This window comes from Martes martes (genome assembly GCF_963455335.1).
Source record: "Martes martes genome assembly, chromosome: 6".
NCBI classification, from domain to species: Eukaryota; Metazoa; Chordata; class Mammalia; order Carnivora; family Mustelidae; genus Martes; species Martes martes.
Genome location: NC_137893.1, coordinates 68013253 through 68085341, shown reverse-complemented (window position 1 = coordinate 68085341; position 72089 = coordinate 68013253). Strand labels below are relative to the sequence as shown.

General features: G+C 40.4%; 2 protein-coding genes and 1 long non-coding RNA gene across 3 annotated transcripts; 1 reads left to right on the top strand and 2 right to left on the bottom strand.

Moving 5' to 3' along the window:
- Positions 1–20778: 20778 nt before the first annotated feature.
- SLC18B1 (solute carrier family 18 member B1) lies at positions 20779–46399 on the bottom strand. The gene is made up of 14 exons (XM_080806039.1): positions 46174–46399; positions 44854–44993; positions 40577–40672; positions 39837–39910; positions 37956–38103; positions 34578–34734; positions 30328–30464; positions 27819–27920; positions 26397–26488; positions 25175–25270; positions 23462–23536; positions 22241–22334; positions 22097–22146; positions 20779–21862 (listed from the first exon to the last, which is right to left on the bottom strand). Exons 1-14 carry the CDS (start codon positions 46214–46216, stop codon positions 21796–21798), a joined length of 1371 nt encoding a protein of 456 aa, XP_080662165.1. The 5' UTR covers positions 46217–46399; the 3' UTR covers positions 20779–21795.
- Positions 46400–60921: 14522 nt separating this feature from the next.
- Positions 60922–61832, bottom strand: LOC308344527. The gene is made up of 2 exons (XR_013966991.1): positions 61577–61832; positions 60922–61123 (listed from the first exon to the last, which is right to left on the bottom strand). It is a non-coding gene; the product is annotated as an uncharacterized lncRNA (long non-coding RNA).
- A 16-nt stretch (positions 61833–61848) lies between these two features.
- Positions 61849–64781, top strand: LOC308344526 (small ribosomal subunit protein eS12). The gene is made up of 6 exons (XM_080806108.1): positions 61849–62152; positions 62283–62333; positions 62498–62614; positions 63647–63749; positions 64178–64279; positions 64692–64781. Exons 2-6 carry the CDS (start codon positions 62320–62322, stop codon positions 64752–64754), a joined length of 399 nt encoding a protein of 132 aa, XP_080662234.1. The 5' UTR covers positions 61849–62152; positions 62283–62319; the 3' UTR covers positions 64755–64781.
- Positions 64782–72089: the final 7308 nt, after the last annotated feature.

Sequence of the window (72089 nt, the reverse complement as noted above, 5' to 3'; positions counted from 1 at the left end):
AAAAAGCCAAGTTCTTGCAATGTCTACAAGCCTCACTATGATCCAGCCTCCTGCTCCTTCTGACATCAACTCCTAGTAATTTCCACCACGTTCATGTGGCTCCAGTTGTATTGGTTTCCTTGCTGTTCCTCAAGCATGTCCCCAAGGGCTGTTCTGGTGCCACTATTCTGAGGAAAACTGTCTCCTCTATGGTCACGCCGCATTTAGAATTTCCCTTTCTACTTCCATCTACTCTATCCTCCAAACCACTATCAAAGTTATTCTTTAAAACTCTTTAATTTGTCATAGTATTATATTCTAAAATCCTTCAAAGTGTCTTTTTGTTAGTTTCAGAACTTCCTTTGTGCATCAACGATCTGGCCCTTGCCTCTTATTTTTATTGTTTCTCCTTCCCCTTCCTCCTTTACTCCTCTACTCCTCTCCTCCCCACCCCCACCCCAATATATTGGACTCTTTTATAGCACGCTATACTTCCACATCTTTGTACGCATTACTAAGTCTACCTAGAAGGCCCTGACTGATTTACCCAGCTGGGCCCTGGGATCCTTGTTGTTTTCCAAAGTAAAATGGACCCATTCCTGGCCCTTGTATTGATCACAGCATTATCATTCTATGACTATTTTTTAAAGGTTATTTTTTTTAAGATTTTATGTATTTATTTGAGAGAAAGAGAATGAGAGAGAGAGAGAGAGAGAAAGAGCGAGCATGAGAAGGGGAGGGTCGGAGGGAGAAGCAGACTCCTCACTGAGCAGAGAGCCTGATGCGGGACTCAATCCCAGGACTCCAGGATCATGACCTGAGCCAAAGGCAGTCACTTAACCAACTGAGCCACCCAGGCACCCACATTCTATGACTTTTAATACAGTGTTAAATGAGATGCTTGAAAATACTTAGCACAATGTGAGGCATTCTCTAAGTGTTCAAATTTGATTACCATGGTAATGAATGATGTTGATGATAACAATGCTCTGTCTCCTCTTCTGGACTGTGATCCTTAAGAAACAGAACTTTTGTGCTATTCACTATCACCATCCAGCTCAAGGCTTACCTGACATATAGTAGGCATCCAAAAAGTTCTTTGACTTAAGTTTAAAGAGACATATGCAAGGATGTTCAAAGAAACATCATTTATAATAGGAATTAATAGTAATAATAACTATAATAAGTAAATAACCCAAAATTAGAAATCCTAAGCATCTGTTGAACAGGCTAAACCACAGAAAAAGGTCCAGGGACAAAGTCCATCAAAAATGATGACTCAGAGTCAGCTAATGCTGCTTCTTGGTTCAGCTTGTTACTAAGAAATCATACAAACACCTGCTTCCATGTTGCCACAAAGTCTGTGTTCTCAAAGATGTGCATCCCAAGTTCATGGTTCCCACAGTCCTTGTGAAATGAAGAATATGGCAGGTCAGAGGAAGTTAGATGATGGGCCTTTTGCTTTTTTACTGTTGGCTGGGGAGAGGCCCTGACAGGATGCCTGGAACCACCACTGCCCTCCTCTCCACATTGTTTGTTACTACCTCATGGAGTTTACCCAAGATCTCATGGCAGCCAGCCTCGCCATGCTCACCATATTCGTCAATAACAGAAAGGACACATGAATATTGTTCTCACCAATGTACCAGACAAGATGCAACCAGGAAAGCAGAATCCACACCAATTGTCTTAAGAGAATTTAACATAGGGATTCGGTTAAAGAAGTATTTGATGAATGAAGGACATGAAAGCAACCCTTGGGTAACAAAGAGAACAACTGCAGAAAGCCGATACCACTCCCAGTGTTGGTGACCAGAGGGAACAGAGGCTGTTAGGGGTTAAGAACTTTCCAGAGGAGCCCCTGGAGCTGAGGCTCCACCCCGAGGTGGGTGTGCTCTCCAGCTGGAGCTGAGAGCCAGATCCAGAGAAGAGGATCCCCAGTGACCTAGGACTCTAATCTGTGGAGGAGGCAATAGCTGATGAAGGCAGTGACGCTGGTTCTGTCTGAATGGGAACAAACTTAAAATTAGGAGCATCCGCTACCGGAAAAAACAACCACCACCGGGTGGATGGGGTAATCCTGATAGGTGAGCAAACCAGAAATTCCGGTCCCCTCTCTTCCAACCTTCGGTATTCGTCTAGTGCCCCCTATTGGCAGAGTCTAATAGGGACCCAGGAAGCAAAGGAGAAACAGGTATGCGTAGTCTAGCACACCATCAGAAGAATGCAGAAGCGTGGGTTTGGAGCTGAGTGACAGCAGCTTAATAACTAGCACATTCATATTACTGCACACTGTATATCAGTGAAAATGCATGAAGTTAGAGTGATGCTTATTTACATAGATTAACCTCACAATTTATATAGAAATAAGAAATGTTATTTCTGTGCAATAAATATGCATATATACAAAGTTCAAAAAGATGCAAAATAGTGCTAAGTAGGAATATGTATATATGTAATAAACTACCAGGAGATCATGAGAATGATCTAGAAAAATCTTACAATAGCGATTTCCTCCCGAGAAGGGACCAGGGAAAGGAGGAGAATGTGATTGGAAGGGAATGCAAGGGGGAGCCTGCTTCATTGCATAAACTGGGCAGTGGGTACACAGGAGATTGTTATGCAATCCTTTATAATTTCTGTGTGTCTGAAACATTTTCATAAATTTTTTTGAGAGAAAGAGAAAGAATGTGTGATCTGGCTAGAGTCAACAGCAGAAACTCTACAGGAAGTGTATGAATCTGGTGAACGGAAGTAGATTTTCAAGGAAAACCTGGACAAATGCAGTTTTCCTCCCTATCTTTGTTTCTGTCTATCCCCCGTTAATCCTCCACTCCTCTGTGTGTGTGTGTGGGGGGGTGGGTGTGTGTGTGTGTGTGTCTTTATCCCTACTCCTTCTCCCCCCAGTTAGGAGCCAAATATGTTCACATAAATCCCAAAGACTATGAGTTCCTTGAAAGCTGAAGAAGCGTTTTTGTTTCTAGGTACCAGGGATTCAAAGAATACTGCATGTTATTCTGCACAATAAGTGTCTGTTAACCAGATGAGGAATGCCACCTCCCTCTTTACCACATTCCATCCAAAATAATTTTAGAGACCCTTACTCAACTTTCAAAGTTGCTGTTGAAAATGAATGTTTTATTCAATTCTCCTTGATTCCTTGTAGGTAAACTTGAAAAACTAACTTAGTCTAACATAATAATCAGGGTCAACAGTTTAATAAAGTGGTCTGCGAAGTAGGAAATGCCAAAGCTTGGGAATGAGACTATTAAAATTTCTCTCTACATTTATTTTCTATATAAAAATTTTAAAAAGAAATTGAAATTTACTAGCATTTTAAGAATTGATTGACAAAGATACATGGTTTTTTAAAAGATTTTATTTAGGGGTGCCTGGGTGGCTCAGCTGGTTAAGCGACTGCCTTCTGCTCAGGTCATGATCCTGGAGTCCCAGGATCAAGACTTGCACCAGGCTCCCTGCTCTGCAGGGAGTCTGCTTCTCCCTCTGACCCTCCCCACTCTCATGCTCTCTCTCTCTCTCTCATTCTTTCTCTCAAATAAATACATAAAATCTTTTTAAAAAATATTTTATGTATTTATTTTGTCAAATCTTTTAAAAAAAGATTTTATTTATTTATTTGACAGAGAAAGAGAGCACAAGCAGGGGGAACAGCGGGCAGAGGGAGAGGGAGAAGCAGGCTACCTGCCGAGCAGAGAGCCCAAAGTGGGGCTCAATCCCAGGACCCTGGATAATGACCTGAGCCGAAGGCAGACAGTTAACCAACTGAGCCACTCAGCCAAATGAAATTTTAATTAAGGCATTTCAGTAAGTTAGACAGAGACAGAAAAATACTGTATGATATCACTCATATGTGGAATCTAGAAAAGCACTGAACTCATAAAGGAAAGGAATAGAATAGTGATTACCAGGGACTCAGGGGAAGGAGGAATTGGGGGTACTGTTTAAAGGTACAAAGTTGCAACTAACAAATAAATATGTCCTGGAGATCTGATGCATAGCATAGTGATTATAGTTAACGATACCGTATTATTAACTTCAAAGTTGCTAAGAGACTAGATCTTAACTGTTCTCACCCCCAAAAAGAAATAATAATTATGTGAAGTGACAGCAATGTTAGCTAACACTGTGGTGGTAAACATATTACAATATATAGTATCAAATCAACATGATGTACACCTTGAACTTATACAAGGTTATATGTCAATTACATCTTAATTTTTAAAAACACATTTTAACCTAAAAAAGTATTTTATTCACTTCATTCAGAAACAAACAATAGCAAGAATCTACACGTAAGTCAATTTACAAGTCAATATAAAAACAATTCATGAAAAAGAACATAATTAAAAGCCACAAATTAAACTTCATGAATTTTTTCCACATCATAACCATTGCTCTGGCAATTCCTTATTCACTCCCCTACATCACTGGTTGTCTCCTCTCCACTGGAGCATTCCATCGACATGCAAATATGCTCTAGCACTTCTCATTTTTAAAAAAATAAATTAAAAACCTCTCTTGAACCCACATGCCCCTCTAAATATTTTCTCAGCTCCCTCTTATAGCAAAATTCCTGGAAGGGGTTGTCCATCTTGCTGTTTCCAGCTCGTCCTCTCTCATTCTCTCTTGAAGCAATCAAATCAGCTTCCCACCTGACAGCTCTTACTCATGCCAATGATGATCTCCACATCTTACTTGATCTTATCCTACATATCTGCAGCATGTGATACAGTTAATTATGCCCTCTTCCTGGAAACACTTCACCTTGCTTATTGGACCCCACTCTCTCTTCCCCTTTTCACTGGTGGCTCTTCTCATGCTCTTTGCTGGTTTTTCCTCATCTCTCCTGAATCTAAACATTGGAATTTCCTAGATCTCAAGACCTTCTTTCTGTTGTGGGCTGTGACAGAGATCTTTACTAACCATATGTAAAAACCTTTCCCTCAACCTTCACTAATTTCCATAGCTACTGTTATCTTTGACTAGTCCATAAATTTACAACATATGCTATTTTTAACCAGAACTACAGAACTCATTCCTACCATAAGTTAAAAAATTAAAGAGTTGCCCCAATTCTCAAAACTTCTATGCAGGAAGCCCATCCAGATATTGACCTCTTTTCTGGCGCAAAAGAAAATTTACAAATGCCATAGAGAGCATCAACTCAGGACAAGAAGGATGGGAAAATTAGCTGTCTACTATCATGTAATCCAATATTTTCCTTTTTGTGTCTCTCTAGAGCTAAGAAAAGCTGTTTCCTAGTAACCTTTATAGGAATGTCAGAATAACCAGGTATGTTTGAAAAAGTATGGTATTCATAATCTTCCATCAAAACAAAAAAATGGCAAAAGCATGCAAGTATGAGAGAGTAAGAGGGTTTGACAGGAGAGTATGTGCCAATATGCACTTACATTTATTAAGTGTTTATTATTAGAAAGCTTCTAGATGATTTTTCCTCAGGAAAACTAGCTTTATGAGCAAAGGAAAACACAAAGTTTCAAAGCATAAGGTCTTATGATTCACAGGAATGGACATAGTGAGGTCTTTCTTTCTAGGAAGTAGATTTTAGAATAGAAAGGCTCCATGAGATTGAAGTATGGTACTTTCAGTGGAGACCTTGGAATATTTCCCAAACACAATCCACTGTCCACTTCAGAAATTAATTTACTATTTTACTTCATGAGATTCTCTTCCCTTTAGCTTCTAATCCTAGCCAAAAATATCTTGTTCACATATTTTCTCCAAGTTTAATAAAGCTATTAAATCATAAATGATTATTAAATGATATCTAAGCACAATTTTTTCTTTTTTTTTTTTTAAAGATTTTATTTATTCATTTGACAGACAGAGATCACAAGTAGGCAGAGAGGCAGGCAGAGAGAGAGGAAGGGAAGCCGGCTCACTTCCGAGCAGAGAGCCCGATGTGGGGCTTGATTCCAGGACACTGAGATCATGACCTGAGCCGAAAGCAGAGGTTTTAACCCACTGAGGCACCCACGTGCCCCTCTTTTGTTTTTTAACATATAATGTATTATTAGCCCCAGGGGTACAGGTCTGTGAGTCATTACACACTTCACAGCACTCACCACAGCACATACCCTCCCCAATGTCCATAACCCAACCACCTTCTCCATACCTCCCTCCCCCTGGCAACCCTCAGTTTGTTTTGTGAGATTAAGAGTTTCTTATGGCTTCTCTCCCTCCTGATCCCATCTTGTTTAATTTTTTCCTTCCCTACCCTCCAAACTTCTCACTTTGCCCCTCAAATTCCTCACATCAGGGAGATCATATGATAATTGTCTTTCTCTGATTGACTTATTTCACTCAGCATAATACCCTCTAGTTCCACCCGCATTATTGCAAATGGAAAGATTTCATTTCTTTTGATGGCTGCATAGTATTCCATTGTATATATATACCACTTCTTCCTTATCCATTCATCTGTTGATGGACATCTAGGCTCTTTCCACAGTTTGGCTATTGTGGACATTGCTACTATAAACATTTGGGTGCATGTGCCCCTTCATATCACTACATTTGTATCTTTAGGGTAAATACCCAGTAGTGTGATTGCTGGGTCATAGGGTAGCTCTATTTTCAACTTTTTGAGGAACCTCCACGTTGTTTTCCAGAGTGGCTGCACCAGCTTGCGTTCCCACCAACAGTGTAGGAGGGTTCCCCTTTCTCTACATTCCCCCAGGATCTGTTCTTTCCTGACTTGTTAATTTTAGCCATTCTGACTGGTGTGAGGTGGTATCTCATTGTGGTTTTGATTTGTATTTCTCTGATGCCGAGGGATGTGGAGCACTTTTCATGTGTCTGTTGGCCATCTGGATGTCTTCTTTGCAGAAGTGTCTGTACATGTCCTCTGCCCATTTCTTGATTGGATTATTTGTTCTTTGGGTGTTGAGTTTGATAAGTTCCTTATAGATTTTGGATACTAGCCCTTTATCTGATATGTCATTTGCAAATATCTTCTCCCATTCTGTCAGTTGTCTTTTGGTTTTGTTGACTGTTTCCTTTGCTGTGCAAAAGCTTTTGATCTTGATGAAGTCCCAATAGTTCATTTTTGCCCTTGCTTCCCTTGCCTTTGGCAAAGTTTCGCAGAAGAAGTGTCTGCTGCTGAGGTGGAAGAGATTGCTGCCTGTGTTCTCCTCAAGGATTTTGATGGATTCCTTTCTCACATTGAGATATTTCATCTATTTGGAGTGTATTTTTGTGTTTGGTGTAAGGAAATAGCCCAGTTTCATTTTTCTGCATGTGGCTGTCCAATTTTCCCAACACCATTTGTTGAAGAGACTGTCTTTTTTCCATTGGACATTCTTTCCTGCTTTGTCAAAGATTAGTTGACCATAGAGTTGAGGGTCTATTTCTGGGCTCTCTATTCTGTTCCATTGATCTATGTGTCTGTTTTTGTGCTAGTACCATACTGTCTTGATGATGACAGCTTTGTAATAGAGCTTAAAGTCTGGAATTGTGATGCCACCAACTTTGGCATTCTTTTTCAACATTCCTCTGGCTATTTGAGGTCTTTTCTGGTTCCATAAAAATTTTAGGATTATTTGTTTGATTTCTTTGAAAAAAAAAAAAAGGATGGTTATTTTGATAGGGATTGCATTAAATGTGTTGATTGCTTTAGGTAGCATAGACATTTTCACAATATTTGCTCTTCCAATCCATGAGCATGGAACATTTTTCCATTTCTTTGTGTCTTCCTCAATTTCTTTCATGAGTACTTTATAGTTTTCTGAGTACAGATTCTTTGTCTCTTTGGTTAAGTTTATTCCTAGGTATCTTATGGTTTGGGGTATAATTATAAATGGGATCAACTCCTTAATTTCTCTTTCTTCTGTCTTATTGTTGGTGTACAGAAATGCAACTGATTTCTGTGCATTGATTTTATATCCTGACACTTTGCTGAATTCCTATACAAGTTTTAGCAGATGTGGAGAGGAGTCTTTTGGGTTTTCCACATAAAGTATCATATCATCTGCAAAGAGAGATCGTTTGACTTTTTCTTTGCCTATTTGGATGCCTTTAATTTCTTTTTGTTGTCTGATTGCTGAGGCTAGGACTTCTAGTACTATGTTGAATAGCCATGGTGATGATGGACATCCCTGCCGTCTTCCTAATCTTAGTGGAAAAGCTCTCAGTTTTCCTCCATTGAGAATGGTATTCGCTGTGGGCTTTTTCATAGATGGCTTTGATGATATTGAGGTATGTACCCCCTACCCATACACTTTCAAGAAAGGATGCTGTACTTTGTCAAATGCTTTTTCAGCATCTGTTGAGAATATCATATGGTTCTTACTCTTTCTTTTATTAATGTATTGTATCACATTGATTTGTGGATGTTGAACCAACTTTGCAGCCCTGGAATAAATCCCACTCGGTTGTGGTGAATAATCCTTTTAACGTACTGTTGGATCCTATTGGCTAGTATTTTGGTGAGAATTTTTGAATCTGTGTTCATCAAGGATATTGGTCTGTAATTCTCTTTTTCGATGGGGTCTTTGTCTGGTTTTGGGATCAAGGTAATGCTTTCCTCACGAAATGAGTTTGGATGTTTTCCTTCCATTCTATTTTTTGGAACAGTTTCAGGAGAATAGGAATTAATTCTACTTTAAATGTTTGGTAGGATTCCCCTGGGAGGCTGCTGGCCCTGGGATCTTGTTTGTTGGGAGATTTTTGATGCCTGCTTCAATCTCCTTACTGGTTATGGGTCTGTTCAGGTTTTCTATTTCTTCCTGGTTCAGTTTTGGTAGTTTATATGTCTCTAGGAATGCATCCATTTCTTCCAGATTGTCAAATTTGCTCGTGTATAGTTCTCATAATATGTTCTTGTAATTGTTTGTATTTCTTTGATGTTGGTTGTGATCTCTCTCCTTTTATTTATGATTTTATTTATTTGGGTCCTTTCTCTTTTCTTTTTGATAAGTCTGGCCAGGGGTTTATCAATTTTATTAATTCTTTCAAAGAACCATAAGCACAAATTTTTTAAACAAATCCCAAAATAAATATAACAATACCATATGCTACATATGTCGTAATTCAGGATTCATCATTTTGCTGTAGTGAACATGCACGTTGTAGAGAATTACAGCATTTTTACCCAAACAATGAGTATAGTTAAAATATCTGTGGGGGTCTTGACATGGAATGCAATTCACCTGGGGTCCCGGGATATCCTCCAGATAAGGAAAAGTGGTTTCCCTGGTAAATTTCCATCCATTAAGTACATCTTCTGTAGTCACAATAATTTGAGCATTCTGTTCAAAACAAGTGAAATCAAAATTATTTCTTCATATGTAATATAAACAATTCAACACTCCAATCTTCTACTAGCTCTTCTTTCCATCCCATAAATTCTGATTAGCAGAAATAAAAAGAATACCTACCCAGCTGCCTGATTAATCATTCCCTCTAGAAATCTATATTCTTATTCATAAGGAGCAGGTCGTTGTACTGAAAAATAAGAGTTTCTGTGTTGTTTTAGATTTTGTTTATTTATTTATTTATTTATGGGGGAAGGGGCAGAGGGAGAGAGAGAATCTCAAGCAGACTCTCCACTGAGCACAGAGCCCAACACAGGACTCACTCTCATGACCTAAGCTGAAATCAAGAGTCGGACGTTTAACTGGCTGAGCCACCAGGCACCCCATGAATGTTTCTGTTTTATTTGGCAATATAACAGCAGTTCACATAGTACAGCTATAAAAGTATCCAGAGCACTCACATGCAGAGTGATGAGGGCAAAAATTGGCACAGAGATTTGAAGAGAGAAAGTGATCGTGGCCAAGATCTGGTGAGTTCTAAAAGAGAAGGTACCATTAACTTAGTATTTATAGAGAGGGAAACATTTATATAACATAAAATTTATATAACATAAAACATTTATATAACATAACAAGTCCACCAGCTAGTGGGCTCTTATTTTATAATCTTATGAATATTATGCCTGACCACTTTTGTGGACAAAATATTGCAGTTCAATGAATATAATCAGAAAGGATTACAAGGATTGTACAAAATGTACTATTGATAAGATTTGATACCAAGTTCCAAAATAAACAAAACTCAAAAAATAAAATTCTACCCTTTTATTGATATGAAAAAAAAAACCACAACTAAATGAACTCTTGTGAGGAACATCATAATACAATAAACATTTCATTTATGAAATTACAAAAACTAGGTAACAATTTTCTTTGTTCTATTACATGATTTACATCATGTTTATTTTTATTTTTTTAAAGATTTTATTTATTCATTTGAGAGAGATACAGAGAGAGGAGAGCACAAGCAGGGGGAGAGGCAGAGGGAGAGGTAGAAGCAGACTATCTGCTGAGCAGGGAGCCCTATGTGGGGCTCAATCCCAGGACCCTGGGATCATGACCTGAGCCTAAGGTAGATGCTTAACAATCTGAGCCACCCAAGTGCCCCAACATCATGTTATTTTTAGAAGAGAAGAATGATTTTAAAATATTTGCTACTAGGAAAATGCACTACAGTATAATATCAGGAACAAAATTCACCCAAATTGACACTAACTTACCTATTAAAGACTAAGAACGTGTGCCCTATAAAAGCATGGTTTTGTGCCTGGTTTACTCACTGCTGAATCCCTAGTGTCCAAAGCACTGATTGAGAGATGCTTCTCTCTGGTGTTAAGCCAGAGAAGAAATCAAGGCCGTTGCTTAGCCAGCCCCAGTCCTCAGGGACCTGAGCTTATTTCTCCTTCCCTCCCATTCCTCCTTCCCTTCCTTCCTCCCTTCTTCCTGCCCTCCCTTCCTTCCTTTGTCACTCCTTCCTTCTGAAGTAGATACAAGGAAGAAGTATCTCAGGCTGGTGATCATAAAAATAATCTCTATTATAACCCAGATAAGATATAACTTTCATTTTGTTAAAGACAAATTAATCACATAAAAGGGTTTTGAGAATACACATACATTGTGTGACCTCTGATGCCTTCCTAAGACATCCATATTCTCCCTTCCCTGATCCCAATCCTACCATGCAAGAGATTTTTCTGGTTGTTTTTGCTTTTGTTGTTGTTGTTGTTTGTTTGTTTGTTTTTAATTTGGAACTTTTAAATTTTTTTTTAAGATTTTATTTATTTATTTGACAGGCAGAGATCACAAATAAGCAGAGGCAGGCAGAGGTGGGCGGCGGGGGGGGGGAAGCAGGCTCCCTGACGAACAGAGAGCCCGATTCAGGGCTCCATCCCAGAACCCTGGGACCATGACCTGAGTCAAAGGCAGAGGCCCTAACCCACTGAGCCACCCAGGCTCCCTTAATTTGGACATTTTAGTAAAAGTCATTCAAATAGGTGTGTTTCTTTTTCCATTTTATTTTATTTCTTTTCAGTGTTTCAGCACTCATCGTCTATGTACCATACCCAGTGCTCCATGCAACACATGCCCTCCATAATACCCACCACCAGGCTCACCCAACCCCCCAGCCCTCCTCCCCTCCAAAGCCCTCAGTTTTTTTCTCAGAGTCCACAGTCTCCCATGGTTTGTCTCCCCCTCCAATTTCCCCAACTCACTTCTCCACTCCATCTCCCAATGTCCTCCGTGTTATTCCTTATGCTCCACAAGTAAGTGAAACCATATGAAACTTGATTCTCTGTGCTTGACTTATTTGATTCAGCATAATCTCTTCCAGTCCTGTCCATGTTGATACAAAAGTTGGGTATTCACCCTTTCTGATGGAGGCATAATACTCCATTGTATATACGGACCATATCCTCTTTATCCATTCGTCCTTTGAAGGGCATCTTGGTTCCTTCCACAGTTTGGCAACTGTGGCCATTGCTGCTATGAACATGGGGGTACAGATGGCCCTTCTTTTCACTACATCTGTATCTTTGGGGTAAATACCCAGTAGTGCAATTGCAGGGTCATAGGGAAGCTCTATTTTTAATTTCTTAAGGAATCTCCACACTGTTTTCCAAAGTGGCTGCACCAACTTGCATTCCCACCAACAGTGTCAGAGGGTTCCCCTTTCTCCACATCCTCTTCAACACATGTTGTTAACTATCTTGTTAATTTTGGCTGTTCTAACTGGCGTGAGGTGGTATCTCAATGTGGTTTTGATTTGAATTTTCCTGATGGCTAATGATGATGAACATTTTTTCATGTGTCTACTAGCCATTTGTAAGTCTTCTTTGGAGAAGTATCTGTTCATGTCTTCTGCCCACTTTTTGACATGATTATCTGTTTTGTGTGTGTTGAGTTTGAGGAGTTCTTTATAGATCTTGGATATCAGCTCTTTGTATGTAGTGTCATTTGCAAATATCTTTCATGTCATAAAACTAATCAAAGAGATTACCCCCTATGTTCTCCTCTAAGATTTTGATAGACTCCTGCCTCACATTGAGGTCTTTTATCCATTTCAAGTTTATCTTTGTGTATGGTGTAAGAGAATGTTCAAGTTTCATTCTTCTACGTGTAGCTGTCCAATTTTCCCAGCACCATTTATTGAAGAGACTGTCGTTTTTCCACTGTATATTTTTTTTCCTGCTTTGTCGAAGATTACTTGACCATAGAGTTGAGGGTCCATATATGGGCTCTCTACTCTGTTCCACTGGTCTACATGTCTGTTTTTGTGCCAGTACCATGCTGTCTTGGTGATCACATCTTTGTAGTAAAGCTTGAAATCAGGCAATGTGATGCCCCCAGTTTTGTTTTTCTTTTCCAACATTTCCTTAGCAATGTGGGGTCTCTTCTGGTTCCATACAAATTTTAGGATTGTTTATTCAGCTTTTTGAAAAATGCCGGTGGAATTTTGATCATGATGGCATTGAAAATATAAATTGCTCCAGGCAGTGTAGACATTTTAACAATGTTTATTCTTCAGATCCATGAGCATGGAATGGTCTTCCATCTTTTTGTGTCTTCTTCAATTTCTTTCATAAATGTTTTGTAGTTCCTTGAGTACAGATCCTTTACCTCTTTGGTTAGGTTTATTCCCAGGTATCTTATGGTTCTTGGTGCTATAGTGGAACCAGCATTTGTGTCCTAGAGGCAGAAAAACTCTCCCCAAGACCATAGAATCTAGAAAGACCTTGAGACTCCTGATTATTAAACTGGTGAATCATAATTTTAGACAGGAGCTTGAGAGCAGCTAGGGGGAAGAGATCCCTTACCTACAGAGGAAAGTCCATCAGAATAACATCAGACCTGTCCACAGAAACCTGGCAAGCCAGAAAGGGCTGGCAAGACATATTCAGGACACTAAATGAGAAGAACATGCAGCCAAGAATACTTTATCTAGCAAGGCTGACATTCAAAATGAATGGAGAGATAAAGAGCTTCCAAGACCGGCAAGGTTTAAGAGTATGTGACCACCAAGCTGGCACTACAAGAAACATTAAGGGGGGATACTATAAGAGAAGAAAGAACCCAAGAGTGCCATAGAACAGAAATTTAGAGAGACAATTACAGAAACAAGGCAACATGATGTCAATAAAAATGTATCTTTCAATAATCACTCTCAACGTGAATGGCCTAAATGCTCCCATAATATGGCACAGGGTTGCAGATTGGATAAAACAACAGGATCCGTCCATATGTTGTCTACAAGAGACCCATTTGGAACTTAGGGATACATCCAGACTGAAAGTCAAAGGATGGAAAAGATCTTTCATGCCAATGGGGTAGCAATTCTCGTACCTGATAAATTAGATTTTAAACTAAAGACTATAGTCAAAGATAAAGAAGGACACTACATCATTCTTAAAAGGTCTATCCACCAAGAAGATATAACAATTGTAAATATTTATGCCCCCAATATGGGAGCAGCCAACTACATAAGACAACTGTTAATCAAGATAAAGAGTCATATTGATATGAATACATTAATAGTAGGGGATCTTAACATGCCATTCTTGGTAATAGACAGATCATCCAAGTAGAAAATCAATAAAGAAACAAGAGCAATGAATGACACATTGGACCAGATGGACACCATAGATATATACAGAACATTCCACCCTAAAACAACAGAATACTTTTTCTTCTCGAGTGCACATGGAACTTTATCCAGAATAAACCACATACTGGGTCACAAATCAGGGTTCAACCAATACCAAAAGATTAAGATTATTCCCTGCATATTCTCAGACCACAATGTTTTGAAACTGGAACTCAACCACAAGAAAAAGTTTGGAAGGAATTCAAACACTTGGAAGCTACAGACCACCTTGCTTAAGAATGTTTGCATCAACCAGGAAATCAAAGAAGAACTTAAAGAATTCATGGAAACCAATGAGAATGAAGACACTTCAGTCCAAAACCTATGGGATACAGCAAAGGCGGTCCTAAGGGAGAAATACATACCCATCCAAGCCTCCCTCAAAAAAATTGAAAAATCCAGAATATACCAGCTCTCTTTATACCTTAAGAACTGGAGAATCAACAACAAATTAAGCCAACCCCACGCACAAGAAGGGAAGTAATCAAGATTAGAGCAGAGATCAATGAGATAGAAACTAGAGATATAGCAGAACACATCAATGAAACTAGAAGTTGGTTTTTTGAAAGAATCAATAAGATCGATAAACCACAGGCCAAACTAATCCAAAAGAAAAGAGAGATGACCCAAATTAATAAAATTATGGATGAAAAGGGAGAGATCATGACTAACACCAAGGCAATAGAAAAAATCATCAGAAGTTATTATCAGCAGTTATATGCCAATAAGTTAAGCAACCAAGATGAAATGGATGCATTCCTGGAAAACTATAAACTTCCAAAACTGAATCAGGAAGAAATTGATACCCTGAATAGACCAATATCTAGTAATGAGATTGAAGCAGTGATCCAAAAACCTCCCAAAAAACAAGAGCCCAGGACCTGATGGATTCCCTGGAGAATTCTACCAAACATTCAAAGAAAAAATAATACCCATTCTCCTGAAGCTGTTTCAAAAAATAGAAACAGAGGTTGCCTGGGTGGCTCAGTGGGTTAAGCCTCTGCCTTCGGCTCAGGTCATGATCTCAGGGTCCTGGGATCGAGCCCCGCATTGGGCTCTCTGCTCGGTGAGGAGCCTGCTTCCCCCTCTCTGCCTACTTGTGATCTGTCAAATAAATAAAAAATCTTAAAAAAAAACAAAAAAACAGAAACAGAAGGAAAACTTCCAGACTCTTTATGAAGCCAGTATTACCCTGATCCACAAACCAGGTAAAGACTCCACCAAAAAGGAGAATTTCAGACCAATATCCCTGATGAATACAGATGTCAAGATTCTCAACAAGATCCTAGCTAATAGGATCCAACAGCACATTAAAAAGATTATCCATCATGACCAGGTGGGATTTATCCATGAGATGCAGGGGCGGTTCAACATTCGCAAATCAATCAATGTGATAGAACAAATCAGTAAGAGAAGAGAGAAGAACCACATGGTACTCTCAATTGATGCAGAAAAAGCATTTGACAAGATACAGCATCCATTCCTGATTAAAATGATTCAAAGTATAGGGATAGAGGGAACATTCCTCAACTTCACAAAATCTAACTATGAAAAACCCACAGCGAATATCATCCTTAATGGGGAAAACCTGACAGCCTTCCCTTTGAAATCAGCAACACGACAAGGATGCCCACTCTTGCCCCTCTTGTTCCACATATTACTAGAAGTCCTAGCAACAGCAATCAGACAACAAAAAGAAATAAAAGGTATTCAAATTGGCAATGAAGAAGTCAAACTCTCTCTTCACAGATGACATGATACTTTATATGGAAAACCCGAAACACTCCACCCCCAAACTACTAGAACTTAGCAATTCAGTAATGTGGCAGGATACAAAATCAATGTACAGAAATCAGTTGCTTTCCTATACACTAACAATGAAAATATAGAAACATAGAAAGGGAAATTAGGGAATCGATTCCATTTACTATAGCACCAAATAGTTTTAGACAGTATAGCAGAGTAGCAACAAGTAAATAAAATTATTCTCTGCTTTCCCTCATACTGAGATATGACAGGACTCAATTGTCATTCCTTTTTGTTAATTATTGTGATCCCATCATAATCTTACAGAGGACCTTGATGTATCTTTGCCTCTCAGAATAACCTTGTGAATGTGTGTGGGGCACCTGGGTGGCTCAGTGGGTTAAAGCCTCTGCCTTCCGCTCAGATCATGATCTCAGGGTCCTGGGATCGAGAGCCCCGCATCGGGTTCTCTGCTCAGCAGAGAACCTCTCTCTCTCTCTCTCTTCCTGCCTCTCTGCCTACTTGTGATCTCTGTCTGTTAAATGAATAAATAAAACCTTAAAAAAAAAAAAAAAAAACAAAAAAACCTTGTGAATGTATTAGAGCTGGTGTGATTACCTCAACTCTTAGATTACTAACAGTGGTTCAAAGAAGGGGAGTGCGAAGCAGAAACCATGTCTGTTCTTCCTTATTACCGGCGTAAAATCTTGGCCAGTTGAACACTGTTCTAAGAGATAATCAGATGCACAATTAGAAACAAATATTTGAGCTATGACAATTTTTTATCATGACTCTTTGACCAAATAATTTTGAATCAGTTGTAACTTTTCACCCTTGTAACTAACTCCATTAATCACAAAATGGTCAATTAGAAAGTAGACACTATTCACAATAAATTATGATTCATCAGTGTTCCCTGTGATGAGGCAATATTTTATAACTGAGCTAAACTAAAGAAGTTAAGCCTTACTGAATCAAGTTCTTGGTGAAGGAAATTTCTAAAGGCTATAAACAGGTCTGCTCATATTTTCTGCTTTGAATATAATTTTCTATTCAAGAATAACTTCTTATGTATCATATTGAACCATAAAAATAATTTTTGAGAAAATAGTCAAGCCCTTTAGTGGAAAATGTGATGAGATAGTTATTTTTATGAATGTTTTTAGCAGATTGTATAATCAACTACTAGTATGTGATTATACTATATATATATATAGTTTGTACATAGTTCTTATATTAATATAGGTCATTGGTATAATATAATCTATTCCTATAGATTGCAAGTACATTTAGAGGGCATATAAACAAAATGCTCACACTTTATAGGACAGAGATCTGAGGCACAGAGAAGCAGAGCAACTTAGAGAAAGGTTTGCAACTTCTCAACCCTGATTCCAGAATATTCCCCTTACATCCACAATATCTTGCACGTGTCTGTGCTCTGATTTAATGTCTGCATCCAAGTATCTGAACATTGGAGCCTTTTAAAGAACCCAATTTAGGGAGGCTGGGTGGCTCAATCTGTTGGGTGTCTGTCTTTGGCTCAAGTCATGATCCCAAGGTCATGGGACCAAGCCCTGCATGGGGTTCCCTGCTCAGCTGGGAGCCTGCTTCTCTCTCTGCCCCTCCCTCATCCAGCTCATGCTCTCTCTCTTTGTAACGTAAATAAAATCTTAAAAAAAAAAAAAAAAGAACCCAATTTAAAGTGACCACTTTGGAACACCTGGGTGGCTTAATCAGTTAAGCACTGAACTCTTGATTTCAGCCAGGTCACGATATCTGGATTGTACGATGGAGCCCCGTCAGACTCCAGGTTCAGCGGGGAGTCTGCCTGAGATTCTTTCCCTTTCCATCTGCCCCTCCTAACCCCTACACTAAAATAAATTAATTAATCTTTTAAAAAAATAAAGTAAAATGACCACCTTAAGGACACTCAAGCTCTTCCATCTCTCCAAGAATTATTTAGATCATGAGCTACTTTCATGTGACTTAACTCACCAATTAATGATACTTTATTATGTCTTTTGCTTGGAAGCACTCGGGTAAGCTGGTGAAGATGAGCTACAGTCTTTTCTCTTAGAGGGTAGGAGCAGAAACAGCCAAATCTGTCAATCATGTCTTAGCGTCCCCAAACTTCCTGGATGATTTTCTTCTCTTCGTGACTATAAAAGAGAGAAATGGTGTTAAATAGGGTTCCTAGCTGGAGGGAGAAAGGGGCAATGGCTTCTGATATGAAGTCAAGATGGTAACCAAGTTCCCTTTTTCTCTGCAGCATTTCAAAATTGTCTCATTGAAACTGAGATGTGAGTAACAGAAGTAAAGGCATGGAAAACAGTAATTTAAATATAGAAAGATCCTTAAGATATAAAAGGGGATCATCTTTACAAACTTTTGCTACAGAGGCAGTTAATACTGTTTTAATTCTTTAGAAGTAAAAGATTCAGTTTGAGACATAGAATTTCCAGGCAGCTCTTCCTGCCAAGGGTCCTGTCCCAGTGCGTTAATAAAAACACTTTTTTAACTAAAACAAATGACAACAAAAACTTAGAACTTCCAGAGTTTAGATTTTCATGTCCATAAAAGTGATCGATTCAGTAAGGCTTAACTTCTTTAGTTTAGCTCAGTTATAAAATATTACCTTGTCACAGGGAACACTGATGAATCATAATTTATTGCGAATAGTGCCTACTTTCTAATTGACCATTTTGTGATTAATGGAGTTAGTTACAAGGGTGAAAAGTTACAACTGATTCAAAATTATTTGGTCATGACTATAAAAAACTGTCATAGCTCAAATATTTGTTTCTAATTGTGCATCTAATTGTCTCTTAGAACAGTGTTCAACTGGCCGAGGTTTTATACCGGTAATAAGGAAGAACAGACATGGTTTCTGCTTCGCACTCCCCTTCTTTGAACCTCTGTTAGTCACCTAGGAGTTGAGGTAATCATGCCAGCTCTAACACATTCACAAGGTTATTCTGAGAGGCAAAGACACATCAAAGTCCTCTGTAAGATTATGATGCGATCACAATAATTAACAAAAAGGAGTGACAATTGAGTCCTATAATGATCCTGACTGCTTACTATTATTGGTTAAGTTTGCAAAACCACTGTTGTTCAGTTAGACAAATGTCATCTACTTGGGGTACTGTGCTGGGAAACTGCTGGGGAGAGAACGGACCGGAGAAGACGCCCCGCCCCGGATGGCAGGTGCACATTCGCGGGGTGGTGGCCACACAACAAAGGAGCCATGGAACTCAGCCACAGGAGGGCAGGAGCAGCTCCAGGCTCTGACACAAGCTACAGGACCTCTGGGTTGGGGCTCTCTCCCAGCTATGAAATGATAGTAAATGAGTTAAGAAATAAAGTGCTGGAACTAGCACATACAATTATTGACAGTATTTCCTCAAAGGCAGCAAGGATGGCCCATCAAACTAGAAAACAAGAAACAGAAAAATCAGGCCCTTCTTTTAAAACTATTTTCTCTTAATACTGTATGCCCAAGAAGAAGAAGGAGGAGGAGATACGGTACCCCAAAAAAGAACATGGTGATAAAGAACAATGTTTCTGTCCTGCCCCCGCCCTGGATTCTTGCACGTGTCCTTTGCAAGGCTGTTTGAATCAGCCTCTGTGAAAGGAAATGTCAGCTTGAGCAGACCCAGTCTGAACGTGAGCAGAGCCAGTCCGAAGTTTAACCAGTGCTCCTCTGACTCTGGACTTGTGTGGGTATTCACCTCTTCGGACAGTTAATGCAGCTGAAGCCAAGAGAGGGTCAGATAATAATGATGCATGATAGCCCACGTATCTCCTTCTTCTTTGGTTTCGTGCAAAGTGTCAGCTGTATATTAAAAGAAACGTGTTCAGGAGTGAAAGCAGAAACCGCTCACCAGAGAGCCTGCAATCTGTGTTGACCTTGAACTTCAACAGCGCTGGTGATCCCGAGCCACATCAGAACCCCCAGTCGTGTCCTTGGGAACCCGGCCACCACGCCCCAGCTGGGCACAGCAGAATCGACCGCCTTCGTGCTTTAATAGTGGCCTCGCGCGGCAGCAGCTGGAACTGCAGGTGTTCAGCGGCAAACTTCGTTACTGGGCTGAGCACAGGTGCACCGGGTCAGGGTCACACCCAGTTCTCCTTCTGCCTTGGGAAGTGCGTGGGTAGGGAGCTGGTTAACCGGCCACTCCTGCTCGCATGCGCTGGACCACCCTCTGGAGTGCTCACAACAAAAGGACTTCGGGAGAGGAGGGCAACAAAGAGTTCATGGGATTTGTGAAGGCTCAATTCTGGCAATCAATGCCAGAGTTTTCCAAAACGGTTGTAGCTGCTATCATCCCCATCTCCATCATCCTTTTAATTTTTTTTGTTGTTGTTGTTTTGGTAGTGTGAAAGGACATCCCATCTTGGGTTATTTTGCCCCTTCCGGATTTATTTTACTCCTATTCTTCCTCATCTCACGAAGAGGCTCCATCAACCACCACACCCTCAAGTCAAAATCTCTGATCACCCTTAATTCCTCTCTCCCCTGCCTTCACCTGAGCAAGTCTTGTTGGTTCCGCTTCCAAACACATCTTCACTTCCTCTCCACCACTACCTTTGTGGTCCAAACTACTGTCTCTCAAAGCTCCCAAAAATCTTCTTCCATCCCTGCTAATCTGCAGCCCCTCTCAATGCATAAGCAGAGACAATGATCTTCCTGAAAAATAAATCAAATTCCGGAATCCCCTGCTGAAAAGCTTGCTTCCCCCTACCTTCTCTGTTTACTAGATTTCAGCCACGTGGGCCTGGGTGTCATCTCTGACCATGTCAAGACCTTTTGCACGTACTAGGGAAGGCTCTCCCTCAGGATGACTGCCTCATTCTCAGCCTTTAGGTCTCAGTTCAAAAGCCCCCTTTCCCTGGAGAGGCCTTATCTAAATTAGGACCCCACACCAAGTTACTCAGTCACTTACTCTCCCGTATCACCATGTTTTCCCTTCATAGCAACTCTGTAGGACAATGGGAGATCCTGGTATTTATTTATGGTTTGTCCATTCCACCAGAATCTAAGTTCCATAAAAGCAGAGATTGTTTATTTGGATCACAGCCAAATTCCTAGCACCTCCCACAGGGGTCAGTTCAGAGAAGTCATTCAATAGTTATTTTTGAATTAATATACAGATAAAACCATTTCTTTTATTTTTTTTTAAGTGTAAATGTGGCTACTACAGCAGGAAAACACATCAGGAGGTATGAGAATAACACAGAGAGATTCACTCATTTCAAGCAACAGCATGGATTTCACATGAAATCAGATGAACCCGTTCCCTAGAATACAAGAAACAGTCCTGTGGACTCACTTGCTCTGGGAATAGAATACATCTACCAGAAATATGTTAAAAAACAAAATCAAATACAAAACAGGTGGTAGAACTGAAATAGGGAGATTAGGGAAATGGATAATGTTATACTAAGCACTGTTTATAAATCCAGATCCTAATTCAAAGTATGTTACAAAAATGGAAGTCTAATGTTATGCCTCTCACAAAAACAAAACTTCTAGAAGAGCTGAGAGTTTTTGCATGATGGGAGGCAGGAATTATGCCTTTTGAACCAGAACAAAAATCTTAGGACAGAGAGACAGCATGCCTTTTAAAAACTGATTTCACAGTTATTCTATACATTTTCAGTAATCTTTATATTACTTTTAAGCATATCAAATGAATTCATTTATTTCCCTGTTAATAAACAAAAGGTAGATTCACAGAATTAGTGCACTTAAAAAGTAAACAAAGGAAACAGGAGACCTAGAGTCAATAACCCCTTCAAGTCCAGGTTGAATCACCTCAAAACACAAACTTTTGCTTATTTTCAACTGCTCTTCTCATACTTAATGTTGCAAATATGGCTGGTCTAGCAGGCCAGCTTTTTAGGACAGCCCAACACAGGATTATCCAAAAATATGTTGAGACTGTCAGGATGCTGGTATACAGTCCGTGGAGGTTTGTGTGTAATATTAAGAAAACCCCTTCAATTCTGATGTTCTAGGCCAGGAGCACCCATCTCCCAATGGGTATTGATACAGGATTCTTAAGGCTAGATTTCATTAGGTAAGAGGGAAGTCCGTTCCTCCTCCGTGCCCAGAATATTTTGGAGTTTAGATCTGCGTTGAAAGAAAAAAGAGGAGAACCTCAATATTTCTCATCTTAAAAAAAAAAAAAAAAAACAACCCAGTACCTACATCTCTACTTTTCCCCCTAAATGCATCTATCAAGTAATAAGCCTTCGGGTGCCCAGAAATCTGCTGACTGGAAGAACGGATACAGAATGGTTATTTCTTTTCCACTCCCACAGGCTGACTTTAAAAAGGGAAAAAAAGCTCAAGAGTTGACCATACCTTCTTCTCCGTGAGTGCTCCCACAGATAAAACAAGCCCATCGTTAGTCCCTTGAACACAATTAAAGGGACTGGTTAATGTCAATTCTCCAAGTCACACATCTCCACAAATATAAGGAAGATGAAAACAAGACTGATTACTCACACTTGTCAGAGCCCAAAGACCTTGGACAGCAGCTGCCCATTCAAAACCAATTTTCTCATACAGAAATCCACCCAGTGTTGGTCCTATAAAAGCACTAACAATGAAAAGGAGAAAGAGTATTAAATACCGTTTTAAAAAAAATAAAAAAAGAATTACTTCCTAAAGGCGGCACAATCCCTCCACAATCCCTCCAATTTAATTTTATTAAACTGGAAATGTAAGGGGGCATCTGGGTGACTAAGTCAGTTAAGCATCTGCCTTTAGCTCAGGTCATGATCCCAGTATTCTGGGACAGATTCCAGCATCGGGCTCCTTGCTGGGCAAGAAGCCTGCTTCTCCCTCTGCCTGCTGCTCCCCCTGCTTGTGCATGCACTCTCTCTCTCTGATAAATAAATAAACAAATAAAATCCTAATAAATACATAAATAAATTGGAACTGTAAGTACTAAAGACAAAAGTCAATTCCTGGACAGAGCACTGGGTGTGAGAAAACAATTATATCTTGGGGTGCCTCGGTGGCTCAGTGGGTTAAAGCCTCTGCCTTTGGTTCAGGTCATGATCCCAGGGTCCTGGGATCGAACCCCATATCGGGCTCTCTGCTCAGCAGGGAGCCTGCTTCCCTCTCTGCCTACTTGTGGTCTCTGTCTGTCAAAGAAATAAATAAAATCTTCAAAAAAAAAAACACAATTATATCTGATAATGATGACGTTCACAAATTTCAAGCAATTCTAAAATTATAGTAACTGCTTCTGAAAAACTGGTGCCTTAAACAAGAATGTTGAAAAGGACACATGCCCTCAAAAGAATCTTTATATTGTTCTCTATATTCTTCTCAGTATTTGTATTGAAAAGAACTTAATTCGGTATACATTTATTGAGATACACTACCATGTCAGTTGCACAGTCATCCTTCACGGATAGCAAAGAGTCAAAAATAGATGAGTGAATGAAGAAATGAAGACATTTTTAAAACTTGAGACATGCTCCTGTTAGAGGAACTTGGAAAGATCACTTTAAAAAGACAGCACACGGGACCATTTTGATGAGCTTTTAAAACTGCTGGTAAAACCACTGATCTTAGAGGCAGAGCATGTGGGTTAGGACTCCAGCTCTGGTCTAAATGAATTAGGTGCCTTTCGGCAACTCATTGGACTTCTCGGTGTCGATTTCTTCATAGAAGTGGAGATACCATCTGGCGGGTGTAAATGAAAGGGCTACTCACCCAACTGACCACATTGCGCTGGAGAGACCCGACACGAGTCCCACGGTACTTAATCCCTCCTCAAAGCCATTTTCGCTGCAGAGACAGAAGAATAGATCTGTTATGAAAAGGGAAACCTACACAAAGAAAGCAAATAGTATGTGACAGGTAAGTTAAAATAGACCAGAAATGATCTGAACAAAACCCACAGACAGAACACTCCATTTCTAAGATGAAAAGCTAATCCAATTTGAAGGAATTTTTATATTTATGTTGACTCCATGGTTTTCTAAAAATAATTTTATTGCATATATCAAGCATGATCTCGAGTCATGACCCATTTGCATGAAGTCTCATAAAAACATCATTAACGAAGAAATTCTTAAAATGAGATGAACATGCAAAGAGAGTAACGGGAAACTTTTAGAAAACCCAGAGGCAGCTCCTTATTGCTTGGTGAATTGTTGACTTGAGCCAACGGAGCTCACATTCTTCTCCCTGCTCCCTTGGTGTTCTTCATCATGCCTCCTAAACAAAAGACTGGTGGCCCAGTGACAAATGCCTACTGTGATACTAGGATTTATAATAAGAAATATATATTTGGTCTTCCTCCTGTTTCTGGCATACAGCCGCCCCAACACCCTTGGAATTTCCTAAGTGAGGAAAGCAATTTCAAGGGCCTTTGGTTATGTTAATAAGGTGAGCCTTAGGGGCTGGTTGGCCAAGAGAGCCAAGCATGTGATGAGAGGATGAGAACCTTTGGTCCCACTCCTGGAAGCCCCCACCTTTGAGGAGGGGAGAGGGGCTAGAGGTTGACTCCATGGCCAATGGCCATTGATTTAATCAACTGTGGGTATGTATGATATGTCCCTAAAAACCCAAAAGGACAGGGTGAGAGAGTTTCCAGGTTGGTGAACCAGACCCTTCCACATGCCAGTGTGCAGTGCCCCAAACCCAACAAGGACAGAAGCTCCTTTGATCAGGACTTTACCCTGCATGTCTTTTCATCTGGCTGTTGATTCACATCCTTTAATCTCTTTCGTAATAAACCAGTAAATTCTAATGAGTACACTGGTTTCCTGAGCTCTGTGAATCACTCTAGCAAATGAATTGAACTTAGGAAGTTTTCATGGGAACCTCTGATTTATAGGCCAGTCAGAAGCACATATAACAACCTGGACTTGGAATTAGCAGCCGCAGCACATGGCCATCTGCGGGACGGAGCCCTTCACCTGAGGGATGTGACCTTCTCTCCAGGTAGATAGTGTCAGAATTGAGTCGCACTGCAGGACACCTAGCTGGTTCTGGAGAGCTGCTTGGTGGTGTGAGACCCCCATCCCCACCCCCCAAGCCCCCAATGCACTAGAAATGGTACTAGAATCATTTTACCTGGTGATCATATGCCCTTGTGGGGACCTTCTCCGTGAGAAGGAAACAGTGCTGAGGCCTTTCCTTTGTGGTTTGGCTTTTCAAAATTCTGTGGGTTCCTAGGCATAAACTAAGCCAAGCCTCTACCCACAGCTCTACCCACAGCTCATGTGACCTATCACTGTGTTAACATTACCATAGATTGTCATCTATAGTAATATGGCATACTATTTATAGCACAATATTGTGTGACATAAAATCATCAAGATTTGGTCTTCTGAAAAAAAACTCCAACATCCTAGAAAACTGAGAAATTCAAGAAAGCGCTTGACGCTCCCCAGCTTCTCAAGCACAGAAGGGACTTACTAGGCACAACTGAGGATCTCTGGGATGGTTGGAATTAAGCTCATTCCAGCAGAGACGCCGTTCAGGACTAGGATGAGCACCAGCAGCCAGAGCTGACTGCAAAAGGGTTTTGGAGAAAGAAACAAAACCAGGCAACATTAGCATGTGAACAGGCACAAAGCCTCCTAGTAGGGAGGGCAGGCTGAATCCCAGAGCAGCTTGTTTCACAGATGACATGACCAGTCTGCCTCATTGCCATTTTATCCCACTTCTTTCAGTGACAGCACCCTTACAGCCGGGGCAGGGGGTGGGGAGGGGGGGGCGTTTGGATATCAATTCACCGCAATATCTCAACTTCTTTGGTCACACATATCCCATGCCCGGAGTCAACATGATAAGATATTATCACTGTGTCTAATCTTGTCAAAATTGGCTAAATGTTCATGTCACTCCTTCAATCACTTGGGTTTTGAAATTCAATTGACTGAAAAAAAAATGGCCTAGAAGGGAAGTTGTAAAGGAAGAGACAGGAAACTAATTTTGTTCCACTTCCCACACTGTGCCATTTACTTAATATCCATTTCCCCACTGAATCCTTGCAGCATTATCCTGCCAAGCAGCACACACTGTGATCAGATAAGAAAACCAAAGCTCTTGGAAGCTAAACGATTTGCCGGAGTTCCCATATCTAGTAAGTGGCAAAGGCTGGATGCAAACCCAAGTCTGAAGGACCCTGAAATACTTGCTGGTTCCCTGTCGCACTTTATCCCAGGACTACCTGAAAACCTCTAAGCTCCCTGTATTTCAGCAAGTAAATTACATTTAAGAAGCTCTAATGGGCAGCTACTATGTGCTAAGAATGAGACAGAAACAAGAAAGAAAGAAACAAAGAAAGATTTGATCCCAGTCTTAAGGCTCAAGAAGGAAGAGAAAAAACAAAAACATATTGTAAGAACTATCAGCTAAAAGTAGGTAGCAACAAACACTATTTTTAAAATAAAGTACAAACAAGCGTGCAATTAAAATGCAAAGGGAGAAGCTTTTTTCCTCACTCGATATAGATTTTAGGCATTTCTTTTGGCTAGCTCCTAGCAATGTAAAATACTGCCAGTCTAATAAGCAATTCACTGGAGTCCTAAATCAAGGTAATTATTGAAGTAATAAGGTTCAAAATATGAAGCTATGCCCTCGTCCCACCAAAAATTTCTTTAGTAGAAATTAATAGAAAAAGGAAAAACGTTACCTTTTAATGTGCAAGATTGGGATAGGTCCTAAGAACATGTAGCATACTGCCGTGATGATGTTTCCCCAGACCAGAAACCATTTCCTTAGATGCTGGTAAAGAGAATGAGAGTCCAAAAAAACTCTGAGAGGTAAAGTTCCTCCATAAAGAAAACATATGCAAAAAAAAAAAAAAAAAAATCATTGAAGAACACAAGCCATGACATGAACAAGATCCAAATACACTGAAGAAAACAAAACTTTACATTTAAGAGAAAATAGGTAGATGGTAAACAGAAAAGCAAGGACAATATACCCCACGATAGGGAGTTTCCTAGGAAAAGGATTCCTTGGGAATGGAGCATATTACAGATTTTGCACACAATGAACAATTCCAAAAATAACAATTTAAAAACAGTCCCCACAAGGAACCACCTGGTAGCTGCGATACATATTCACATTATTTTAAAAGTACCCAACAGAATTATTCCTTTTAAACTACTTGAGCACAGGCAGAAAATTCTAGAGGCAAAGTATCTGCTCAGTGAGAGAAGAGGGTCTTAAAACCGAGCTCCAAATATTGTTTAAGACCCTTATTTTTTGTCATTCAGATTACCTAGTAATCTCCGTGTAAGTTAAGTCTTGATAAATATTTATGTAAGCTTAGTGAGGAGGGAAATGCTAAATAAATAGATAAATATATAAGCAAGCACTAAAATCACAGAAGCTGGAGATTTGGCTATCAGTACTTACTAGCACTGTATACCAATCATCTGGACTGAATGGTTTAGATCTAGGCAAAGGAGAACAGAAGGGATTTTCTACCCGGATGGCCACAGGACAACCAAATGTATATTTATGTAGCCAATCCCTTCATTCCCACAGAAAACCTGAATTGTCTCCACTCAATCTTCCCTAGTCCTAACTAATTCTGCAACTCTGCCCTAATTTTTAAGGCCAGTCCATGTTATTTTGCATCAAGGGACTTTTTCCTTTAGCAAGTCAAATCTAATAGTTTGTCAACAGCTTCAGTGCAGACCCCATTTTCCCCCAGAAGAAGCAATTAAAAGTGAATTTTCTCAGAGTGACAGGTTAGAAGACACTGGAACCTCGCCATTGACTCCAAAAATTGAATACAGTAGAATTTCAATGTTCTCGCCCCCTCAAAAAAAAAAAATTAAAAGATAATATAGAGGCGATGGGTGTATTAATTAACCAGATGGAAGGCACCCTTTCACAATGAATTCGGATCCCAAATCACCATGGTGTACACTTTAAATATCTTACCATTTTATTTCTCAATTATATATTAATAAGCTGAATTTTTTTTTAAGTTGAGTATCAATTCTAATCAATGGACCTCTAGAGTTCCAGAAGTACAGCTGGAAAGCCACTGGCCTAAATATACAAAAGCAATTATTAAATGAAGATTCAGTGTACGTACTGGTATTTTATCACTCAGCAGACCAAACAATGGTGAAGAAATGGAGTAGGATAGGGCCAAACCCAGGAATACTAGTCCCACATAACCGGCTGGTAAATTAAACTGTAAATAAAATTCATATTAGAGTTATGTTATTAAGTCATTTTTAAAATAAACATAAATCTTTTCTAGCCACCTCCTCAGTTCTTGTTATCTATCATGAGCCCACTACTACCACTAAGTATCTTTCCTGATTTTGACTTGTGTAAATAGGCTCCTTTTTCTCTATAAGGGGAAGAAAAAAACCTAACCAGAGGTCAAAAGTCCTAGATGTCTTGCTCTGTAGCATTTGATTTTGAACATATAATTTTGCTTCTATGAATCATAACATTTTTTACATGTAAACCAGAGCTTCAAAAACTTTAGTGTGCATTAGAGAACTACCCAGAGTACTTTGAAGAGGTTCTTAGTTGGAAACAAGTGTTAACGTGCCTTGATTTAAGGGATTAAAAAAAAAAAAGAGGTTCTTAGACTTCAGCCCTAAAATTTCTGATTCAAAAGGTATGGGATGGGGCCAGAGAATTTGCATTTCTTACTCTTTTTTTTAAGTAGGCTCCACACCCAGCATGGAGCCCAACATGGGGCTTGAACTCAACCCTGAGATCAAGACCTGAGCTGAGATCAAGAGTGGGACACCTAACCTTCTGAGCCACCCAGGTGCCCTAAGAATTTGCATTTCTAACAAGCCACCAAGTGATGCTGACTGCCCATAGACTAAAATGCACTGGTGTAAAAAACACTGAGGATAACATTTATCCCATTTATTTCAAAGGGCTGTTAATATCTAATTAAAGAATGGATGGTGTGATGCATTACAAAAGACTTTTAAAACAGTAAGCTACCACACAACCTTGATACTGTTATTAGCATGATACAAACACCATTTTTGGTTCACTGAGTTGTTCCTGTTTTCCTTAATTTCCTTAACTAATTTTCTTAAGCAAGCTCATGAGATTTATATATGAGTCTATATATGTTTCAACAATTTTTATAACAAATTAGTCCTTTGAAGATACTAGTATGAAGGGGGCACGTGGGTGGCTCAGTTGGTTAAGCAACTGCCTTCAGCTCAGGTCATGATCCCAAGGTCCTGGAATCGAGCCCCATATCGTGCTCCCTGCTCAGTGGGGAGCCTGCTTCTCCTCCCTCTGCTGCTCTGCCTGCTTATGCTCTCTTGCTCTCACTGTCAAATACATAAATAAAAATCTTTAAAAAAAAAAAAGATACTAGTAGGAAGAAAAAAAGTCAGCAGTGTCTTCTGATTTTACAACTGGGGGAGACAGGGTGGAAATGTCCTACCCTAAAAGGCTAAGTGACGAGTGACAGGACAGTAAACTGCCAGTTCAAACAGCTGGTGAGAAGTCAGAAGAAGGGCAACAGGATAAAAATCTTTTGATAGAAAAAATAGGAAAATGTAAAGATATATCTAACAAATGTATTTGGAAAATAATATTTATAAAGATTTCTGATAAAATACACATGAGCAACTTGGATTTACCACAGATTGGTTACAATATTTTCCCCTTGTTTAGGCAGAAATTCTTCAGAGGATAGAAAAATGACTCTTGAAGAGATACACTGTTGATGACACGAATGGCATGTGTCATCATAAACACAAAATATGTTTCTTATTACCTCACAGATGCTCAAGCAAGATACTACATTATTTCCTAAACGTTGGGTCAGGCACTAAAATCACAGTCTCCATGTTTATCTTTTTGCATATCTCACATACCCAAAACTGTCTCTAGTGACTTCGAGGAACTGTGTCTGGTAACTGTGCTTTTTGAATTCCCAAACCTCACATATAGTCAGTGTGGGATGCAATTAGAGTTCTGCCTTTATAAACACATATTAATTCTTCAGTATAATTAGCTACCAGACTTAGTAGTACACTTTATCACATTATTAATAATCTCTTTTCCAGAAATAACTAAGAGAAAATTTCTACAACATCCAACTTTTAAATCCAACATTTATTTTCCAGCACTCAAAAAAAAAAAAAAATTGAGAGAGACTCTTGATTCCTCTCTACCATCCCAGATTAATATATTCCATAGTCATTTCATTGTATGTATGTAATAGCCTGAAAAGTAAGTGGACCCAGAAGGGATCTGTTAGAGAAGAACATCAAATGAGCTACAGAGTACCCCAAATGTCTCACTGGAATTCAAACAAGTAGAGGAAAGTATCCTTGTTAAGCAGCCAGACCTGTGATGACTCGAGCAAGACCTTGAAAAGGAGACCAGTATTCGGGCCACTTAGTGAAAAGCTTCTTTCGTTCACCCTGAATCAGACCCCTAGTCAAAGGGATGTCACAGAGGGAAGGTACAGGCTACCCATGGGTGCAGTTCTTACCCTGTGCAGTTCTCACAGCCACTCAGAGCTCATTCCACAAAGCAGAACCCAAGAGCAAGCAAACACACCCACCTTCTACAGTGCAGAGCTCTTTGACAATCAGGCCACCTACCTTCTCCAGAACAAAGAGAGACAGAGTAGGATCAAGGAAGCCAAAACATGAGCTGAGTGAGTTGATGACGAAGGCTATGAGCGCGACCTTGGGTAGAGTGATCAGTTTCCAGAACGAGTGTTTGCCTGGATCAGAGTCTTTGGGTAAAAATTTGAAGAAGGAAAAAAAAAAAAATCAGAGTAGTTCACAATGTCAACCTATTTTGAAAAGTAAAATTGGTAAGGCCACCTTTATTTGGTAATCAAAATAACTGCACCTCTGAGTTTGCTTAAAATTGCCTATTATCTATATTGCATATAAATTATTCAAACCTAGGAGCCACAATGAGTTTTCTTAAAAACAATTTCTCAGATTCATAAAGAATCAACTGAAAGCAGAGTGTGAGGAGAAGAGAGGGTCTTCGGTTATAGGTTATAACTGTGAGGCCTTCCCCAGACGGGACAGAGAATATATAAAGTTAGATTTGGTGCAGGGGAAAAGCCAGAAGCTTTATCAAGAAACAATGTGTATGCTGAGAAGGAATCTACGTTCACTAAAGAGCACAAGACAATTTTTTTTGTTTTTTTCTGATGGCAAAGAAAACACCAGATTGAGAGGTGTGCTACTGAATCACACACAAATTACACTGGCCCTCAAGGTCAACTGCGCTGACCTCAGTTCCAGTATCCCCTTGCAGGAACTCAACTTCTTCACTGTTTCCAGCAACAGGAATGGTTATTTCCAAGCCTCCAGTCACATGCTCTGACTCCTTTCTTTTTCTCCTGCTAATTTTTCAAATTCTATCCAATCCATAAGGTCTGGTTCTGGCCCACAAATTTTACCTTTTTCTGTTTCCTACCGCACTTCTGGAATCTACCATACCTTTTAGCACCTAAACTACATTTTTTTATTATTGTTTACTATTGTTTACTATTGTTTGGTGATTTTCCTATCACCCTGTTAATTTACTGAGCAAAATCTTTGCAAAATGCTGGGCAGATAAAGGCAAAAAAGACAGAGCCAAGCCCTGACCTCACAAAGAAGTTACAGGAAGGAGAGGAGATAGCTTGGATGTAACTAGGAGGGAAACTTTCAGAGCATATGAGAGGACTGCCTTAAACAAACAAACAAAAACAGGGAAAGCCATATAAAGAAGGCTTCCTGAAAGTATTGATATCTAAGTTGATGCCCAAAGCATGAGCTTAAGATGAGCAAGTCAAAGAAGAGGAAAAAATAAACTAGGAACATTATTCCAGGAATGGCACCTTTCAAGACTCAAAAATCAGGAAAACTATTCTGTGTTTGAAGAAATGAAGGGAGAGAAGCAAAGCTAGTGGATGGAGACTGGCGTAGGGGACACCAGCAGCATGGAGAGAGATCATACTGCGGAAGCATGTTTATGCAAGACTCTGGAAAACATGCTTAGAAGCCTGAGAAATCACTAGGGAATCCAAACAAGGGGTAGGAATCAGATCTGTGGTTTGAAGAAACCTCTCTGTGGCCTTGTGGAGAATGGAGACAAGGGGACCGGTCAGGAGGCAGCCACAGTGCTGGGGCAGAGATGATATTGGCCAGGTGAGGACAAGGAAGCTCCTTGAGGGCGAGGATCAGCACTTGTATATCCTTGTTTCTCCAAAAACACCTGTTATGGTTCATTACTTAATTCTTGGAGAATAAGGATCCAGTATGGAGCAAAATACCAAAAAAAAGCACAAAGAATGGTTCAAGTATTTTGAGCATTACATTTAGAACTTGGTCAAGATCCAAGGGATAAAGTTAAACCATGATGTTAATTTCTTATTTATTAGCTAAAAAGTCAATGGTGATCCAAATGTGAGCACAGTCTAGGACACTCAACTACAGAAAGTGTGCAGTTAGACTCAGAGAGAGGACAAACACCCCCATGTGGCTTGGGGTAACAGGGCCAGCAGGGAGAGACTTCATTTGGTGTGGATTTTGAATGGTTTATTAAAGAGATTCATTAGTCACCATTGACATATAAATTATAGATCAATTTTAATTGGTTATATTTATTTGCATATAAAAGGTATTATTGGGGATTTCTGGTATAAGATAAACTATTATGGCAGAAATGATCGCCTTCTCTAAATCCAAAGCAGGGAAAAATGAGAAATCACAATGAGAATACTTAAGAGCGTCCAAAGAAGCAAACACATAATGAGTTTAATTAAACTGTGGCAGGAGGCCAAGCAACGAAAACCTAGCATGATACCTGCTTCATGAGACACATGGCAGAATCACCGGGGGAGCTTTCCCAAGCTACTCGGGTATTCTCTCTGCTCCACACAATTCTGACCTATTCTTTTAGAGGGACATGACCCCCTGGTTGACGATGTTGCCAGGAAGCTACTGTTAGAGGTGTTACTTACACAGCATTTAGCTGGATGATCAAGAAGGTTCAGAAAGACTTCCCAGAAGAGGTAATACAGAGTAAGTTTTGAAGAATGAGGAGGGTCAGAGCAGATGGGAAGGGGAGAGATTTCAGACCATGTGGCTCCTCTACCGCAATCTCACAACAGGTACTCATGGCTTTCAAGATAAAGCTCATGTTTCACGGATTTAGGGATTTTTAATAAGAGGACTGGCATGTCCATGGCTGTTTTCGAAATATTTCATGAGAGTGGTACAGAAGAGAGGACTTGGTGAGCAGATACAAAGGATAAGAGAGAGAGAGAGAGGGAGAGAGAGACTAAAGTTGACTCTTAACCCCCAAAGCTAGAACCACATTGTCTGTGAGTCCAGAATGAGGTAAAGGAGTGGGGTAGAATTTACAGGGCACCAAATTCTGCCAATATCATCAAAATAAAAGGAAATTTCATTTTCTAGCTTCTATCCATAAGCTCTCCAAAAACATTAATTTGGTAAGTACTCCTTCATGGGAACTCCTAAATCTATATTTACAGTCTTAACATTATCAATCTCAGAGTTTTTTTTAATACCAGCTTTTTTCCATTCAATCTAAACAGAAGATCCCCATAGATAAACAGCAACATTGCCAAACCCTTTTGTTCACAAAAATATAACTAACTGGGATTTTGTTAAGTTCAATGAAAATGCTGGGAGATTTTAATGGAGGAATAACAGAAACGAAGAGAACTAACTGTCAAGGAAGTAGGCTGGTGGCAGTCAGAAAAGGCTGCAAAAGACACCACGTGGTGGGGGGATGGGGGAGACCAAGAGAGCAGGCCAGGACTCCAGGAGTAAAGATGTGGGGAGGCCAGTCTAGTGCCTCACCACAGAAGTTCTAAATACCCTGTCCTACCATGAATGAATAAGCAAAATCGTTTTTCCCTCTACAGTGGGGTAAAGGGTTGACAGAACTGTTTTTCCCACTGCATGAGACTCTGACCTGGTGTTAGTTTCTTGATTATCAGCCCAATGTTATCTGTGAACCAAGCGACCAGGATGCTTGACCACAGAAACCACTGTCATAAGCAGAAATGACAAGCACCGCCTTGTGTTTCGGGGCGTAGTTCTTCTCTAGAAACTTTGTCTAGCTCTCTCCTCTCCAGCCTTCAAGTTAACTCTTTAGCTCTACTCCCCTCATCACCTGATAAAGGTCAAATGCCAGCGATGTTACTAGGCAATCTTGCTTATAATAAAAATGGCCCTTGCCTGGTAAATGTCATTCCGTAGAGTCCATAGAGAAGGAACGAGAAATGAACAATGTGTACCTGATGAAGACACCAAGCTTGGTGCCCCCCTGAGTGTGCTGACTTAGGCATGTCCCTCATAGTGAGCCTTGCAGCTATGTCCATGGAGCTGTTACAGGATAGGTTGACTCCTATGGGGCATAAAGGTTTGAAGCCAGGATGACCCCCATTACTACCCGATGCAGCTGTGTGTTCTCACACTGGCATCTGGGAGGACTACTGGGGAGAAGGTCTGACCCCGCTCTCCTGCCTACCGGCCTTCCAAAAAGATAGTGCCATGTGTGGCCTTTGACAACTTGTCGTTCCGAATACTTAAGTCCAAGAAGACCTCTGTGGGCACTTCACAGGGTAATGTTTTATGATGAGAAATTAAATATTCGACAGTTCTAAAGGTCAGAACCAATTTGTAATACATAGAAATTCATATAAACTGCCTACAGCAACACTTCTGAAAAGAGAATCAATTCTTTCAGGGTGTGCCATAAATCTATTATTGATTATATAAAATAAAAGTGAGTATTTGTGAAATTGGCCTCCTACAGAGGCCAATTTACTTAAATTTCAGACTCTTAAAATGAGTAATAAATGCGGTCTTACCATAATTAGGTAAAATGTACATGTTGAGTGGTACCATCAGCAGAACTATGCATCCCAGCAAAATAAAAGGCATCTCATAGCCAAAGGACTGATACAGGAAGCCACCTAAAGGAGGCCCTAAAACTAGTCCCAGTCCAGAAAAAATCTCAAGACTTCCCTAAAAATGGGGGGAAAAAGAAAATTGAGTCAATATAATCTGTTTGAAGAATTAACAAATGAAGATATTATGGACACCATCTGAAAAAAATTCTACCCATGTCACAATTTACACACACAAACCCACACAAACCCAAGATGAGCCAAAAACTTGAACATACATATTGAAAGCATAGAAATTCTAGAAAAATAAAATATGGCAGGCTTTTTTTTTTTTTTAATTTTTAATCCCTATGGTTGGGAAGTTTTTCTAATTGCAATATAAAGCTCACAAGACACAAAAGAAAAAATTCATAAATCAGATTACATAAAAATATGAAAACCAATGGATGGTTAAGTACATCAAAAGACAAATGAAGAACAGGGGAAAAAATATTGACAAAGGACTACTTTCCCCAAATATATCAAGAGAGCTTATACTAATCAATGGGGGAAAAATGAACCATCTAATAGGAAAATGAGCAAATGTTGTAAGTAGACTGTTAATACATAAAATACAAGTAGCTCTTAGGCATGTAATAGAAAGCCCATCCTCACTTTTAAAAGAAGTAAATGGTTAAACCACAAGATACCAGTTTTTACTAATCACCCATCAAATGCTCTGCTGCCAAGAAAGTGAGGAAAGCAGCCCATGCGTACACTGTTAGTGAATGAATGAACACAGGAGGGTAATTTGGCACATACTCCCTGACCCAGAATGCCATTCTGGGAATTTAATTTATGGGCACAGTCGTAAAGATGTGATACGGTATACGTACAAGCTTATGTGTTTGTAGCACTGTTTGTACCAGCAAAAAATGTAGATGATCTAAACATTCATCAACACTTTGAGTAAACCATGGATGTATGTTACCTCCATATAGTGAAGTACTATATACTGCCACTAAAGGGAAGCCAGAGTAGAGAACTCTTCATGTATAGGCACAGATCATGTATAGGCACAGAAAGATCTCCGAAATGATTTCACTGTTAGTATAACAGCAAGGCTCTAAACAGTGTGGAGAGTATCCTACTGCTAGCATAAAGGAAACAAAGGGGAAAGAATCACACGTGCCCTCTGTGTATGTGCGCACATGCATGCCTTCCTGTGCACTCGCACACATGCCCATGAACACATTCATACATACATGGAATCACTCTAGAAAGAACCTGTAATCTCTGTGGCCTCCCGGGAGACCGATGTGGGACTGCATTCCTAGACAACAGGTGTGTCCATAAGGTGAGGAAAAGTAATATATAGAATACATTCACTTTATTTTGTATTTCCTTTGGCAACTTCTGAATTCCATACTATATAAAATTTTTTGCTAAAATTAAAATAAACAAAACTAGCTTTTTTCAAAAGCTAGGAAAATATTTTACTCTTAAAAATCTCTTACAGAAATTGCACCATTTTAGACCAATCTAGACTTTGGCAGTGCTAAGCAGAGATTGTAGCCAGCAACCTTGCATCCTGAGACCTCACAGAGGACACAAAAGTAGTCCACTTGTAATTTCAATTTCAAAAAGTATACAGGAATTCTACATTTCGTCATAAGGAAGCTGTCCACATCGACTACCAAGTTAGCTGTGTCAGCTTTAGGCTGTAATTTTTATATAGAAATGGGGTTGGCAACATGAATTTACCCTGTTGACCAGAAAATCAAAGTGACTATTGTTGTCATCATAGGAAATTCCCTGGGTGGCACCTTCCAGAGGGTTCCACAGAAGAGCAGTTCTTTACCAGTCAAAAAGTAGTTCCATAGTCAAATTGAGTTGTGGAAAATTAAATAAAATATCTTTACTATAGGATTTCTCAGAGTCTTAATACACTCACTCAAGTGAAAGTTGGAGGACAGCACAGGTACACTCCATTTTACCCCCAGAACCTTGTTTTACGGAGCCTGTCAATGGTCTCGTGTTCTCCCAAACCATTTTTGAGAAATGTGTTTCTGGGAAATGTAAGCAGTACATCACTGCCTACCATATGGCTACAGAACCTAAAATGAGCCTGAGCAGCCAGCTAGGTTTAGGTATAGATATTCAATAAAAAGTGGGAATAAATATGGGCGCCTGGGTGACTCAGTTGGTTAAGCAACTGCCTTCGGCTCGGGTCATGATCCTGGAGTCCCAGGATGGAGTCCCGCTTCAGGCTTCCTGCTTGGTGGGGAGTCTGCTTCTCCCTCTGGCCCTCCCTCTCCTCAAGCTCTCTCTGTCTCTCATTCTCTCTCTCAAATAAATAAATAAATAAAATCTTAAAAAAAAAAAGTGGGAAGAAATAATTACCTACACAGCAAAAATACTAATGGCCAAAACTGCAGTATTAATATGGGTAAATAAGGGCATTCTTTTTTTTTTTTTTTTTTTTTTTGACAGAGAGATCACAAGTAGGCAGAGCAACAGGTAGAGAAAGGGGGAAGCAGGCTCCCTGCTGAGCAGAGAGCCCAATGCGGGGCTCGATCCCAGGACCCTGAGATCATGACCTGAGCCAAAGGCAGAGGCTTAACCCACTGAGCCACCTAGACGCCCCAAATAAGGGCATTCTTAGAACTAGGCTGAGGAGGCCCTAAAGTCTAAAGGACAATTATTCCTTCTGAGGGCTGCATTTGGTCTGATATGCAAACCACAGGTCCTTCCAGAGTGCCTGGGTCCAGAGGAGAGAGCCATAAGAGAGCCTGCTTGGGGTCAGAGGCAGTAGTCAAGAGCTGGGACAGACATCTGGTCTGTCACTAATACTAGGTGTCCGGCCAATATATGGGAATGTATGTCAATCAAGTTCTGGATTTGGGGAAAAGTAAGAAAAAGCACACAAGGACTGCAAGCTCTCTAAGATTCCTTCCATGAATCTGGGAAAAGTAGAGGAAGGCCTCAAGCTTGAATCAAGTGTCTGGCCGCTAAGGAACTGTCCACTGTTGCTCGGTCACAGTCTGGGTACAGTGAGACAACAAAATACTACCAGGGAGCTCGTTTTGTTTGTTTTGTCTTTAACGGTAAAAAAGAATATTTAGTTTGAACCCCATTTACCTGCTACTTCAGGGGATCATATGCGTAGGAAGAGACCTAAATAAGACTGATGGTACATTTGCTGACAGCCTGCTGCTGGAAGTAGTAACTGGGGTAAAAGGTAACCAAAGCACACAGAAAATAGGAAAAAGTAGATCTCAAAGAAAGTGTTAACTTGGAAAAGGCAAGTATTTTCACATACGCTAAGAGGAAAACAGGAAACACGTATGAAATACATACCAACACCGTAGCCACATTATTTGGAAAAGCCTTTACGAGAATGGAAAAAGACGCAGTTATTGCTGCCGCAAAGCTGACTGCGTCTGCCACTCTCACTAGAAAACACATAGCAATAAATATTGGTCCATCTGGAACTTGATCCAATACACTAAAAAAAAAAACAAGACAATTTTCAAATGCCAGGCTGGTTTTTATTGTTTTTCCTTTTTATCTCGACTCACTGAAAAGAATCTCACCTACAGTTCTTATAATAAATCTCTTTAGAATATGATTTTTGGGGGGCATCTGGGAGGCTCAGTGGGTTAGGCCTCTGCCTTTGGCTCAGGTCATGATCTCACGGTCCTGGGATCGAGCCCCACATCTGGCTCTCTGCTCCGCGGAGAGCCTGCTTCCCCACCCTCTGCCTGCCACTCTGCCTACTTGTGATCACTCTCTCTGTAAAATAAATAAATAAAATCTTTAAAAAAAAGATTTTTATTTTATTTTTTTTTAAGATTTTATTTATTTATTCAACAGAGAGAGATCACAAGTAGGCAGAGAGGCAGGCAGAGAGAAAGGGATGCAGGCTCCCTGATGAGTAGAGAGCCTGATGCGGGGCTCGATCCCAGGACCCTAGGATCATGACCCGAGCTGAAGGCAGAGGCTTTAACCCACTGAGCCACCCAGGCGCCCTAAAAAAATGATTTTTTAAAGTTGCTTTGTTGTACTTTCAGTAGAAGACAATTATCTCTTTTTTGGTTAACAATCTGCATCACATAATGACAGTTTCATTGCCCTTGTGTGCTCCCGTAACTGGTCTTCTACATGGTGATACTAAATCGACTTTTTGAAATATGTAGAATCACTCTGCTAAGAACATAGATGAAAAAAAGACTTCTTGGTCTCAGGTACCCCTCAGTGGTAGAACTCAAATCTTCAAACAAACAAAAAAAGGAATGCAGAAAATAGAAGACCATCCCCCCTTCCAAAAAAAAAAAAAAAAGGAAAGAAAGAAAAAAGAAAAAGGAAGATAAAAAGGACAAAAGGGGCGTGACAAAAAAACCCCACTTAGTTTGATATGAAGGCTTTCTGACCTTACTCCATCATCTTACCATACTCTTTCCATGCTGCTATACTCCCCAAGTAATTGTGTAGGCTCGTTCACATGATTTGCCACGAAACTACTGGTGTAAGGACTCTAAGCCTTAAGATTTCTATAGCTATTTTACCTTTGGCACCTATTTTTCTCTTTTCCTGGAAACAGCAATGGAGGGAACCATTCCGAAGGGAGCACACGACTCAAGCCTGGCCAATCAGAGTGTCCTCCTCCCCTACACTGCCCCGGATGCAGGGATGGGTCACCAACAAGATCAGGCCAGTGGCTCCATTCTGAGAATCTACCCGAAGCTCAGGAAAAGTGGGAAGCTGCTGAGGAATTCTTCCTATGGGAGCTACTGGGGGAACTCTTGCTGCCACAAGGGAACACCTTGACCAAGAACAAAGCACAAGAAGAGGAAAACAAAACCAGGAGCTTGAGAAAGATTTCCGATGACATTATTTCAACATCTGTCTCCTGATATGCTTTGGCTGATTCTTTAATGCACTTGGCGCTTGAGCCAAAACATATCGTGTGACTCAGAAAAGTGAGTTAAGTTTCTGTCACTCACACTCATAACCCTGATGAATGGATTCAGAAGCCACCTAACGATAATTCCTTAGAAGGCTCTTTCCTGCATTGATCCTATCCTCTAAACACCCAATTCCCTTTACCAATAGCTACATGCACGGCTATAAGCAGGCAATCAATGGTACCAAGTGATTTAAAGAATCCATTAAAATTTTAAACTGAAGATAAATTATGAAATTTGTTCAAGTTCCCAAACATATCAGAACATGACTTACCCAAAGAGAATTGTAACTCCTCCTGAGACAAACATTCCTGCTACAAACATAAATTTTGCTCCAATTTGTACAAGCTATAATAAATGTCAGAGAAGAGTGGTAAATTGATGACTGTTACAAGTCCACATCCACATAAACAAATCCACTGCATCAGAAAATATAAGGTTTGGGAAATGTATGTACAATTAATATAAGATTATAATAATTCTTCAATGGAATGACAATATCCATTGCTTGCAAACATGGAAGAAGTGAAAAATCAATCAACCCATTATGGTAAATGAAATAACTCGGTCAGAGAAAGACCAATACCATATGATCTCACTCATATGTGGAATTTGAGAAACAAAACAAACGAGCAAAGGGAAAGAAAAAGACAGAGACATAAACCAAGAAATGGACTCTTAACTGTAGAGCACAAACTGATGGTTACCTTAATCCCCATAGGTGATGGGGATTAAGGAGTGCACTTGTTGTGATGAGCACTGGGTGTTTGATGGGAAGTGTTGAATCACTATACTGTGCACCTGAAAACTAACAGTTAGCTAACTGGAATTCAAATAAAAACTTAGAAAAAAAATTAATCAACCTTAAGAATGGAACCATGAACACTTCACTTAATTCATAAAATATAGTGATGGCTATTTCTGTATCAACGGAAATTCTAGACGTATAGATTGGAATAACTCATTACACAACATATTAAAAATTAAAGTGTTCATATGAATTTTAATACTTACATATTTTCCAAACACCAAAGATGCCAGCAAGTCAAACAAAGCGTAACATCCAAAGATCATACCCGTAACTGTATTGCTGACTCCTTTCTTTTCCGCCTTTAAAAACAGAAAAGGAAACAAAGTTTGCAAGACAAACTTTCATCCATGTGGAAAGATGGAGTTCTTAGATCAGAGCATTGTTTTCTTGTAACCTTTATCTGTGTAGCAATTTCAAAGATTTTCATTTTAAAATAAGCAGAATGGGGAAGGAAGGGAAACTATAGTAAGACCCGGTCTCTGACATGAAAATTATTCACTCACCACACCCATAAAGAATTGTTAGCTTTATAATCTTGAGAAAGAAAAACGAAGCTGGAGGCAACGCATTTCATGATTTCAAAAATAAATTCCAGGGGTGCTTAGGTGGCTCAGTCCGTTAAGCATCTGACTCTTGATTTCAGTTCAGGTCATGATCTCAGGGTCCTGAGATCAAGCCCTGGAGTAGGGCTCTGTGCTGGACATAGAGTCTGCTTAAGATTCTCTCTCTCCTTCTCCCCCTGGCCCTCACCCTTCCCATACTCACGCCCATGCATGTGCACTCTCTTAATTAATTAATAACAAAGCTGAAGTAATTAAAACAGCATGGCACTGGCATAGACAAACATATGGAATAGATTAGAGAGCCTAGCAATAAACTCACACACATATGGTCAATTGATCTTCCATAAGGATGTCAAGGACAGACAGTGAAGAAAGGATAGTCTCTTCAACAAATGGCATTCGGGAAACCAGACATCCACAAACAAAAGAATGAAATCAGAACCCTATCTTACACCTGCTCACAAAATCAACTCAGAATGACTTAAATGTAAGATCTGAAACTGTCAGACTCCTCAAAAGAGGGTGCTTCTTGACATTGGGCTTGGCAATGATTTCTTGGATTTGACACCAAAAACTCAGGCAATAAAACCAAAAGTAGACAGATGGCATGAGAACTCAGCAATCAATAAGCCAAGAAGAGAGGCCTGAACAGACCCCTCCCTCACAGTCCTCAGAAGGAACCAACCTTGCTAACATCTTCCCAGACTTCCAGCCTCCAGAACTGTTAGACAAGAAATTTCTGTTGTTTAAACCACCCCGTCTGTGGTATTTGTTACGGCAGCGCTAGCAAACTAAAACAGGTACCTCAGCGGGAAGATATCATCAAAGGAGTCAATAAAGATATGGAAAGAACATTCACTGATCAAGTCACATTATCCATGTTCCTTGCTTAGTCGATCCGGTAAGTATTTCATCCTAGAGTCTGGCATTATTGATATAATGGCTTTGCAACTAACATTTATTTATTGGACCCTCACTATGAGGATCACTATTAAGTGCTGTTGTACATGCTTTCTTACAACAACCGAGTAAGGGGTGCATTTTCAGCTGGCCCCATTTTACAGAAGAGGAGGCAGACATGCAAAAGTTACACCATCATGGCAGCCATGACAGTTTCCATGTTGCACAGGTTCCCACATTAGCTGTGGACATGGGATGGTGACTTCAGATATTTCAGAATCACATTCTATGGCAGCAGCTAAATATCACTTTTGGAATGTGGAGGCTGCTTCACATCAGAAAACCAAGAATAGCTATTAAAAGCAATTTCTAGTTCACATGTTGTCCTGTGACAAAGAAGGAGGGTGCCAGAAAAAGGATAAGTAGAAATAGGAATCCTGCACCACAATTTAAGAAGGGCCCTATTTCTCCTTTGTCTAATTAGCTCTAGGTAATAGGAAGGATACATGCAGGAGGAAAGGTAAGTTTTGCCTGTACATTTGGCAACCACAAGGCTTTATTTTAATAAGAAATGAAAAGAAAGAGCCCGCTCTTTATATCTAGACCTTTTAAAGTTAGAATGCCTTCTCCCTTCCTCTGTGTTCTTTCCTCCAGCCTTCCCTCCTGAACAAAAAAAGTAAATCAAAAACTTAAAAGTGCAGCATAGGAATAGCGTCAATAATACTTTAACAGCTTTGAAAGGTGACAATTGGTAACTATGTTCATTGCGGTGAGCACTGCATAATGTATAGAATTGTCTAATTGCTATGCTGTAGACACGAAACTAATATAACAATGTACATCAGCTTGATGTCCATTTCTTTAAAAAAGATTGGAAAAAATATTAACAAATAATGAAAACAGAGGCTCCTGGGTGGCTCGGTTGGTTAAGCATCTGCCTTCAGCTCATGTCATGATCTCACCCGGGATCAAGCCCCACACTGGGCTCCCTGCTCAGCGGGGAGCCAACTTCTCCCTCTGCCTGCTGCTCCCCCACCTCGTGCGCTCGCTCTCTCTCTCGCTCGCTCTCTCTCTCTTACTCTGCTCTACCAAGCAAATAAAGTCTTTAAAAAAATAAAATAAAATAATTAAAAACCATGTATCTGTAGTCTGGTTTTCTCTTGTATTCCACTAAGAGGAAGCTAATACTGCTCTGAGTTCCAACTGAGCCAGGAAACGCTCCACTATCTTGTCGTTCCAGTTACTCTAGTTCTTCTCTGCCCTGATTCCAGAGGATCTACCCCTCATTATATTTTCTGAAACCCAAACTTGATCAGGCTACTCTGTCTTGTTCAGACATCCCTGATAACTTCTCGCTGACATCCTTGGCCTATATGGAAGGACCCTTGCCTTCTAGCTCCCCCTGCCTCCGCAGATCTGCTGCCTCCTGTTGGACTTCCCTCCAGCCAAAGCCCAAGACACATCAAGTTGTCTGCTTTCCCCAAGAACATGCTATTTATTTTGCTAATCCCATGACTATCCAACCTATTTCTTTCCTACAACACCTTTGACTCTGTCGTTCACCTTGAGAACTACATTTCTCAAGACTAAACTTGGGTCTATCCCATGAAGTCCCTTTCAGTACTATCCCTTTGTCTCCCTCCCCACCTGCACACAGGACAAAATGAACTATTCCTTTCTCTAGAGTCTCTTAACAATTTGAAGAGCGTTTTGGTAAAGGGTGTCCAAATACTCTGCAACTCATGTTTGTTTGTTTGTTTTCATCTTTTGTCACTCCCAGTGGATTGACAAGAGAGGGACATTGTCTTATCTCTTCTCTGCCCTAATGCATCCAATGCCTACATACCCTACCATGGGAAGCCATTAACCCTCCCACTCCCGGGACGCCTGGGTGGCTCAGTTGGTTAAGCAGCTGCCTTCAGCTCAGGTCATGATCCCAGCGTCCTGGGATCAAGTCCCACATCGGGCTCCTTGCTTGGCAGGGAGCCTGCTTCTCCCTCTGCCTATGGTTGCTCACTCTCTCTCCCACTCTCTCTCTGACAAATAAATAAATAAAATTTAAAAAAAAAAAAAAAAACCCTCCCAGTCCCACTCAGTAAAGAGAACTAAATTGGGCCAGTCACTGAACTTCTGAGTCTTGTCTTCATTGGCAACATGATGAGATTCTCGCTACTCTCCTACTCCCTTATGCAGTAGCTGCAGAGATCAAATGGGATAAATGTGTGGGAAAGCACATTGAAAACTAAAAAGCACTGTATAGGTACAAAGTCACATTGTTCTTTTAACAGAGAAGCCATTTCCATCCTCGTTGGTAACACACAGAATGAAGGACTCCATGTTATCAAGGCAATGAGAGGACTGAGAGTGCAATGAGGGCTAAGATTTGGGCAAAGAGTACAAAGCCAGTACCCTTCTTTCATGCTACATCCCACCCACCTCCAGATAAGGGATTCTCTATGAGTTAATTCCCTTTGAGTCTGTCATGAACCATAAACCCACATAAAAGGCAATGATTGGAAGGAACTAGCCACTCTAAGAATTCCTCATTGGCACAAACCATTGCTACTAGATTCCATAAGAATTTCAAGTTAAAGAAAGGGGATTTAAAGGGACCATGCCTTCCTAATTCCAAAATATTAATATGTTAAAAACTCCAGGAGACAAACTTCCTCTCTCAGCATAGACCTTTTGCAATAATGCCAAAATCTCAACTACTCAGAGCACCCCCCTTGTTTCAGCTGCAGAAACCAAACAAAGGTTTATCAAATTACATGGTAAGAGAAGTAATCCGCAGATGGTCAGTTATATTTAGATGAATTATCTCCCAAGAGGGTTTCCTCTCTGACTGGATTTTTTTCTCTGGTATCAAATATTCCATCAGAAGTCTTTCTGTTTACTAAAGTTCTATGCATCATCTTTACTAAATGCAGATTTTTACATTTTACACACCACAGAATGAAATAATTCAAAGTGCTTGTTAAAAAATTAAAATTCAGAAAAATATAAAAATGTCTCACCTCCTTGGGGAAAAAGGGTCCAAGGATAGAATAGCACATCATAGAACCCAAGTTAATGGAAGCTGCTGATATCAGTACAAAGAGCTGTTCTCTTGAAAGCTGTCTGGATGTCTCTCTTGCATTTCCTGGAGGGTCATCACCTTAAATGCAAACATGCTACAATTACAGGCATATAATTGGGACTCCTGACCAAAGTTCGCAAAAGTCATTTCTGTGCACGCTGAAGATAATATCTGCACAGTTAAGGGCTATTTTGAGTCTAGCACATTTGATCAAATGGAACACAAAACTTGTACATCACTCCCATTTCGAAAATGTATCATTTTCAGGGCAGAATTTATCAAACCATCTGACCTGTTTTGCCTTCACTATTTCTTCCACTATTCCTTCTAGTAAATTCCTTCAGGAAGGATGAGGCAACAAAGAGCCCTCCAAAAGGTATGCTCTCCAAACTATAATGTAACTTCTCGAGTTACTAGCTTCATATGTTACATGGACTCAAAATGTTCTAAGCATGTCAAGTTAGCTGTTCAGTAAGCATTCTAGGGTAGTATTGAAGTCAAGTGAAGTGTAAGTAGGAGAAAACAAACTAAAGCATTCAATTGGCGAATGAATACTTACAATGGTATGCTGCTGGAAAGACAAGTCCCACAGATCCGTAAATCTATATGTATTTTACACTAATAACTGGCCTTTTGCATTGATTATTTCAATACTTATTTCCAGGGCTAAGTGTTCATTTAATTTTAAAGATAACAGGTCAGTTACTCAGTTTCAAATATTCAGCAAATCTATCAGTCATTTCTAAATTCAATGGCTTGGAGAAAAAGGAAATTTAAGTAAGAAAATTTTATTTGGTCTGCTCTACGTTTCAGAGGTTGCCACTGCAGTCCAGGGGGAAAAAAAATCTGTGCAAGATGAGGAAGTATCAAGAATCTTTGTAAAACTTTCTGGAATAGATGAGGAAGGGAACTGAGAGAAAGTTAAAAGGGGGGAGCAACAGTAGGTGCTCCAAATGTAATGCTTTACCTTTGTCTAATGGCATACTTATTTGAATGCATTCCCAAACACAGGATATTTATACGAGCAGCAGCGCTACAGAGGAGAAAAGTCTTCAGAGACCTAGCCCTGGCCCTGAACTTCAACCCCTCCCAGAGAGAGAAAAACTCTAACACGAAGACCCGCTCCCCACCCTCCTCGCCAGGCCCCAGCCTTTTCGAATCCCTCCGAAACAAACCAAGCTAAAACTAATTCAATCGTCAATAAAGGCGACAGGACCCACGCCACCAAGGGGTGTCTGTCCGCGCCGCTCTCGGTCACCTCTGGGGAGGCGTGTGCCCTCCGGATCCCCCGACGAGTCCATGAGCGCGATGCACGGTACTCCCGCGCCGCGGCTCCCGGGTCCGAGCACGCGCCCTCGGACTCGACCTCACAGGAGCCAACGAGCTGACGAGAACTGCTCAGCCAGATCCTGGCATTGCCTATTCACCGCGGGAAGCGGTGGGCCGGGAGCTGCCCGCAGCCTGGGAGGATACCTAGGAGCTCCGGGAGGCGGGGCGGGGGCGGGGCGGGGGCGGGGCGGGAGTGGAGCAGCTCTTTGTTTATTTAAAGACACAGGCTACTATCATACCCCCCCCCCCCCCCAGCCCGTGGATAGGCTGTGCTTCCCTTTCTGTGTGGGGCGGGATGGGGAGAGGACTATCTACATTCCAGCTAGGTGAACCCCGTAGCCTAAAATAAGTAAAATGTGTTTCCACTAGAGGTAACAAAGGAAGCGTATCTAGACACAAAAAAGATAGGCTACCACCTTACCGGCACCATCACAACTTGAGGGCGTGGACACACACACACACACACACACACACACACAGAGGCTTCACTTATCTTCCCCTTATTTGCTATTTGGGAACAGTTAATGTTTGAGGCCTGAGAAATTTTGGTTTGGGACCGACATAAAATTTAAGACTGCTGAGTTGCCACCTTGTTTCAGGCATTGTGAATTTAAAGACGAATAAGCCCCCATCCAGCCTCAAGTAGCATACCTGTATCTAGCAGATAAAACAGGCCCCTGTTAATAACTTGTTATGATGTGATGAGTTTTGTAATGTAGAAACATATTGGAAGGACTCTTTACTTTGGCTAAGTGAGGTCGGGATGGCTTCCTGAGGAAGAGATAGTACCTCAGGTCTTGAAGTTTATGCAGAAATTCCTTGGGTAGGTTAAGAAGAGTCTTTAGAGCCATTCGAAACAGAAGGATTAGGTCTAGCCCAGATTCCTTCAAGTGCCTTTCCAGAATCTTTATTATCTAACACCCACTGGCTTCTCCAATCTCATTTTACTCTACATTCCCCTTCCAATATAACATCAAACCATAAAAGAGAAATTTTTTAAAAAGATTTTATTTGATACAGAGAGAGAGAGGTCACAAGTAGGCAGAGACGCAGGCAGAGAGAGAGAGGAGGAAGCAGGCTCCCTGCGGAGCAGAGAGCCCGATGTGGATGTCGATTCCAGGACCCTGAGATCATGACCTGAGCAGAAGGCGAGGCTTTAACCCACTGAGCCACCCAGGCACCCCAAAGAGAAATTTTTTTTTGAATTATTTCTTTGACGATTACATTTCCTTTTTTTGGTCTCTTTTTCTGGACTGCTCCTTATACAGATATTGGGTCATCTAGATTGGCCCTTATTTGTTATTCTTTTTCTCTCCTACTTTTCATCTCTTATTACTCTTGGTCCATCTTATAGGAATTTCCCCCAACTTTATCTTCCAGTCCTTCAGCTGAATTTTTCATTTCTATTGTCATTTATTTCCCTCTATCCTTATTCCCATCCCCTGCATCAGCAATTATTCTTGCATGCTTTTTTAATTTTATTTTTAAGTAATCCTACAACCAGCGTGGGGCTCAAACTTACAACCCCAAGACTAAGAGTTGCATGCTCTACCCAGTGAGCCAGCCAGACACCCCATTCTTGCATATTTAATACAAATCCTTTTGTTTGTATATATTTTCATAAAATGTCTATTCTTATTTTGCACCCATCAACTTTTCATTTATATAAAGTGTATTGTGGTATAGATCCATATTCCTACCTTTCTCTCCACTTCTATTCTCTGCCTCCTAGCTTCCCTTCACATGATCTATGTGACAGGAGAGTATATTATTGTATTAGTTTTCTGGGATTGCTATAACAAATTACCACAAACTTGGTGCCTTAAAACGACAGCCTTGAAGGCCAGAAGTTCAACATCAATTTCACTGAGCCAAAGTCCAAAATTATCTCCTCATCTCAAGATCTTTAACTTAATCACATCTCCATGGACCCTTCTTCCAAATAAAGTAACAAGTTCCAGAGATTGGGATGGGAACATATCTTTGGGAGCCATTATTAGCCTACCACAAGCATCCATTCATTGAAGTTTTATATACTCATCATAGTCATATGGACACTATAGTTTCCACAGAAACTATGGAAACATTTTTTTTTTGTACAAACTAAAATGGAATATTTTGTTTAAATGCTATTTCCTCAGGGAAGTTCATTCTTGGACGATCTTTTTATTTGATGTAGAAATATGCAGACAGAGTTGTTATCTTTTATCCTCTTTAGGACATGGTTCTACTATTTTTGGTGGCTATAATTCTTCAAGAGAAAGCAGTATAATTTTGAATGTTATGTACCTTTTTATTGTCTTGGCTGCTTTTGGGGATTTTCTCTTGATCTTTGAGTTTCAATAGTTCACTTATATGTGTCTAGGTATGTGTGTAGTTGTTTTCAAATTTTTATTTAAATTCTAGTCAGTTAACATACAGTGTAATACTGGTTTCAGGAGTAGAATTTAGTGATTCATCACTTACATGTAATACCTAGTGCTCATTACAAGTGCCCTCCTTAATACTCATCACCCATTTAGCCCATCCCCTGCCCACCTCCCCTCCAACAACCCTTAGTTTGTTCTCCCTAGTGAAGAGTCTCTTATGGTTTGCTTCCCTCTTTTTCTCCCTTCCTCTATGTTCATCAGTTTTGTTTCTTAAATTGAGCATATGAGTGAAATCATGTTATCTGCCTTTCTCTGACTGACTTATTTCTCTTAGCATAAGACCCTTTAGCTGCATCCACATCATTGCAAATGGCAAGATTTCATTTTTTCATGGCTGAATAATATTCCATTATGTGTGTGTGTGTGTGTGTGTGTGTGTGTGTGTATGTATGTATGTATGGTCACATCCTCTTTATCCATTCATCAGTTAATGGACATTTGGGCTCTTTCCATTATTCGGCTATTGTTGATAATGCTGCTATCAACATCAGGGTGTGTGTGGCCCTTCAAATCAGTATTTTTGTATCCTTTGGATAAATACCTAGTAGTGCAATTGCTGGGTCATAGGGTAGTTCTATTTTTAGCTTTGTGAGGAAGCTCCATACTGTTTTCCAGAGTGGCTGTACCAGTTTGCATTCCCACCAACAGTGTGAGAGAATTCCCCTCTGTCCACATCCTCATCAACATCTGTTGTTTCCTGTGTTGTTAATTTTAACCATCCTGACAGGTGTGAGGTGGTATCTTATCATGGTTTTGATTTGCATTTCCCTAATGATGAGTGATGTTGTGCATCTTTTCATGTGTCTGTTAGCTATCTGGATGTCTTCTTTGGAAAAATGTCTGTTCATGTCTTCTGCCTATTTCTTAATTGGATTCTTTGGCTTTTGGGTGTTGAGTTTGATAAGTTCCTTATAGATTTTGAATACTTCCCTTTATCAGGTATATCATTTGCAAATATCTTCTCCTATTCCATAGGTTGTCTTTTAGTTTTGTTGATTGTTTTCTTCACTGTGCAGAAGCTTTTTATCTTGATGAAGTCCCAATAGTTCATTTTTGCTTTTGTTTCCCTTGCCTCTGGAGACATGTCTAGCAATGAGTTGCTGCTGCCAAGGTCAAAGAGGTTGCTAGCTGTGTTCTCCTTTGGAATTTTGATGGTTTCCTGTCTCACATTTAGGTCTTTCATCTATTTTGAGTTTATTTCTGTGTGTGGTATAAGAATGTGGCCTACTTTCACTCTTCTCCATGTAATCATCCAGTTTTCCCAACACCATTTGTTGAAGAGACTGTCTTTTTTCCTTGGATATTCTTTTTTGCTTTGTCAAAAATTAGTTAACCATATAGTTGTGAGTCCATTTCTGGGTTTTCTATTCTGTTCCACTGATCTGTGTGTCTGTTTTTCCACTAGTACCATACTGTCTTGATGACTACTGCTTTGTAATACAGTTCGAAGTCCAGAATTATGATGCCTCCAGTTTTGCTTTTTTTTTTTTTTTCCAAGTTGCTTTGACTATTCAGGATCTTTTGTGGTTCCATACACATTTTAGGATTGTCTATTCTATCTGTGTGAAAAATGCTGGTACTATTTTGATAGGGATTGCATTAAATGTGTAGATTGTTTTGGGCAGTATGGACATTTTAGCAGTATTTGTTCTTCCAGTCCTGAGCATGGAAAGTTTTTTTCCATTTCTTTGTGTCCTCTTCAATTTCTTTCATAACTGTTTTATAGTTTTCAGAGTACAGAACTTTTACTGTTTTGGTTAGGCTTATTCATAGGTATCTTAAGGTTTTGGGGGCAATTGTAAATGAGGTCAAGTCCTCGATTTCTCTTTTTGCTGTCTCATTATTGGTGTATAGAAATGCAACGGATTTCTGTACATTGATTTTATATCTTGTGACTTTGTGGAATTTGTTAATCATCAATTCTAGTAATTTTTTGGTAGAATCTTTTGGATTTTCTACATAGACTACCATGTCATCTGCAAATAGTGAAAGTTTAACTTCTTCTTTCCCAATATGGATGCTTTTTATTTCTTTTTGTTGTCTTATTGCTGGAGCTAGGACTTCCAGTACTATGTTAAATAACAATGGTGAGAGAGAACTTCCCTGCCTTGTTCTTGATTGTTGAGAAACAGCTCTCAGTTTTTCCCTATTGAGGATGGTATTAGCTGTGGGTCTTTCATATATGCCCCTTTATAATGTTGAGGTACGTTCCCTCTGTCCCTACTTTGTTGAGTTTTTACCAAGAATGGATTCTATATTTCATCAAATACTTTTCCTGCATCTATTGAGAGGATCATATGTTCTTATCCTTTATTAATATGGTATATCATGTTGAGTCATTTGTAAATATTGAACCACCGCTGTAGCCCAGGAATAAATCCCACTTGATCATGGTGAATAATTCTTTAAATGTACTGTTGAATTTGATTTGCTATTTTTTTTTTCTATCCATGTTCATCAGGAGTATTGGCCTGTAATTCTCTTTAGTGGGATCTTTGTGTAGTTTTGGAATCAAGGTAATGCTGGCCTCATAGAATGAGTTTGGAAGTTTCTTTCCATTTCTATTTTTTGGGATAGTTTGAGAAGAATAGGTATTAACTCTTCTTTAAATGCCTGGTGGAATTCCTCTGGGAAGCTATCTGGCCCTGGACTTTTGTTTGTTGGGAGATATTTGATTACTGATCCAATTTCTTTACTGGTTATAGGTCTGTTCAAATTTTCTATTTCTTCCTCTTTCAGTTTAGATAGTTTGTATGTTTCTAGGAATTTGTTCATTTCTTCCAGATTGCCCAGTTTGTTGATATATAATTTTTCATAATATACTCTTATTATAATTGTTCATGTTTCTGTGGTCTTAGTTGTGATCTCTCCTCTTCCATTCATGAATTTATTTATTTGGGTCCTTTTTCTTTTCTTTTGGATAAATCTGGTTGGATGTTATCAATTTTATTAATTCTTTCTGAGAAGCAGCTCTTAGTTTTATTGTTCTATTCTACTGTTTTTTGCTTGTTTGTTTCTTTATCATTTGGTTTTCCTCTATTATTTCCCTTCCTCTGCTGGCTTTAGGCTTTATTTGCTGTTCTTTTACTAGCTCCTTTAGTTGTAAGTTTAGGTTGTATATTTGACTTCTTGCTTTTTGAGGTAGGTATACTTCCTTTATTGCTTATACTTCCCTCTTAGGACTGCCTTTGCTGCATTGCAGAGGCTTTCTACCGTTACGTTTTCATTTTCATTTGCTTCCATGTATTTCTTTATTTCTTTAATTTCCTGGTTAACCCGTTCATTCTTTAGTAGGATGTTCTTTAACCTCCATGTATTTGTGGGTTCCCAAATTTTTTTCTTTTGGTTGACTTCAAGTTTCATAGTGTGTGGTGTGAAAATATGTTTGGTATGATCTCGGTCTTTTCGTAGTTGTTGAGGCCTGATTTGTGAGCCAGTATGCGATCTATTCTGGAGAATTTCTATGTGCACTCAGAAAGTAGTGTCTTCTGTTGCTTTAGGATAAAATGTTCTAAATGTGGCGGTGCCTGGGTGGCTCAGTCCTTAAGTGTCTGCCTTCGGCTGGGGTCATGATCCCAGTGTCCTGGGATTGAGCCCCACATTGGGCTCCCTGCTCAGTGGGAAGCCTGCTTCTCCCTCTCCCACTCCCCCTGCTTGTGTTCCCTCTTTCACTGCATCTCCCTCTGTCAGATAAATAAATAAAGTCTTTTTTAAAAATGTCCTAAATGATCTGTTAAGTCCATCTGGTCCGCTGTGTCATTCGAAACCATTGTTTCCTTGTTAGTGTTTTGCTTACATGATCTGTCCATTGCTGTAATTGGGGTGTTAAAATCCCCTACTATTATTGTATTATTACCAATGAGTTTCCTTGTATTTGTTACTAATTTATATATTTGAGTGCTCTTAAGTTGGGGGCATAAATATTTACAATTGTTAGATCTTCTTGTTGGATAGAACACTTATTATGATACAGTGCCCTTCTTTATCTCTCATTACAGTCTTCGGTTTAGAATCTAGTTTGTTTGATATAAGTATGCCTCATCCAGCTCTGTTTTCACATCCATTAGCATGACAGATGGTTTCCTATCCCCTCACTTTCAATCTGCAGGTGCCTTTAGGTCTAAAATGAGTCTCTCATAGGCAGCATCTAGATGGGTCTTGATTTTGTGTGTATGTGTTTTTTAATCCATTCTAATACCCTATGTCTTTTGGCTGGACCATTTAGTCCATTTACATTCACAGTGATATTTGATAGATATGAATTTAGCACCATTGTAATTACCCGTAAATTCATTGCTCTGGAGATTCTCTCTGTTCCTTTCTAGTCTTTGTTGCTTTTGGTCTCTCTTTCCCACTCATCGTCCCCTTTAATATATCTTACAGGACTGGTTTAGTGGTCACGAGCTCCTTTAGTTCTTATGTATCTGGGAAATTTTTCAGCTCTCCATTTAGGGACCAAGCATGGTGTGGACCCGTGCTGATGCTCTGGTCTTGCCCCATGGTGGTTTGTCTCAGAATAGCAGTCCCAGGACTGCACAAGGGCTTGCAGTTCATGGTAAAGCACAGCAAAAAGCTAGCTTCCAGGTTAACTGCCCTCAGGCACCTCTTCTTGTATGCTAATGAATGGGGGAGTTCAGTGGAGTCCTCCCACTCTTTTGTTCCCTGAGAGGCAGCATCTCGTCTCCCAAATGGACTCCAAGAAGGAAAACTCTCTCTCCCAGCATGACCCAGGGTTATCCTCAGAGGATGCTTCCATTCCCCAGCCTCTGTCCTCCATCTCCTTTACAGGAGCACCACTGGGCCCACCAGGGTTTACCCTGGTGATGATGCAGACTTCTAAAACTTCAGACTTTCATCTCCACTGCTTGTAAAAACTTGCTATAATCAGCCCCTCTCATTTTCCCAGTCAGTGGTTTTGCGGAAGTGCTTTTCTTATACAATCCTGCACAGGCTGTGCCTGCTCACTCACTCTCTCTCTCTCCTCTCTGTAATCAGGGCTCCCTCCTCTCTATAGCACCCCCTATTCTTTTCTCCCCCAAATTACATCACTGCACCTCCTACCTTCCATGATGTGGCCTCTTTTCTCCCTCTAGTTTTACAGGTAGTTCTCTCAGTCCTCAGATTGATTTCCTGGGTGTTTGGAATGATTTGATAATTATCTCGCTGTGTTCAAGGGAAGAGGCAAGCATAAGGTCCTCCTACTCCTCCACCATCTTAACTCCTCTTTCTGTATTTGTATTTATACTTCTTGGGGTTCAACGAGCTTCTTGAATCTGTAAATGTACGTGTTTCATGAAATTTTGGAGGCTTTTGGACATGATTTTTTCAAATATTTTTTTCTTATCTTATTCTTTGTCTCCTTCTGGCACTCCAATTGCATAGATGTTAGAAATATGCATTTAATTATATGTATGTTAGATTTTTTTTTTCAAAGTTTTTTTTTTATTTATTTATTTGACAGACAGAGATCACAAGTAGGCAGAGAGGCAGGCAGAGAGAGAGGGGGAAGCAGACTCCCCGCTGAGCAGAGAGCCCGATGCGGGGCTCGATCCCAGGACCCTGAGATCATGACCTGAGCCGAAGGCAGAGGCTTAACCCACTGAGCCACCCAGGCAGGGAGCCTGATTCCTCCTCTCTCTGCCTGCCTCTCTGCCTACTTGTGATCTTTGTCTGCTGAATAAATAAATAAAATCTTAAGAAAAAAAAAAAAGAGTTAAGCTGCCTCGACTTAGAGTTTATATTTTTCCCCCGTAGGAAATTGCTGGGCATTTGTTGAATCTTGGCTACATTCCTAAGAATCTGCCCCATGTATGTGTAGTTTAAAAGCCAGCCATTTAGACAGAGTTAATACATAGAATAGTGGTCTTCCTTTTTCAGAGTCTCTCCTTTTTGGGGATTTCCCCCGAACCTCCATTTCCAGTAGCTGTGGTTGCTCTAAACTCTGCCCTCTGGTTCTCCAAGAAGTAGAGCAAAATTTTAACAATTAGTTGCCCCATGTGGCCCTGACTGGGGTCTGCCCTTATACTAGAAGCCATAAAAATGGGAGATTAGCCACTGCCATTCTTTTTTTCAAGGGTTGACCACCATCCTCACCCTGCTGCCCCAGTTCTGTCTATTTTTGGTTACTGTTCAGCGTCTTTAGATAGTTGTTTGAAATTTTTTAGGCTTAAATTTGTTATCTGCAAGATGATTTGTCTTGCAGATTTGTCCTAGTAGTTGTGCTGTATTTTATTATGTGCAGGATACTGCCTTCCTTACGAGAATTCATGAGCTCCTGTAACCAAAATCCCTAGAACATCCTGCTTCTACCATTGCTCAAACCTGATTATTATAAACCCTTGAATCCTCTGAACCATATAATAACTTATTAGTCGAGTAATTTTAGTTATTTACTTATTTATTTGAGAGAGGGAGAGAGCACAAGCAGGGGGAGCAGCAAAAGGAGAGGAAGAAGCAGACTCCTTGCTGAGCAGAGAGCCAGATGTGGGGCTCGATCCCAGCACCCTGGGATCTTGACCTGGGTTGAAGGCAGCTGCTTAACAGACTGAGCCACTCAAGTGACCCAATTCATTTTTTTTTTAAGATTTACTTATTTGACAGAGAGAGATCACAAGTAGGCAGAGAGGCAGGCAGAGAGAGAGGGGGAAGCATGCTCCCTGCTGAGCAGAAAGCCCAATGCGGGGCTCGATCCCAGGACCCTGAGATCATGACCTGAGCCGAAGGCAGAGCCTTAACCCACTGAGCCACCCAGGCGCCCGTCATTTTTTTTTTTTTTAATGTTGGCCATAGATCAATCAGTTGTATGCAAAGAGCCATAATTGATACAGTATTATCCAAATTTTCTTTTTTTTTTTTTTAAGATTTTTATTTATTCATTTGACAGACAGAGATCACAAGTAGGCAGAGAGGCAGGCAGAAAGAGAGGAGGAAGCAGGCTTCCCTCTAAGCAGAGAGCCCGATGTGGGGCTCGATCCAGGACCCTGGGATCATGACCTGAGCCAAAGGCAGAGGCTTTAATCCACTGAGCCACCCAGGTGCCCCTTATCCAAATTTTCTACAATGAACATGCTTTCTTATCCTAATACAAGAAAGCAACAACTGTCATTTACAAATTAAGAGTTCATCTATAACTTGGATACACAGGAGGAAAGTTGGCATCAGCTATAACTAAGTGTCATGTGCTGAAGTCATATGATATAAAAAAATGAATACAGTAGATTGCATAAGTGTTCAGCATTTACTAGAAGTTAAAATTATTGTTGCAAAATGACAGCATAGCAAGTCCAAACCAAAAGAGTCTTTAAGAGCATCTTATTCAATTCCCCACTACATTTTGCAGACGAGGCACTTGAGGATCATTAGACTAGAAGTATTTTGACAAAGGCTACAGAGTCAGAAAATGATAGAGAGGAGTCGTCGACATAAAGAATTCTTGGATCATCAGTCTGCCCTTTAACTTCTTTGTTTGGGATTAGAACTGGTTAGGTGACTAGGACGTTTTTCTCTCTTTAATGTAGCTCTAGTTCTAAGGACAAGAATGGTCCTGGTTTTATTCCAATTGTTCTCTAATAAAAACTGCAGTTATCAAACACTTTTTAGAGCATCAGGACCCATTATTCAAAAGAAATATAACACAGGGGGGCGCCTGGGTGGCTCAGTGCGTTAAAGCCTCTGCCTTTGGCTAAGGTCGTGATCCCAGGGTCCTGGGATCAAGCCCCGCATGGGGCTCTCTGCTCAGCAGGGAGCGTGCTTCCTCCTCTCTCTCTGCCTGCTTCTCTGCCTACTTATGATCTCTGTCAAATAAAATCTTAAAAAAAAAAAAAAAGAAATGTAACACAGATAACAACAGATCTAGTCTAGAGAAAGCAGCATTGGGGTCTTGAGCCCTACACACTCAGGTCCTCCTTGTATCCCAAGTGAATACATTTAATGTGAATTTAGGGTTTCTTCTATTGGCTACTACTCTTTTTCATTTACAAATTACCCGTGTTGCTGGTTTATAATTAGTTTATTCATACATCTTTATTACTTCTGGTTATCTTCCTCAGTATGTTTAGTCCCCACCAATTCTGAATCTGTGCTATAGCAAGCAGCTACAGCACGCAAAGAGCTCTGGGGAGCATCTGGTAGCAGTAACAACAAGGACTGAGAAAACTTATGGGAGGTTTGGGATGCCTGGGTGGCTCAGGTCATGATCCTGGGGTCCTCAGATTGAGTCCTGCTTAAGGTCCTTGCTCAGAGGGGAGCCTGTTTCTCCCTCTGCCTGCTGTTCCCCCTGCTTGTGCTTTCTCTCTGTCAAAAAAAATAAATAAAATCTTTATTATAAAAAAGACTTACAGATAGAGGAGAATGACACAAAACTATTAGCTATAAACTATTAACTATTAAACTATTTACATAGGCTTCATACTCAGCTTTTTGATCCTACAACCATTTCCCCCTTAATAAACTAGGTTTTCCAATTAAAGGCCTTACATATTAACTTTACAAGCTATGACCAGGTGTTTTTATTAATTTATTCCATTCTTAGTCATCTCGTTTCTTATTTTCTTCATTCTCTTCCCTCTTACCAACTTTTCTTTCTTCTTTGATTCTTCCCTTGATATAATAGGATTCTATCTTCTTTGGCCTAAACCTCTCTTCAGCTACAACTAAATTTTCTGCAGTATCTTTAAAACCACATGCTACATAAGCCAAGACTAGACCTATATTACCCTGAGCTACAGCAGGTTAATATTGCCTGAGTTTTCTCCTATTTCTTAGCTCCCATTTCCATGGATTGAGTTTATTTTCTATCCCCAAAGGTAGGGACATTTAAAACTTTTTACAATTAAACGTGGTTTTCTTTTCTTTTAAAAAAAAATATTTTATTTATTTATTTGATGGAGATCACAAGTAGGCAGAGAGGCAGGCAGAAAGAGAGGGGGAAGCAGGCTCTCTGCTGAGCAGAGAGACCAATTCGGGGCTCAATCCCATGACCCTGAGATTGTGACCTAAGCCGAAGACAGAGGCTTAGCCCACTGAGCCACCCAGGTGCCCCATAAACATGGTTTTCTTTTAAATGTGGTTTTCTGGGATGCCCCAAACCTCCCACTAATTCACAAGAGATGTTGATTTATCTTGCTCTAGTTCTGTAGTTTTCAACATGGCTTTCTTTTAGGTATGTCATCTACTCAGTTGCCTCTTTATTTTTTTTTAAAGATTTTATTTATTTATTTGACACAAAGAGAGATCACAAGTAGCAGAGAGGCAGGCGGAGGTGGGGGGAGCGGGGGATGGGAAGCAGGCTCCCAGATGCAGGGCTCGATTCCAGGACCCTGAGCCGAAGGCAGAGGCTTAACCCACTGAGCCATGCAGGCACCCCCCGCCCCAACCTCAGTTGCCTCTTTAAACTTATTTAATATGATGTGTTCACGCAGTACACATCAGTCTAGTTATTTCAATATGCAGGCCACTGTACTTAGTGCTGGGTGGTTTAAGGCAAGAGAAAGTAATACTCAAGAACCTTTCCAAATGTTTGCTTGCTTGCTTGCTTGCTTTTTTTTAAAGATTTTATTTATTTATTTGTCAGAGAGAAAGCGAGAGTGCACTAGCAGGAGGAGCGGCAGGCAGAGGGAGAGGGAGAAGCAGTTTCCCTGCTGATCAAGGAGCAGCCCTCGGGCTTGATCCCAGGGTCCTGGGATTATGACCTAAGCCAAAGGATGCTTAACCCACTGAGCCACTCAGACACCCCTCCATATATTGTCATATCAAATTCTCTGTAAGATAAATAACTACATCCACAGGCAGAGTGGTAAACCCTTTAAATAACCATCCCATTTAATCCTTATAAAATTTTATAGTATTATCGATTTTGCTTGCTCAGAAAAATAAGTAATTTGCTCAAGGCCACAGAGTGAGCTGAAATTTGAACTCGCTGGTCCCCATCACTCCAAGATATGAAGTCTTTAATGGACATTGGCCCAGCTTCTCTTCCCAGCTCTGGTCTTTCAAGTAAGCTTGTTGTAGTTTAACTCAAAGATCTTCTTTATCATTTATTCTGTCCTACATCTCTTCTTCTGACATCTGTTTTAGGCTAAATTGTGTTCCCCTGAAATACATATGTTCAAGTCCTAACCCTCAGCACTACATATCAAGACCCTATTTGGAGGGTTGTTTTAAATGTAATTAGTTAAGATAAGGTCATGCCAGAGTAGGGTGGGCCCTTAATACAAGGTAACTAGTATCTTTGGGGTGCCTGGGTCATTCATTCAGGTAAGCATCTGCCTTCTGCTCTGGTCATGATCTGAGTTCCCCTCAGTGGCCTCCCTGCTCAGCCAAGAGTCTGCTTCTCCCTCTTCCTCTGCTCTCTCACCCTGCTTGTGCTCTTCCTCACTTTCAGATAAATAAAACAAAATCTTAAAAAAAAAAAAAAAGGATAACTAGTATCCCTATAAAAAAGAAAAATTTAGACAGAGACAGGGAGAACATCACAGGGAGAACATGTGAAGATGGAAATATGCTGCCACAGCCAAGGAACACCAAGATTTCTGGCAAAGCTCCAGAATTTAGGAGCAAGGAATGAGCAGATTCACCCTCACAGCCTTAAAAGGAACCAACCCTGCAGACTCCATGATTTCAGACTATTTGCCTTCAGCACTGTGAGACAATAACTTTCTGTTGTTTAAGTCACCCAGGTTTTGATACTTTGCTATGGAAGCTGTAGCAAATTAATAAAGTATCTACTTAGATCAGGAATGCAAATTTCTACTGTTCTCTTTTTCTGCCTAAGACTGCAATATTCCCTTTCTCCATCTACCCAACTTTTGAGCACAATGAAGTAGAATCAGTTGCATTGTTCCCAACAACAGATGTGAAGAGTTATTGAACTCTATGATCATCCACATTTGGGCAATCATTCAGATGGATGAGGGGTTGGAAGCATAAGCTTTGAAGTCCATTGGGCTCAAATACCAGGTTCTGCATTTACTAGCTGTGTGATCTTGAGCAACTCTCTAAGCTTATTTCCTTACTTTGTTAAATGAAGCTAATACCACCACTACCATTTAAGGTTTCAAGGACAATCAAGGAAGAAAACATAATTTAGCACATTAGCTGGGACATAGGAAGTGCTAAACAAAATTACTTACTGTTATTTATTGTTCCTAAAACAAACTTTAGAATTTACCTTTCGTGGGTATTTTAGATGCACATTTGTGTACTTTCTATAAGTATTAAAATCTACTGGTATAAGAATGACTCTGGCCTTTAGTCTCTAAGTAATATTATATTCAACCTTTGGCAATATCTAAAATTGAGAGGAAGTAACCTTAAGCAAGTGAACTAAGTACATTTATATTAAGAATCCTTGAATCACCACTGTGTCCCTTAAGTTCATTCCTAGGCTTAGAAACAGCTATGTATTAGAACTTCACAAAAATATATATAGGTCTGGTTCTAAGGAAAGAGGTTTACAACTGGTAGAAAAGGTATTTATAAGGTGAAATATTAAGGCATAGGCCCATGATACTTGAATCTACATAATAGACTACCAGCTGCTAGAAGATAGAAATCAACAAAAGCAAAAAGGTACTTAATTGTTTTCCCTCTGTATAAATACATTGTTTGGAAATTATTATTTTCCCCTATTATGTTTCTTGAGTTTTTACCAAATTCTCTGCCTTCTCTCTAAGATTTGTTTTGGAGGGTGGGGGGAGAAATCTAATATGAAATATAATGCTTAGCACATTAACTTTTATCAACTTCAGGTAATTAGAAATTGCTGAAACCTCCACATTCTCTTTTGAAAATACAAATGTGGTATGATAACTTCCAAAAAAGCCAAGGAGGCATCTGTGCCTTTGCCCTTACTCTCTCCTCCTTAGAACACCCTCTTCTTTTCTCTCATGTTCCCGGTTTGGAACCCTTTCATTTGTTGTTGTTGTTTTCCCATTTCAAATGCTGCCACTGACTCAAATCCATCTTTATCTTTCCACATCATCTCCACTCTCTAACCCCATGCCACTTTGTACCTTCTCTGTGGCGTTTAAGTATTTTAATCTTGGGTTTAAATGTTAATCCTACCACAACCCTGAGAGTGGCAGTAATAAATATTCTTATAAGCTCTGGAGCTTTTTTTTTTTTTTTAAAGCAAATGTTCAATAGGTAATTAAATCAACAAATAAGTGAGCAGCCTTTTAGGATGAGTCATGAATAGAATGAAAAAGCTCCACATTTTAAAAATGAAAATCTGTAGGCATTCAAAATGGTAAAGACGAACTAGATACATTTATTAAAATTCCAATATATCTCTGTTGTTCTGGTTAATTCTGTCCCGCACTCATGTTACTCATTTTTGTTTTCTTCACAGCACTCACTGTATCCACGGTCCATGTCACTGTATCCCCGGTACCGGCACTTATCAAACGCCTAATTGCTGACTGGTCTGGAGGCTTGTCAGAAGAGGAAGTTCTAAAAAAAAAAAGAAGAAGAAGAAGAAAGAAAAAGAGACCGTACTGAGAATGAGAATGCGCGGCCGTATTTCATATATTTGCGTTTTGAAACGGGGGTAGGAGAATGGCCAATAAATGCAAAATTCAAAACGCTGCTTCTGGTAATAGAGTTCTAGGGTTCTCAGATTCCATTTCTAACTCCGCCAGTCCTGCATGGCAAAATTAATGCCGGATTTCTCAAAGACCACGTTCTCATCACTATTATTCCGGACCCAGTTCCGGTGTCTGGCCTATCGTAGGCGTTTTCAATGCACCTACTGAATCCCGATTTGCGCGGGATTACGAATTTAGGGGACAATCTAGAGTTAGAAAAAGAAAAAAAAAATCATTAGAACCAACTACATTTAGAAACCGTAACCAACCACCTAAGGTTGCACTCTACTAACGTATCGCCGGTAAAGTGGAATTTTACCATGTGCTTAGTGTTGAAAACGTGCTGGCTTTCATTTCACAACAAATGTGGATCACCCACAAAACACATTCGCAGACATTAAGAATGGCTTAGAAGAGACGGGAGAACGTGCCACGCAGGAAAGCCCAGTTGGTGGGGTAGACGAGAAACCACAATGTAGTGTGACAAAGGTTCAAACGGACTCAGCGAGGAAGTCAGGGGTCCAGGGACCTAACAAGACAGCACGGAGGCGCGCTTGGCCCCTCTTGCGGTCCGTAGAACGAGCTCTCTGGGCCTCCGTAGACCACGCTTCCGGCGAGGAAGGACGGTGTGAGGCTGTCCGCGTTAGTGCCTGTTGCGTGTGTCAGTGTCCGGCAGCGCAGAGCCAGAAGACTGGGAATACTCTCCTCTCAGAACCACCTCAATCCGGAAACAGAAATTCTCGAGGCCCGGCACCACCAGAGCCACCTCTTTCAAGAAAGGGAATGCACATGCGCCTAGGGGTCCTGGGAAGCCCTTAAATACCGTCATGCGGACGCATACGACCTCTTTCCCTGCCGCCGCCGAGTCGCGCGGAGGCGGAGGCGGAGGCGAGGGGTGAGTTTGGCCGAGGTTGGGGTGGTGGTTGTGGTGCATTTACTGTTTTTGGCCCGGAATTGGTCTTTGGCCGAGCTATTTATATTTAGTTACCTGGTTTTTCTTTTTTTGTTTGTTTTTGTTCTTGTAGTGCAGTCAAGATTCGGCTACACTCGTAATCCACCGCCATGGCCGAGGAAGGGTGAGCCCAGCCTCGGGGTCTGGTGCCGGCAGGGAATGGGCAGTGAGCGGGGATGCGGGGTCAGGGTAGGCCGCGGCGCCTTAAGGGCGTGTGATTATTTAGTCCAGGGTTTTAGGCGTTCGGGGAGTTTACTAATGGTTTTGAGTTTATTTGCTGCATTTCAGCATTGCTGCTGGAGGTGTAATGGACGTTAATACTGCTTTACAAGAGGTGCTGAAGACCGCCCTCATCCACGATGGCCTAGCACGTGGAATTCGCGAAGCTGCCAAAGCCTTAGACAAGTACGTGTATCAGTCTCAGTACGGTGGGTTGTTGGAACCGGAACAAAACTGCAGCCGAGGGAAGAAAGCGTGAAGTTCATGGTGTTAGCGCAAGAGTTCTGAATGGCATCCGTCCTACAGGAAACCTAGGAAAAGGTATCAGAACTCAGATCTATATAGCCTACAAAGTTTGAGTTTGTTTGGAATGGGAATGAGTATTTAATTTTTTAACCAGAGTAAGACTACAGTGTTTGAATGATGACTTAAATTGTCGGATACCCCTTCACTCTTCTTATGAGTGAAACATAACAGTCTGACAAACCTGTAGGTTGTGGAGTTAATTTCAATTAAAGGACTGATAAAGAATCCTCATTTGACAGTTAGCAAAAATTGAACTACCAACTTAAAATTAGGGAATTTCAGGCTAATGTTGCAGAAGCACCTGGACTTAAAATTGAGAAAGTAGTAGCTGTAGAAATACGGAGATTTTGTAAATCGATTTAGTTCTTGGGCTGGTTATAGTGGCAAAGCAGCTGCAGGTATTAACTATGGGAGCTGAATTTTAGTGCGCTTAGAATTTTTTAGGCAGTAAATTTAATTCATTCAGCTCACTTTGGTGTAGATTGGTCACTTGAATCCACTGGAAATAGCACTTGTTGAAAGCCCTTCAGGTCCTGGTGTGAGTCCTCTGCACTATTTGTACAATGGCAGTGCTGCCTATACTAATTTTCTGGGACAGTAACAGGTAATTCTAATAACAGTAATTTGTGTTTAACACAATAGTTTGTAAACATGTCAGTGGCTTGCAAGAAAGGATGATACTGCTTTGGCCACAAATTGGTGAATTCTTCATAGAATTAGTATTGGGGGGAGTTACTGGAGGCTTGATTTTTGTCAGTGACTGGATCTGTGCTATTTAACAGGTTCTTTAAACTGAAGTAGTTGTACAGTGGAGTGTTGCTTGTGTTTTGCCAGTGTAACAATTGCAGAGATAACTCTTGTAAAGTTCTGTTTCAGACCCGAGTTTTAGCTTATACTGGGTTTGCATTTCAGGCGCCAAGCCCATCTTTGTGTGCTTGCATCCAACTGTGATGAGCCTATGTATGTCAAGTTGGTGGAGGCCCTTTGTGCTGAACACCAAATCAACCTAATCAAAGTAAGTTATTTATTTATTTGAATTTAGAGATGCTTTAGCTTAATGAAAATTGAGCCAGTTAGGATTATAGCTGTATTAATGCTGTTTATCCAGTTCGTAAATTTGTAAAGAAAGTGTCCTTGCTTTCTGGTGGTGTGAAAAACATCACATAGGCTTGATACCTTGGACTGCATAAAGCTAGTTACAGAGATGTTGCATTCCTGCAGAATTAACTGGTAATTTTGGTGTTGGTATAGAAGTGAGGTAGAGTGCTTTTAGGTGATCTGATGCTGTACATGATGACAACTGGCTCCCTCTACTGAATTGCCATGAGGAAACTGCCATGTCACCCTATCTGACTACAGCTACCTTTTGGACCAATTTATTGTCAGTAGCATTATTATCTGCTAATACGGTGATTTTTTTTTTTTCTTAATTTCTCTTCACAGGTTGATGACAACAAGAAACTAGGGGAGTGGGTAGGCCTCTGTAAAATTGACAGAGAGGGAAAACCCCGTAAAGTGGTTGGTTGCAGCTGTGTGGTGGTTAAGGTAAGTCAGTATTTACCTCTGGGATGAAGGTTGTGCTGGGAAGCTGCATAATTCAGTGTAGAATTTTAGTTGTGAGGAATGTCAAAAAGAAGAAATGTGTGATTTTGAACACTTAAAGATGTCCTTTTCTGCCTTTGAGGAAAGGAAAGTAGGCTGTAATTAAGCCAGCCAATTAATCTGCTTACCTGAATGTGTTTCTGCAGAAATTTAGAAAATGCTGGCAATAGTAATGCCATGTTACGAGCCTTAAAGACATCGAAGTCCTTAAGGTCCCTGAAAATGGCTATAAGAAATTTTAATGATGGAAACATTTTCAGAAATAATTTTGTAAAGCTTCACCAAAACCAGTGCTAACAACTTGGTAAGAGTTTTCTAAGTGTTAATTTAAAAAAATTTTTTTTAATTCTTCTAGGACTATGGCAAAGAGTCTCAGGCGAAGGATGTCATCGAGGAATACTTCAAATGCAAGAAATGAACAAATAAACTTAGTTCTTGTTCCACACCTGGTTTGTTTTTTTATTGGGAGGGGCACTAGAATAAGGTCTCCAAGTTAGCAAGAGAAAAGATAATCATTGTAGAATTAGCAAAATAACTAGAAACATGCTGTTTCCTCCTGCTTTCTAAATGAAAGCCTACTCTAACAGCAATTAAAGTGTTAGCAACTGAAAACAGGATGACCTAAGTAACAATAGCCTTACAGTGATTGTGACAACCAGGGGTTAAGTGTGCTGTTCGTAACAAAGACAAGACCGCCTAGGACCTAGAGGACCTAGAGAAATGGGCCGTGGCTAGTCAAGTGTGGGTGTTACTTTGCAGTCTGGCAGTTTGACAGCAGATTATAAAAGCCAGACAAGTTGATAGAAGATACTAGGTAGGCAGGATTGGATTTAGGCTGTGGGACACAAAGTATAGGATGTCCAGAAAGTGCTTAATGGGCATGTCCATTGGAAAAGGTCAGGGTGTTCGTGATGTGGGTTATAACCCTTGGTGTACTGTCTTGGGCGATACGCTTCTCTATGCTGAAGTCTCAATCTCCACAGAGAGTGTCAGTGATGACCCATGTATTTCAGGCCTGGACCAAGTTGGTATAAGCATTAATTAGTGAGCCAGGTAGGATTAATGGAAATGTTTTCATTGAAGTCCTTGCTAAATTGCTGCTAGAGGATACTTGGAATTTCTCTCCTCTAGTGTTTTGGTACTGCTGTATAGTTACGGGGGTAACTAAAGCTAAATAGAGCCAGATGGTTTTGAATGTTTACTTGTACAACGGTGAGTATTTTTTGCATGTTGGGAGTTTATAGGTTTAAGCCTTCAGTAAAATTTAACCTCTAGGTAATGTAGCAACCTCTAGGATCACTAAAGGCTGCTTGTTCTCTGCATGGTATCTGCTGTGGTGGAGTGAATGGTTTCAAGAGTCATAGAGCTACTGTAGTCATAAAGCCTTAAGGATAGTTTCCTTAGATAACCGTACCCTGGGGTCCATCTGTCAACATTGAATGTCAACCCAGGCTATCTGCCATTTCTACGGAAGGGGTGTTTTATTTGCTTTGAATTCTGGTGCATATCAATATCTGTGAGGCAAGTTGTGAGGTTTTGATGGTGTTTGGGAATTCTGTAGCTCGTGTTAGGGAGGATAGCTGAGTATAGCACTTGCCGTTTCCATTTTGGGAAAACTAGGTGAATTGTACCTTCCACTGACCTAAACCAGCATTAGGTGTTTTTGGTATTTGCATATCCACTGATCCCTCAGGTCAGATCTCTAAGGAATACTGTGCCCTTTACTATATCTACTACTGTATTGTGGCTGTTCCGCAATACTTAAGATGGTGGTTTCCATCCTCAATTGCTTTCTCTAAAATGTCAGTCTGGTCCCTAAGACTTTGTGGTCAAACTCAATAGCTTCACAGCTTTTTCGTCTTCACCTCTTGGATTTTCTAGAGTTTAGTCCATACTTGAGCGCTTTGCCACAGTACACCTCTTCTGCCCCTTTCTCCCTTTCCGCTAGCACCAGAGTTCTGTGGCCCTGTTTACTTCTGTGCAGCCTTCCTGGGACCATTGTGTGACTCCTCCAGATTTCCTTTTTTTTCTAAATCAGAGTTCCTGTTTTAGTTTTGGTCGGCTCGAGGCAAAGGGTGTGCAGTAGGGGGCACCCCATGAACACCCACTTGTACCTCAAGTTTTGTATACCTCAAAGTGAACTTGAAGATTCTTAAAATGTTTTCAGTTAGAGGAAAGTAGTTACTGAGTATCTAAGCATATCAGGCTTTGCACCAAGTATTTATATCTACACCAGTTTTCAAGGCCATGGCATCTGGAGTCCTCTGCTCCTGCCCCCACCTTGTATAAGCCATCAGACTTCACTGACTGTAGTAGCTGCTCAATGAGCTAATGCTATGTGAGTCAGTGCTCACTTGGATTTAACATCCATGCTGCTCTCAGAGTTGTTACACTGAGCTCTTTCTGCTTGAACTGTGGGTTTCTCCACTGGGCTGTCTTCTCATCCTCCAAAACCCAGTTCAAATGTAGCGTCAGCCTTACGGTTTGGATTTGTCTGTATAGCTTCTATGGGATTCACAAGGGAGCTCATCCATGCTAAAGTGCCCAGGCCAAAGCAGGTGTCATCTGAGCCAAGCACTTCATACTGTTTTCTTGTTCCTGTGGTCAGTGATACTTGGGTGTTCCTGTTCACTTCGGCTGTAAGAAACCTCCTGTCCAAGTAATCAATTTTCCTTGTCCTTAACTCCGTTTTTGCTTTTTAAAATTTTTGCTTGGTCCTGATACTAAAATTTCTATTACATGTGGTTTTGGTTAAGCCACTTTAAATGCTTTTTAAAAAAAAACCCAGGACATCCATAGTGGATTTACAACAGGGTTGTATTAAGTTGGTGTCTGTTAAAAACAGGTATTTGTTCATTTTCAACTGGATTATAGAGGCAACGGAACCATTGTGTAGGCAGAGTTTGAGATCGTTCAAGGGATTGTTGAAATAAGCTTTTAATGTTTCCATGTACTCCTGAGGCCCACTGAGAAGGAAGGGGAGGATGGATAGTCAAAGACAGAAATAAGATAATAGCTTTCTTCGCTCCAGGTGGATGATGGGACAGGCTGAGAGGGATAAGACGTTGTCTCCCAATCCTCAAAAGCTCAACCCACGAGCCAGAACATTGAGGCAGTAAATTTCGGCAAGAGCAGGGGAGGCATCACGGCCTGGCTAAGGAGGTGTCCAAGATGGAGGCCACCAGGCTCTCTCAGAGAACCTACTGGGTGAAGTGTGGCTAATTGCTGGGGCAAGGTGCTGGAGGCAAAGGTCATGGAAGTCAAAATTGAAAATTAATCTTTCAGAGAGTGGTCAGGCATTTGGGACTTAGGCTACATATTAATGCATCAGAGTGTTCAGAAGGATTCAGACTGATGCTCACTCCCCAGAGGGGAAAATTTTTGGCGTCCTTTTAAAAAAAAAAAAAAAAACATGGCTTTTGCTTCACATAGCAAGCACACCTAAATTCAAACTCTTATTACCAGTGAGGTATTTCAGTCAACTTTTTATCTAAACCCTGTACTACCTAGCTACAGTCTACTGATTGAAGTTGCATTACAATCTGGGTTTTGCTTGGAAAGTCTTAGAAATGAGGGAGGAAGGGGATCCTGAGGAATCTATATCTACACAAAATGAGCAATTTTCTCCGCTTTTTCCTGGTTTGCATGAAGCATCTCTTAAGAGAATTCTGCTTTTGTTCTTTGACTCCGTAGTCCCCATCAGCACTGCATTCCTAAATTGATTTCCACAGCAAATTGGCTTTAGACAGGGCAAGTGCCAGAGAGGAGAGAGAGAAGTACTTTTACAGGTAGAAACTCAAATCTCTTTCAAGTCTCTGAACTAAACTGGGTTGTGAAGTATGTAAAATTGGAGGCACTGGTGATCATCCCGTGGCCCTGCCAAGCCAAGATGTACTGTTAACTTCCCTGTTTTTGATGATAAAGGAGAAAAACTACAGCATCAATTAAGAATGCCCTTGGTGAAGAATACACATTTATGGACCAATTACAAAGGAAAGCATGACTATAGCTATTAGCATATTTATCACAGGGCTATTAGAACATACTTTTTGGGGGGTTAAAGTAGGAGAATAAGTAAAATGGACGATTACAGGATGGTATATTATGGTGCCTAAAAAACGGACAGTATGAAGGACATCTGTTCATACACTTTTATTTTTTTTTTAAGATTTTATTTATTTGACAGCTCACAAGTAGGCAGAGAGGCAGGCAGAGAGAGAAGGGGAAGCAGGCTCCCCGCTGAGCAGATAGCCCGAGGCAGGGCTCCATTCCAGCACCCTGAGATTATGGCCTGAGCCAAAGGCAGAGGCCTAACAGGCGCCCCTGTTCATACACTTAAAGCAATATTCAAAATGTACAATAGGACCACGTTTTGAAAAAAAAAAAAAGATGAATATAAGGACATACATCAAGGCTTTAGTGGTTTCTGAAAAGGGTATTTTGGTTTACATGTTGCTTATTTTTTCTTCAATATGTATTGTTTTTGTAGTAAAAAAAAAATGAGATAATGGTATAGGGCTCTCTCGGGGTTAATATGAAGTGCCAGTAATACAAAAATTTTGAAAAATGTGAACAAGTGCATTTATTTACTCATCTAGTAAAATAGCAGTTGGGTAGAAGGCTGGTTTAAGAAGGCTGAAGTCAGGCTTAACCAGCAGAGGGCAGTAAGAAGCTGGTACCTGGTGGGGGACCTACCCAAAACAAGCCAGAAAAGTGCTAACTACAGTTCTCCCTCCCACAGCTTGTACACTAAAATTGGAACAATGCAGAGAAGATTAGATTATGCCTCTGCACAAGGAGGACATGCAGATCGTGAAGCAGCACTAACTATAGCAGGTCCCCGTAGGAAAATCTTCTCCTCCCATGCTGAAGTAAGATTGTTGGCGTTTAGTTTACTACTTCTAGTTACATTTTCTTTTTGCCCCAATGCCAAATCCAGGATCCAAAGCTGGTGAGGTCGTTTCATTATGTACTGGGAGGCTGTCAGTAGACGCGACTGTGGTTATTTTATATACAACTAAGAAATTGAAACTCTGCAACACATTCCTAGAGAAAAAGGTTTAGGTCCGTATTGTATGCTTCTGTTAGACTCCTTTTCTTCCACTACACTGAGATTTCTGTAGATTTCTATCTGAAGGCCAGAAGGTTTCAGAGCAGGCCGATTTTGGGAAATGGGCACAACCCGGAGTGTGTTAAGGTAACAGATGTATTTTGGAGATTACAATCCACACTGTGCTCTCCGCGGAAGCATTGACTTTGTTCCATGCAATGTTTGAATAGCGCGCTTGGTGTGGTAGACACTCAGATATTTTCTTTTGGATAGATAGATTTGACCTGCCTATCTAGTAAGTAAGTTAATTTGTGGCTTAAACTCCCCAGCCTCTTTTGACACTTCAATTTCTCATGTTCCTTTTTTTCTGGCAACAACAATGAATCTCTCAAGCTGGGCCTCTTTTAGCCTAGCACAGTGCCAAGCTGTCTCAGCCTCCCTTCACTCCAGCTCCACTCTAGGGAGCAGGGCAGAGAAATGTATCCTACTGCAGTATGGGGTACAGAGTCTGGGGTACAGAGGCTCTAAGAGTCTGAAAAATCATTTTAAAAGCCACTTTGAGACCTGGGAATAGTAAAAAGCACGTGAATTCAGTGAAACTATTTTTACATTGCAGTAATTTCTTTTTGAAGCTTATTTATTAAGACACATGCCAACAGCACAGTATTGTACAAGTGATGTGAATTAAACCTTACACAAATGTAGTATTTGTCTTTTTATTTTTCCTTCTCTCGACTCAACTGCCCCCAACTAGAATTTACAAATGGATATAAAAATCCTGTTTGTACCTGGTTGGCTTGTTAGCAAAATACTGAGTGAAAGGCCTGTGATATTTCACAGTGCTGCCACCAGATACAAAGGAACAAAAGGCACATAAATAAATAAATATGATATTCAGAAGGGGAAAATAAAATATTAACATACAAAAGGCTTCAAATTAAAGGCCCCGTGTTTGCTTTTGGATTTGACGCTTGGATATACTTGGTGAGTTCTAGGGGTCAGCAGATGTTTTGCTAAGTGGGTGCATGTTGTGTCTTGCTGGGGGGTACTCATCTACACTTGGTTTATAAAGTGATGCAGTTATGCTGTTATTTCAGGAGGGACTACATGTATAATTTTTAAGAAGCAGTTAGAACTGGGGCGCCTGGGTGGCTCAGTGGGTTAAAGCCTCTGCCTTCGGCTCAGGTCATGATCCCAGGGTCCTGGGATCGAGCCCCACATGGGGCTCTCTGCCCAGCAGGGAGCCTGCTTCTATTCCTTTCTCTCTGCCTACTTGTGATCTCTGTCTGTCAAATAAATAAATAAAATCTTTAAAAAAAAAAAAAAGAAGCAGTTAGAACCTTTTCCTCCCCCACCCCCACAAGCCGCATTTTAGAAGGCAGCTGTGCTCACTACACCCTCAGGCCATGCCACCAGCTGCATTTTGATACCCAGTTCAAAAATTTTATATTCTAAATTTCAGTCATGTAAAGAATCTAGAAACTTTAGTATGAAACATGGAAATGGTAACATGCATAATATGAGCCATGCTGAAGTGCAGAAGCAGAATTAGGAGTTCTCTAACGGAGAGGAATCAATGTATAATAAATCGTTCAGATTTTTAAGTAACTGTAATCAAGGCATAAAGATCATCCTTGTTATGACCTTGATCGTGGCCTACTGTTGTCACATGAAGCTGGCTCATTCAGAGCATTCCAGAGAGTGTGGCTGCCATCTGCAGTGCCGGGTAATAGAATGCAAGACAGATGTAGGTGTGGCTAATGTTCAGTGACAGCCTGAAACTATCGTGTTGGCTGGCAGTAAAAATTAAACAGGTAAGAAATGAGTTGGTCTTCTAGTAAAATTGCTGAGTGCATTTCTCCTGTCACAACTTGAGAACAATGGGCAACGGTTCCTTTAATGAAGCAGAAACCTGCATGAACAACATGTCCCAGGACTTTCTAGTCATGGCAATATGGAAGAAAGTGTTCAGTTCATTTGTGGCAAATGAAGGTGATGTTTTAAAAGCAAGCTGTATTTCTGGAGGGCTGGGGGTTAGAGAAGAAGAGGAAGGAAGGGGAAGAATGGGAGGAAAAGATAGAGAAAATGAGAGAGGGAGTTGTAGAGGCCAATGGCAGACTGCCCCAACAGGGGACACTTTGGCATGAAGATTATTTTGAGTTAAAGGCAATCAGAACCTAGTAGATTCAGGAAAAGCTCTTTACTTCCTGCACAACTGTCTAAAAGGAATTTATTCATTTATTGAAAAAGATTTTATTCGTTTTGTGGGGGAAGGGGGCAGAAAGAGCATGAGCAGGGACTGCAGAGGGGAAAGGAGAGGGAGAAAGAATCTGAAGCCAACTCTGCTTTGAGAGCGAGCCCCTTGCAGGGATTGATCCCAGGACTGTGAAATCATGACTTGAGCCAACACCAAGAGTCTGAGCCACCCAGGTGCCCCTAAAAAGAATCTAGACAGAGGACTTGCTCCAGAAAAAGAGTTGTCACCACAGAAAACTACATTATAATGGGAATTAGGTATAGTAGACAGGGAGGAGCCTAGCAAGGCCTGTTTGATCAGGGCCCTTGGTGTCCAATTGTTTCTGAGTGGCCCAACAAACATTCCTTTACCAAACATTCACTCTTTTTCATCTTCCTGTGAATTGCATTCCTTCCCTTTGACTCCCTACCCCTTTCTCCTTAGTTCAGAATGACATACATACCTCA

What these genes read in the sequence shown, in the direction of transcription:
- SLC18B1 (XM_080806039.1), bottom strand. Translation starts at nt 46,216, where the DNA reads ATGGACTCGTCGGGGGATCCGGAGGGCACACGCCTCCCCAGAG. An exon ending in CTTTGGTGTTTGGAAAATAT is followed by an intron (nt 39,911 to 40,576) that starts GTAAGTATTAAA and finishes CATTTATTATAG; the next exon opens with CTTGTACAAATTGGAGCAAA. An exon ending in GAGCACTCACGGAGAAGAAG is followed by an intron (nt 21,863 to 22,096) that starts GTATGGTCAACT and finishes CTTTCAACGCAG; the next exon opens with ATCTAAACTCCAAAATATTC.
- LOC308344526 (XM_080806108.1), top strand. An exon ending in GCTGCCAAAGCCTTAGACAA is followed by an intron (nt 62,615 to 63,646) that starts GTACGTGTATCA and finishes TTTGCATTTCAG; the next exon opens with GCGCCAAGCCCATCTTTGTG. An exon ending in ACCAAATCAACCTAATCAAA is followed by an intron (nt 63,750 to 64,177) that starts GTAAGTTATTTA and finishes TTCTCTTCACAG; the next exon opens with GTTGATGACAACAAGAAACT.